The 51,159-nt window shown below is 37.1% G+C and overlaps 7 protein-coding genes across 11 annotated transcripts; 5 read left to right on the top strand and 2 right to left on the bottom strand.

Annotated features, from left to right (window-relative positions):
- Positions 1-8,099: 8,099 nt before the first annotated feature.
- Positions 8,100-11,967, bottom strand: LOC137938592 (tubulin beta-2 chain-like). The gene is made up of 3 exons (XM_068783541.1): positions 11,470-11,967; positions 10,638-10,907; positions 8,100-9,058 (listed from the first exon to the last, which is right to left on the bottom strand). The coding sequence occupies exons 1-3, from the start codon at positions 11,861-11,863 to the stop codon at positions 8,385-8,387; spliced, it is 1,338 nt and encodes a 445-aa protein (XP_068639642.1). The 5' UTR covers positions 11,864-11,967; the 3' UTR covers positions 8,100-8,384.
- A 1,297-nt stretch (positions 11,968-13,264) lies between these two features.
- On the bottom strand, positions 13,265-15,951 carry LOC137938122 (tubulin beta-2 chain). Its single transcript, XM_068783104.1, has 3 exons — positions 15,434-15,951; positions 14,689-14,958; positions 13,265-14,208 (listed from the first exon to the last, which is right to left on the bottom strand). The coding sequence occupies exons 1-3, from the start codon at positions 15,825-15,827 to the stop codon at positions 13,532-13,534; spliced, it is 1,341 nt and encodes a 446-aa protein (XP_068639205.1). The 5' UTR covers positions 15,828-15,951; the 3' UTR covers positions 13,265-13,531.
- Positions 15,952-17,368: 1,417 nt separating this feature from the next.
- On the top strand, positions 17,369-25,758 carry LOC137938596 (actin-depolymerizing factor 1-like). Its single transcript, XM_068783551.1, has 3 exons — positions 17,369-17,377; positions 25,097-25,362; positions 25,608-25,758. The coding sequence occupies exons 2-3, from the start codon at positions 25,115-25,117 to the stop codon at positions 25,756-25,758; spliced, it is 399 nt and encodes a 132-aa protein (XP_068639652.1). The 5' UTR covers positions 17,369-17,377; positions 25,097-25,114.
- LOC137938595 (cold shock protein 1) lies at positions 19,185-23,638 on the top strand. Of its 2 annotated transcripts, none has more exons than XM_068783550.1 (5): positions 19,185-19,642; positions 22,012-22,150; positions 22,577-22,668; positions 23,086-23,194; positions 23,320-23,638. In XM_068783550.1, the coding sequence occupies exons 1-5, from the start codon at positions 19,337-19,339 to the stop codon at positions 23,532-23,534; spliced, it is 861 nt and encodes a 286-aa protein (XP_068639651.1). In that variant the 5' UTR covers positions 19,185-19,336; the 3' UTR covers positions 23,535-23,638. The 2 variants fall into 2 exon arrangements, with proteins under 2 accessions (XP_068639651.1, XP_068639650.1); XM_068783549.1 differs by having other exon boundaries at positions 19,186-19,642; positions 23,317-23,638.
- A 2,254-nt stretch (positions 25,759-28,012) lies between the features above and the next one.
- On the top strand, positions 28,013-32,826 carry LOC137938594 (RNA-binding NOB1-like protein). 4 transcript variants are annotated; one of them, XM_068783546.1, is made up of 8 exons: positions 28,013-28,098; positions 28,298-28,401; positions 28,630-28,775; positions 29,541-29,873; positions 30,260-31,355; positions 31,791-31,959; positions 32,276-32,395; positions 32,490-32,826. In XM_068783546.1, the coding sequence occupies exons 4-8, from the start codon at positions 29,555-29,557 to the stop codon at positions 32,634-32,636; spliced, it is 1,851 nt and encodes a 616-aa protein (XP_068639647.1). In that variant the 5' UTR covers positions 28,013-28,098; positions 28,298-28,401; positions 28,630-28,775; positions 29,541-29,554; the 3' UTR covers positions 32,637-32,826. The 4 variants fall into 4 exon arrangements, with proteins under 4 accessions (XP_068639647.1, XP_068639645.1, XP_068639646.1 ...); XM_068783544.1 differs by lacking the exon at positions 28,630-28,775 and having other exon boundaries at positions 32,490-32,825; XM_068783545.1 differs by lacking the exon at positions 28,630-28,775 and having other exon boundaries at positions 28,293-28,401; positions 32,490-32,825.
- An 855-nt stretch (positions 32,827-33,681) lies between these two features.
- Positions 33,682-36,783, top strand: LOC137938530 (receptor-like protein EIX2). Its single transcript, XM_068783483.1, has one exon. The coding sequence runs from the start codon at positions 33,682-33,684 to the stop codon at positions 36,781-36,783; it is 3,102 nt and encodes a 1,033-aa protein (XP_068639584.1).
- A 1,935-nt stretch (positions 36,784-38,718) lies between these two features.
- On the top strand, positions 38,719-42,303 carry LOC137938529 (subtilisin-like protease SBT5.3). Its single transcript, XM_068783482.1, has 3 exons — positions 38,719-39,266; positions 39,392-40,385; positions 41,581-42,303. Exons 1-3 carry the CDS (start codon positions 38,719-38,721, stop codon positions 42,301-42,303), a joined length of 2,265 nt encoding a protein of 754 aa, XP_068639583.1.
- Positions 42,304-51,159: the final 8,856 nt, after the last annotated feature.

The following is a 51,159-nucleotide window of genomic DNA, read 5'->3' as shown; positions in this document are numbered from 1 at the left end:
TATTGCAAGAGCCACAGCTACAATAACTTTCTAAGTTACAGACAAGTACAGACCCAGTAAAAAAATATGAAGACGTCTCTGCTTTCAGTCCTCTTGAAGCTTCTCTTCATCCTCGTAGTCTCTTTCCTCGTCTGCATTAGCATCCTGGTACTGTTGGAATGTGCCTGTCTTTAATATGCAACAGGTACTGCTGGTACTACATCTCCTGGATGTAAGTCGAGTTCCCAATGAAAGTTGATGCCATCTTCAGTCCAGTAGGAGGGATTTCACACACTGTGGACTTCACGTTATTGGGAATCCACTCCACAAAGTAAGAGGAATTTTTATTCTGGACATTGATCATTTGCTCATCTATTTCCTTCGTGCTCATCTTGCCCCTGAACATGGCTGATGCAGTGAGGTACCTACCATGGCGCGGGTCTGCTGCACACATCATATTCTTTGCATCCCACATCTGCTGGGTGAGCTCAGCCACAGTCAGGGCTCGGTACTGCTGGGAGCCACGAGACTTTGAGTGACTTTTCAAAACCTTTGGCAGCCAGGTCCGCCCAGACTTTCACTGAACGCCTTCAACCTCGAAGACTTTCCAACACTTACCAGGAAAACATGTCTTCGATTGGAAGAACTAGGAAGGTAATTGCACGACTAGAAAAAATCTGTTCAATCTCTAATGAAAGTATCTATTGATAATTGTCACTATCACTTCTTTATACTTTCCCTCTTGACTTGACGCCCCTTTACTATCAACACAGTTGTCATCTCTTGGACATTGAAACCACATCATCCTATCATGACTAGACAGAAAGTTGATGTTGTCTAGTTCTGGAGAGATCGGTGGAAGTCTTGCAAGAATGGCCCCTTTTCAACAAACCGTATAACAATCTACAATTTTTCCATAATCGTCTAGATTTTGGGCATCATCCAATGGGGCCCCTAATGGTCTTCGGTGACAACAACGGCGATGATGATGGAGATGAAGGTCGAAACAGAGGAGGAAGAAGGGGACAACGATGGAGGAGAAGGTAAAAAACGGAGGAAATTATTGAGATCAGAGCCAAGGATGGGGAGGTGGCCCTCACGAGACTAAGATCTAAAAGCAGTGTGAATGACGCAACGACGAGCTCGCCCTCATTCACGAGAAAGCGGAGTGTTGCCGAGTACATTAATAGTGATGAGGAGACGACTGTCGCTTTTGGTGGCATGCTGCTTCTCAGGCTTCTGCAAGAACTGTGTGGTTGCCCTCTGTGTTGGTACACCAGTGGAGGGGTGGTGCATGTGCGGCCGGTGGTTCAACTTGAATTGTTGGAGAGAGGGAATTAAAGGGGGAGAGTATTTCAAAAAAATATTTGGAAAAAGGCAATGTAGAAGATTGATCGATCTACTCTGACACCATATGAGATGTTGAATTGAACCACATCTTTTTATTCGTTAATAGTGATATTTATCAAATTTAGAATAGAAAGGATAAATACAATCATAGAAATCTTATCTCATAACCCGATGGGAAGATAGAACCTAAGTGAAGATAATCCCTTATAAGACTTTGGGTCAAATTTTCTATGCAAAAGTTTATAACTTCGACTCATTATTTGTCAACTCATGAAGTAGTATGTCAAGCCCAAGCACTTTTGCCCCCTAGCTCCTTCATAAGGACTTACTAGGGCAAGTCGAGAGCACCGGTCCTCATTGCCACTGCTCACAATCTCTACTTCGATGTCAGTTTAAGGTATTCCATCTTAATTTTACTAGTCAATTTAAGGCTTATAGTTTTAAGTCAATTTATGTAGTTCTAGTTAGGGGGGGCATCGAACCGAGTGAGTTGGGTTTGATTTAAATGCTTTGAACTCGAGTTTGAGCCCTACCCAGCCTTGAGCCTAAAATTGTAATCAAGTTCGAGCCCAATAATTTTAATTGAGTTTGAGCTCGAGCGCCTACATTTAAAATTTTGCATAAACAAAATGTCAAATAAACTATATATAAAAATATACGTAAATTTTACATAAAATCAGGCATGACATCTACATAAAATTGTCTATACACTCTGCATAATATTATTCATAAGCACTGCATAATATTATGCACCAACTTTATTCAATAAACAAACACAAAAACATCATTGAAATATCAATATCAATTTACAATCACCCAAATATCAATACATCCAGTATAAATTTATAAACTCTCACTCTTTCTCTTCGTGCTGGAAAACAATATACGAAGTCCCCGTTCACATGAGCAAAATCTCCACCTATAATAAAAACAAAAGAATAAAATTTATTATTCTCTGATAAAAAATACTTTCCCACTACTAATTACATAATGTAGTGAAAAATATTAAAATAACCAAGAAGTGAAAAAGATGAAAAATCAAGTAACTGGTAGCATTATCTCCATAATCTTCTTCTCAGGCTATAATCATCAAAAAAAAGAAAATTAAGAAATAAAACTAAAAAGTTTACTCAAAAATATCATAATAAATAATTATTCAAAAGTAGTTCGCCTTTTAATTTTTCTTGACACCGTGAAGAGTCTGAACCCAATCACTCCCACAAATCAAAGCTTGAAGTGTATTTGGTACGAAGGAAGACCGATATTGGTCTATTACTCGTAGACTCTGAAACTACTGTATATATGGGAATTATAAGGATGTCTACTGCCGTATTAGATAATACCCAAATTTTCAAATTATTCACTTTCGACCATTCTAAAACATCAAAATCATATTATGAAGTTTCCTCACAAATATACACACCTTCTTCAAGATAAATTTCCAATTATGACCTTGGTGAATTCACTAATTTCACTTGTTTCACATAAGTCATTAACTTTGACCAACCTGAAATTGATGAAGAATGTAACCTACGATTTGTGGAAACACCCGTAGTGTTAATACTTGAAACAATCTCTTCATTACTAATCTCCACATTATATATGGATACATATTCATCATAAATCTCACATAAGGTCCGCCGAACTAAGTTTATATTCATTTTAGCTTCCTCCTCATAATATATTTCCGAAAAACACATTTCGATCAACCTTAATTTCACCCTTAGATCCAAAACTGAACCAACAGTCATCAACAAATTGCATCCACCCTAGTACTTCTCACCCCATTGTCCTAATGAAACTTTTTCATTTGTAGAATGAAAATTCAGAACTTCTTTTACCCTATATACCTCACTAAGGTACAAATTAGAAGTAAGGTAATTACTCCCAGAAATTATATTAGTGACTACATTAAAAACTTCTAGAATCCCACACATCATTTCTACCTTTTTTCATTCATCAAGACTTGGCAAACAATCGTAAATAGGTTCTCTATCTTGAAATCTAGGAAATACTTGTTTGAATTTTAATGCAAAAGACAACATGTCATAAATGTAGTTCTAACAAGTTGGACAATCAATAACCAACGTTTTTTTCACCTAGCTGTAATTGCAACAAAATTTCAGAAAAAAAAAAAAGTGTGAAGTGTAGCCTCAGGTAAATTTATGAATTTGACACTCTCACGCGTAATCTAAATGATATCCTTACTTTTAACAACACCATCTTGGACTAATAAGTTCAGAATATGAGTACAACAACGCACATGAAATAACTTTCCACCACAAACTAATTTCCTATTTTTTGAAAAATCATCTTTCAAAATTCTCAAACAAACATCATTATATGCAGCATTATCAACTGAGATATTAAATACTTTATTTTTTAATTCCCAATCTTTTAAACACTTGTAAATAGCATCTGCTATATCAACACCTCCACGATGAGGAAGAACATGTACAAAACTAAAAACTTGTATTTGTAGCTTCATATTACAATCAATAAAATGCCCAGTAATAACCATGTATTCAATCTTTTGATTTTGCAACTTTCAAAGATCTGTAGTAAGACTAATCTTGTTAATCTTTTTTAATAAAGATTTCAATTTTTTTCTCTGCCTCATACACCTCCATACACTCCTTAATGGTCTTACGGGATATTTTTTCATAATTCATATTTGTCATCTTCATTACAAAATTAAATCTCTCGTCTTCTACTATCATGAATGAATGTTCATGCATAAGAATTCAATGAGCAATGAGTACTCTCATACTAGCTTGATCATATTTGCCTCCAGAATAAAAAAAAAAAAAAAAAAAGTCAGATGGACTCTAATCAACATTAGACCCACTGGTTGAAAGTTTATGGTCTTTTGTTTCTCATTACAACTGTTCTGCTATGACAACGTTTCAAATGTCGACTCATATGTGTGGTCACTCCACTACTAATAATACTTAATTTGGTTTTACAATGAATACATTACCATCTATAAGTGAGACTTCTTGAAATCCAACCACACTAGAGACTTTTTTTGTCTTTTTGAACTATGGATAGAGTCACCTTCTTTTTCATTTTGGGTACCTTTATCTAGGTTCACTTCTATTACATTAGTAGTTCTAGGGGGATATGACTCTCGTGGAATTGAGTCATTATGTGTTGACATTCTTACTTCTACAAAAAAAAAAAAAAAAAATTATAAATTAAAAACATAAAGAAAAAAAAAGTGTGGAGATTGCACCAATTCTTTCAAGGTTGCTGATAATTGCATGGGTAGGAGCTTTGGTAGACTTAGGAGTAGATTGAGATTCCACCTATGTGAAGCGAGCAAGTGCTTTCAAAATTGGGTCCATTCACTTGAAAAAAAATGAATCACAGACTCTAAAACTTTTCTTTTCATTAGAAACCAACAATGTAGTTGTGTGGTCAATAGGATGTCGTTGTGGTTAAGTGTCATGCATTAGAATTCAAAAATCACAAGTTGTAATGAGAAAAATTATAATGTCAACTTGTAAAAGAATTAGATGGCTTATGGTATGATTACCGTGTAAACATGATGGCTAGTAGTGTTCAAGTGGGTTGGCCAACTCTCGTTTGACTATGTTTTTCCATTGAAAATAAGTTAAAAATTGTTTCCTAAGGAGAGGAAGTGATGTGCTTCCTAGCCCGCTTAAGACTAAGTGGTAACCGTGTCCCTAGTCAAATGCGCAATAAATAAACAACAACCTCATTTTCTAGATGTAGCTTTCAACCATAGTCTTCAGATATCCAACCGCATATTTTTAAAACAAATAATTGTCTTTTAGATATAAAATAAGATGGCAATATACAAGTTATGTGTCCTACATGAAAAGTAAAAAGTAACTCTAAATTACCATTTTCAATAACAAAATTGCCTAATCGACGATAATAGTCCAATTAGTGTTTGTGGTGTCATACTGATAACAAAGGTGGAGGCTCCTCCTTTGTAGTAGCTGAATGAGAGGTAGCAACTTGGATGTTGGCCATGGCCAGATCAAGTGTGTGATAGTTAAATAACAAACCCAGTTGGGTTAGCTAGGTTTTTCTCTTTCCCTAGGCCTTTTGGACCTGTAACCTGGACAAGGGACTAAGTCTGATTCAACTTGGTTCAACTACCCGAACTTATCCAGGTTTTATAACACTAGACTCACCCTGCTCTCTATTTTTTTAATTAACACAATATAATAATAAATTAACTTAGCAATTTGTAAATTTTAAATAGTATTTTAGTGTTATCAGCTTAAAATAACTTTTCAAAATATTTGTATTCTCTTAAATTAACTATCTTATTTAATGACTAATATTATTTCAGCTAAGTTGTAAATACTATTTCATATAAGTGGTCAATTTGTATATATTATAGATTTTAATGTATTCAAATACTAATTACTCATCTAATAAATTTGAATAACAATAATTTACTTATCAAGGTAATTTTCTCTTTGTTTGTAACACCTTCATACCCTTCTCGAACATATGAACAAGATGTGTATGCCCATCTATGTGTTTACTCTATTTGATGTCGTTGAGATAGAACTTCTACTGCAATTAGCCAACACGTACAAACTACCAATTTTCTTTCCTTTAATGACAACCATAATTCTTTTGCTCATTTTTCAGTTGTCACTCAAAAACTGTGTAGTTATATTACTCATAGCCAACTGGCCAATAGATATAATGTTTTTAGTTAGACGAGGCACGTGTCTAACATCTTTCAACAAGAACATTGAATCATTCTCTTGCAACCGTCTAATATCACCATTGCTAGTAATTTCACATGCCATATCATTCCCCAAATAAACTCTTACCCAGATCCCGAGAAACATAGTTTCCAAACATATCATTTCTGGCTATAGCATAAAAAGATGTACCACTATCTACAATCAAGGAATCACATTTACTTTCTAATGACTGAATCTTGCATTCCTCACTAACAACAACATTAACAATGTTAGAATTCTTGTTACCGCCTTGATTTTTATAGTCACGTATGATGTGTTATCTCCACAGTTATAACATGTAATGTTTTTCTTCCTTCCCTTAGGCTTGGAATGTCCTTTTCAGCACTCCCCTCTATTTCTGTATTTAATGTGACTCTCGACCCCTAGCGTCTAGAGCTAGAGCTGAACCTGATGAGGATGCACTGCTTTTGCGAACAAACCACAAACTCCACTATGAACTATGTATTGTTATCTTAAAAGATTTCCAATCAAGCAATAATGATTTAAATAAGGCAATTGATTGAATATCCTCATGGAAATTAACATTGATGGCCTATAATTGATTTAGTAAATCATGGAAGGACTTCATGTCGATATTTGTGGTAGAGGGGTTTATCTACATCGACTCTAGTAGATCTAAACACTCTTTCCTAGTCTTTGCTTTCGTGATATTTGAAGTGACTAATGAGGAGATAGAAAGTTGAATTGCACCTAATGTTTTCCAATCCAAAAGCTTCGAGTTTGCATATGACATCTCCTTTAGTAGCTCGGTAATGGGTAAATTACTCTTGCACTTAAACAAGAAGAAAATTACTCCAAATGCTTGCCCATGCCATCTAGAATAAATCTCATATCTTCATTAATAAAGAAAAAAATTTCAAAATTAAATCAAATCACAAAAGATCTTGGTCAAAATCAGAATATTTCAAAAGAAGTACATTTTCCTTATTGATCATATGCACCACTTGCATTAAGGATCACAATCTTTGACTTGCTTTTTTATCTTAATTATTTTAAGTAGAAAATCCCAAAATATAATCCAACAGCTCTTATACATCCTCATTCACAACACCTATTTTTTGTTCTTCCCCTCAAGTAATTCGGAGTCCGGAAGGATACCACCAACTCTAAACAAAACCAATATTCAGGGCAAGAGGAATGGCAAGATGGAGAAGGTGGTTTCATCTGATGCTGAGAAGGTGTGGTCATATGCCTTGTAACCTAGGTGCCAGAAAAGATTCTGGAGATGCCCCTGAGCGTGACTTGTCTAGGTCTATATAAATTTGTTTCAATAACAGTTTTAGCATCAGCAACCATGAATTTGATCTTGTATAGAAATGAAATTACAGCAGTTTTAAGTTGTGTTCATATCAGGTAGCAATTTTTTACTCTTAGCCTAGTTCTATGTCCATAACATTCCCCTCCAATTGGATGTACCTCATTTTGGAAAGAAGGCTCCATCAGATTAGTGTGTAGCATAGCTTATATAATTATTCAGAGGATGTCTTCCTGGTTCCTAAATTCTCTTGAGACTTGATGCTGACCAGCAATTTGCATTCTACTTGTCTGTGATCTCCTTTGGAACATCTTAGTTGATCAAGTTAGGTCTAAACAATCCAGATTAAGATTGGTAAAATGAATCGAGTTTTCTTGTTGATATTTCTGGCAAGTCCTGCAAGTCACTGAAAAAAAATCGATTGTTATCCTTTGGCAGCCAACGGCTGGCAAGTCACTGCAAGTCTTTCCAACTCTTTAAAAAATCAGTTCAATCTCTAATGAAAACTATCACTTCTTTACAATCAATACTTTAAGACTTCCCCTCTTGAAAAATTGCATTTTCCCCCTTTGTGAATGAATTGGCATCTGAATCCGTTAACACTGAATATGCTGTAGAACCTTCCACACCAACCCAACTCCAGAAAAGGATTAAATACAGAAAGAAGGGTCAGTCCATCATTGTTCTTAATCATGTTTCAAAAACCTCCTTGATCTATCTTCTCAGAAGAACCACTTTCATCAAAAGTAAACTTGAAAGAACCAAAGGGAACAAGATTCCATTTGCACCATCCAGGAAAGATAGCAAAAACTGAAGCTCAAGGATGACGGCATAGGTGAACAAGGTGAATCTTCTATCTCACCAGGGTGATCTGCTTCTATAACAAAACTATATTGACCCAAAAAACTTCCTAGTACATTACAATACGAAATGCACAATGGGATATTGCAAGAGTCTAAAACTACAGTAACTTTTTAAGCTACAGACAACTACAATAACAGGATATTGCTCACAAATGCATTGATCTGAAGACATCTCTCCTTTCAGTCCTCTTGAAGCTCCTCTTCATCCTCGTAGTCTGCTTCCTCGTCTGCAGTTGCATCCTGGTACTGCTGGTACTCAGAGACCAGATCATTCATGTTGCTCTCTGCTTCAGTAAACTCCATCTCATCCATTCCCTCGCCTGTGTACCAGTGCAGGAAAGCCTTTCTCCTGAACATGGCAGTGAACTGCTCGCTCACCCTCCTGAACATCTCCTGGATGGAAGTCGAGTTCCCAATGAAAGTTGATGCCATCTTCAGTCCGGTAGGAGGGATGTCACACACAGTGGACTTCACGTTGTTGGGAATCCACTCCACAAAGTAAGAAGAATTTTTATTCTGGACATTGATCATCTGCTCATCCACCTCCTTCGTGCTCATCTTGCCCCTGAACATAGCAGAGGCAGTGAGGTACCTACCATGGCGAGGGTCTGCCGCACACATCATATTCTTTGCATCCCACATCTGCTGGGTGAGCTCAGGGACAGTGAGGGCTCGGTACTGCTGGGAGCCACGGGAGGTGAGCGGGGCAAATCCCACCATGAAAAAGTGAAGACGAGGGAAGGGAATGAGGTTCACGGCAAGCTTGCGCAAGTCTGAGTTCAGCTGACCCGGGAAGCGCAAGCAGCAGGTCACACCACTCATGGTTGCTGATATCAAGTGGTTCAAGTCTCCGACTGTCAAAAAAAAATAAGCATATTTAGAGAACTCATTCTTAACACCCACAAACAGATCAATGCAATTCCCATAGCTTCAAAAAACGAACCATACTCGCAAACCCTGGTCCCACAGCCCCATTGTCAGATCACATTTCTGGTATCACCAAAGCAAAATGATAAAGCATCCGGAAATATCATACTCATTTGAATCATAGAATTGTTGGACACTGAATTACATTCATTTGTAAAATTGGGTCCAAGGCCTATCCAGTTTAAGAAAAAAATTTCCCAATTAATAAACTCAACATATTTGTTCTCACTAATCAATGTGAGATTATTCTTTAACACTATCCTTCATGTGTAGGCCCTTAACACTCTCCCTCATGAGAAGGGGAAGAAGGTTTTGGGAGAACAATGATTATCCGGGGAAGATTGATTTGTCAAAGGAGGTTGACCCAATGTTTTTCAGATGCAGACGTTGACGGAGCTTTCGTCTCTCTTGTAGGCAAAGATTGGTATAACGCAGAGCAATGGAGCCGTTGGAAATTGTTATTTTGTCTCTCCGAAAATCCTACTCTACCAATTCCCCAACATCATAAGTGTTACACTGAAGGGAAAACCTCTTGCATTAAATAGACTTCCGCAACCGATGGAGCGCTCAAGAATAGTGGAAATATGGTCTAGACCATACCCGACCATGGAGAAAACCTTTGAAGCCAAAATAATTCAATTCCCACTAAAGAGTTGGCAAACATACTTAGAAGAGAAGTATGTAGCAAGAACTTGTACAATTCACTAAGCAAGTAGGGCATCGAAGATCTATACGCATCAACTTGATGTGGATTGTTAGCATGAGATCCTCCAGAGGAGGACTTCTTCCAAATCTGTAAAAACAGAGGAAGAAATCCTCTGTAACAATGGCTTCAAAGATGACCCGAGAGACCAAATAATATCAATTATAATAACTTTGTATATAAATATGATGTACTTGTATGAAATCATTGGAATAAGAAAGAAAGATTTTACGAAAGTCTACAGAACACCCATTGATCTTTTGCAGAGGAAACAGAAAAAGCCCAGACTAACAGAAATATATAACGGAGCACCACTTCAGCTAGCTTTTCCCCTCATTGATCAGAGAAGAACACAAACTAGTACAAAAAATGCAATATAAACAATTCTATCCTCAAACCAGTAGCAAGCGAACTGAGTATTTTATTTCCAACAAAACAATTACCAACCGAATTAATTAAAAAATTGTTAAATTAAATCCACATGACCAAAAGCCGTACACAACAATTGCTTTCCACAAGCGCATTTTCAGTTCTACCACGAAAATTCCAAATAAATAACAGAAAAAGGATAATCCAGAAGCCCCTAACAGCATTTAATGACATTTTTTTTAAAATGCATTTAATGGCATTGAATAAACAAGGAGGGGAAAAGCCTCTAAAACGGTACCCAAATCTTAAAAATCGTGACAACCAAAATGAAACAGGCACCCTAATCTTAAAAATCGTGACAGCGAAAGTGAAGCAGGCAACAAGTAATTTTTCAACTATCAAAACCGGAGAAGAGGGGAGAAGAGATGGCTTACAACTGGGTGTGGTGAGCTTGAGGGTACGGAAGCAAATATCATAGAGAGCCTCATTGTCCAAGACCATGCACTCGTCGGCGTTCTCAACTAGCTGGTGAACTGAGAGAGTGGCATTGTAGGGCTCGACAACGGTGTCCGAGACTTTAGGGGAGGGGAAGACGGAGAAAGTTAACATCATGCGGTCAGGATACTCTTCTCTAATCTTGGAAATGAGAAGAGTGCCCATGCCGGACCCGGTACCTCCTCCCAGCGAATGGCAGACCTGAAACCCTGAAGGAGAAGAATCACACAAGAATCAACAATATTAGAATCAACAAATCAAACTTAGTAAAAAAGGGAGAAAATGACTCTTTTAATAATTTGGATCTAAAAGAATTGAAGCAAATCAAACTTAGTGATACGTAAACATAGAGTAAACAAAATGACTCTTTAAAAGTTTGGATCTACAAGAATTGAAGCAAAGTTCAATTGGAAAGACAAACATTTATAGTTGTCAGAAGAGAAAAAAAGTAACGGAGTAACAAAGCAAATTATTAAGTTTCACAGAAGAGAAAATGAAGATCAATAAGAACAAGAAGAAGATCATAACGAAAAAAACAAGGAGACACAGGTATAAGTCACAAGCCAAAAAAAGTAAAAAAGATTCAAGAAGAAGCTCAAAATCGATATAGTATCTAGTCTACAGTAGAAAGAAACAAGGAATGAAAGAGAAAATCAAAATAAAAGTAATAGTATGATGAAAGAATAAAGACAGAAAGAAATATAAAAGACGGTTAAATGTACAAGCAGTAGCAAGAATGTAAAGCAAACCAGCAACTAAAACAGGGCATACCTTGCAAGCAATCGCAATTTTCAGCCTCCTTTCTAACAACATCAAGAACCGAATCAATGAGCTCAGCACCCTCAGTGTAGTGCCCCTTGGCCCAGTTATTACCAGCCCCCGACTGCCCAAATACGAAGTTATCCGGCCGGAAAATCTGCCCGTACGGCCCAGATCTGACGCTATCCATCGTCCCCGGCTCAAGATCCATAAGCACCGCTCTGGGAACAAACCGCCCGCAGCTCGCCTCGTTGTAGTAGACATTGATACGCTCGAGCTGCAACTCAGAGTCGCCGTCGTACCGACCGGTGGTGTCGATGCCGTGCTCCGCACAGACCACCTCCCAGAACTTGGCTCCTATCTGGTTCCCACACTGACCGCCCTGTATGTGCAAGATTTCTCTCATTTTTTCGGTAGAGAAGAGGCTTTATCCGCGAAGGAAGATCTGGGTGAAATGGGGAGAAGGGGTGAGCAGAGTGAGGGCAATCTGTGGGGGCCGGAGGTAAGAGAGAATTTATTAGGCAAAGGGTTAACGGCTTTGTGTCGCGATGAGGGAGGCGTTTAGCTTCGACGCCGTTACGTGACTGCCGTTTATTTTAAGTGGGAATTTAAATTTGAATTTCGAAACTCGAAAATGCGTGTGTTCTGGTTTCTACTAATTTCTGGGTTTGGGTTCTGGTTCGGGTTTGCTTCCTCCTCTTACCTCCCAGTGTGTAAGGTTCGGGTGGGGACAAGGATGTGGGGATAGCGACTAGGCTGAAGTTGGGATAAAGTTTCGGGTTTTTATCAAGATTGGAGTCAGGTTGGGCCTCAAGGTTAGGTTCGGGTTTACAAAAACTCGTACCTATCCTTACTTAGGGGTACTCTCTCGTCGTGGTTGGAATCGGGCCCGGTTTAATAAGAAACTCGACCAGGCCCAACCCAAAAACCTCATAGGGTAAGGTTTAGGAAACCTGTCTTGACCCGAAGCCTAATATGAGGTTTATAAATCCGACTATAATATGGGGATGGGAACGAGAGATGGATTAGGTTAAAGTCGGATTTATAAGAATTGGATAGATTTAAGTGAGTTTATAGAGTGTGACATCAAGTCAAACCGAACTCACCTTAGTTAAGTTTTTACTTATGCTCGACTCAAAATGTTGGGTATACAACTAAAGTCCTGCATTGACTAAAAAAGGAGAGGTGAGGCCTTTTGGGGTAAATCCATAAGGGTTCAGGTCCAAAAGCGAACAATATCATACCAATGTGGAGGTAAATAGTATCCATAATCCTTATAAATTGTATCAGAGTTATGCCCCGGAGTTAGCCATGATGGATAGGATCCTCTGAATGCCAAATGAAGGTGGTGGGTCTCAAATTAGATTGCAAAAGGATCCGTGGATGTGCTCTATTGTACAGGTGATATACTCCGGATTCTTCATAAACGTGTCCAGGTCTCAACACGGTGAAGAAAAGTTCTTGAGACAAGTGCTACTCCATGTTAAAGCGTGTGCTTCTAACGTATTAGAGTGGACAAATAGATTATTATTTGAGAGAAGGTTCGGCAGTCTTTTGTTCGAGGGAAAGATTGTTGGGTATACAACTAAAGGTCTCATCGACTAAAACTGAAAAAGATCACACATATATAAGTATAAATACTATCTCTATTGGTGTGAAACCCAAAAACAAATCTATGAAAACTACCCAAAGTGGACTCAAATTCGACTTATTCGTGAACCGATTGGTGAATATAATTATTTTTTAAAAATACCATTTTACTCTAATTATTATCATCAATTTTCTCTTTAGTTTTGAGCCTCCAAAACAACCTAATATTCATACATATATTTCAATTTTCAAGTCTTTGAAACAAAGCACAAAATAATAGTTTCCTGATATTTAAAAAAAAAAAGGCTAAAGATAAAAGTACACGCCCAAAGAAAACCGCACAAGCAACAGGACATTGCACCAAACCCGTCACACTCCACTCTCTCACATCACATTGCACCAAACGAGTCACTCCATTCTCTCTCTATCTGCGCAGACTCACAAGTATGATAAACTACAAGTCCTCTCTCTCCCTCCCCACTTCTTAGCTCTCCTCGAGATCCTCCTCTTCATCCTCATACTCTCCTTCCTCGTCCGCGGTTGCGTCCTGGTACTGCTGATACTCCGACACCAGATCATTCATGTTGCTCTCCGCTTCAGTGAACTCCATCTCGTCCATTCCTTCCCCTGTATACCAGTGCAAGAAAGCCTTTCTCCTGAACATGGCAGTGAACTGCTCGCTCACCCTCCTGAACATCTCCTGAATGGAAGTCGAGTTCCCGATGAAAGTCGATGCCATCTTCAACCCGGTCGGGGGGATATCACACACTGTGGACTTCACGTTGTTCGGTATCCACTCCACGAAATAAGAGGAGTTCTTGTTCTGGACGTTTATCATCTGCTCGTCCACCTCCTTGGTGCTCATCTTGCCCCTGAACATTGCGGATGCGGTGAGGTACCTGCCGTGACGTGGGTCTGCAGCGCACATCATGTTCTTTGCATCCCACATTTGCTGGGTAAGTTCGGGGACGGTGAGGGCGCGGTACTGCTGGGAGCCGCGGGATGTGAGCGGGGCGAATCCCACCATGAAGAAGTGGAGACGAGGGAAGGGAATGAGGTTCACTGCAAGCTTGCGCAGGTCGGAGTTCAGCTGACCTGGGAACCGCAGGCAGCAAGTGACACCACTCATGGTTGCGGAGATCAAGTGATTCAAGTCTCCAACTGTTGAAAAAAAATTGCATATTTAGAAAATTCATTCCTGAAATTCACCAACGAATAGCAAACAGATTTATATGATCCAAATCACAGACAATCGCCACTCGATAGTCCTCGCAGCTTTCAAATCATAGAACAAGTAAAACATCCAGAACAACATTATGAATACAGTATTGCAATTGCTTAACAGTAAATGCTTTCTTGAATACCCATTGAACTTTTGCAGTGAAACTGGAATAGCTGCCTTTCCGTTCTACCACTATAAACACCAATAAATTGCAGAGAAAAACAAATAACTCCGCTAGCAATGAAGATAGTCATGAACCCACCCACATTAATAGCATTTAAGAGAATGGGAGGAAAAATCTTTAAAATACCACAAAAAACAGTAATCAAATCATGGAAATCGTTACAGCGAAAGTGAGGCAGAAAAAATGGGCTTTTCTTAAATACAAATCCAAAGATGAGGGGAAAGAGAAGGCTTACAGCTGGGCGTCGTGAGCTTGAGGGTACGGAAGCAAATATCGTAGAGAGCTTCGTTGTCCAAGACCATACACTCGTCGGCATTCTCGACGAGCTGGTGCACAGAGAGAGTGGCATTGTAGGGCTCGACGACGGTGTCGGAGACCTTGGGAGAAGGGAAAACAGAGAAAGTTAACATCATGCGGTCAGGGTACTCTTCCCTAATCTTGGAAATGAGAAGGGTGCCCATGCCGGATCCGGTACCACCTCCCAGCGAATGGCAGACCTGAAACCCTGAAATAGAAAACAGCAGATACATCCAAAATATTAGAAGGCAAGCAATCAAATATAATCAGAAAGGGTGAACAAATCAGTGACAAGGAAATACTGAGTAAACAAAAAGACGATTAAAGAGTTTGAATTGAAAAGATTAAAACAATAGCAGATTTGATAAAGGTAAATAGAAATATTTGTGAGAAATAAGAAACAGAGCAACAAGAGAAATAAAAATTTCAGTAAAACAAAACGAAAAGCGAAAGAAAAAAATAGCAAGAAACGGGTATTAAATCACACGCCGGAAAAGCAAAAATGTGAGTAAGAACCTTAAAATCGAAAACATTGCATGTATTTCACATTAACAAAGAAATGATGAAAGAAAATGAAAAAAGAAGTACTAGGACCATGAAAACAACAAATAAAGGGGGACACTGCTATAATTAAGAGCAATAAAGAAAACGTAAATCAAAACAGCTACAACAACCAAGCATACCTTGCAAGCAATCGCAGTTCTCAGCCTCCTTTCTAACCACATCAAGGACCGAATCAATCAGCTCAGCGCCCTCAGTGTAGTGCCCCTTGGCCCAGTTATTACCGGCACCGGACTGTCCAAATACAAAATTATCCGGTCGGAAAATCTGCCCGTACGGCCCAGATCTGACGCTGTCCATCGTCCCCGGCTCGAGATCCATGAGCACCGCCCTGGGAACAAAACGCCCACAGCTCGCCTCGTTATAATAGACATTGATCCGCTCGAGTTGCAACTCAGAGTCGCCTTCGTACCGTCCGGTGGTGTCGATGCCGTGCTCTGCACAGACCACCTCCCAAAACTTGGCTCCTATCTGGTTCCCGCACTGACCGCCCTGGATGTGAAGAATTTCTCTCATTTTCGATGGGATCGGAGTGAAATAAGACCGGTACAACGGGGAAGACGACGATCTGGGTGTAAAAGACGGGAAGGAGACGGAGAGCGGAGGAAGGAGAGAGGGCTCTGAGCAGAGGGAAATTCGGGGTGGAAATCAAGGGAGAAAGAATTTATAGGAGAGGTGTAACGGCTCCAAATCGTCGTTCGGTAAACGTTACATTTGACGGAGGAGTTTAAATTTCGAATTTTGAAAATCGGGAGGCGTCGTTTCCATACCTGAAATCAGTAACCCTAACGTTAAATCTGTGTTAAGCGTTTATAGTAAGACGCCCGTTAGATGCCATCCTATGATAAGAAACCATTTTCTTTAACAGTTCCGATCGTGCCACCGTGACCGACTCGATTGGACCCACTCGAAGGCATGTGCCGCGTGTCTGACGGATTCCTGAAAAGAGACTTTCCAAAGAAAATAGTTTCATGTGGGAAAATGCCCTTTTGCAGGCGGCAGGTGTAGATTTTCCACAGAAAGTGGCAGCACCGTCGAGGGCTTACATGATTGGTAGGTCCCCCTGTAACGTGAGGATCACTCGTGGACCCCACCCGGGTGCGGGGCCCACATGCAGTCGGTTTCGTTGGTCAATTCGTTCGGGGCCTCGTGTACCCATCAAACAAAACTTCCTAATAAAGTAAGTACTCACAATGTCATTTTAAAGCTTAAAATTATTAAAATATTATATTAATTTAAACAATTTTATTTGCATAAAAAATTATTTATTTATTTAGGATAAAAAAAATTTTCTAAAAATTATAAATTAATTACAAATATCCTAAATAAACATTATCAAAGACCAATTCATGTGAATTTTTTATTTTATCTTAGCCTTTTTCCACATTAAAAAATATGTTTTGTGATAAATTTAATTAAAATTTATGATATTAATTATTTTATCTAATTAAACTATTTTTTTACCAATTCATTCCTTTTCAGGCAAAGCCTTAAAAATAAAAAAATAAAAATTCCTGTAAAATGTCACTAGCCCATTCTCATGCAAACCCTAAATTTTTATTCACTCTGGTGAACTAAATTTTTTCATTTGGGTGATGACCCACAAATGATGAGAAGCCCCTTCAACTTTTGATCTCTTAGTTGTCTTTGGAGTTGTCACTTTTGTACCAATCTCTTTAAACTTCCAAACTAAGAATTTGTTGAGAGCAATGGAATTAGGTGGGGGTTAAATCAATATATTGAGGACCCCATGACAAACTCAAGTCTGCCATGACCATGATTGTGCACCTTGGTGCCCCTTGACCTTGTAACTGATTTTGGTAGGACCATAGTCCCTTTGTCTTGAAGCTTAACTGTGGTCTGTGGGGTCTGGAAGCTTGAGTTTGTCAGGAAAAGGTGGTATCATATATAAGTTTCTTTTGTTATCGACAAAAACTAAGTGGGAAGCTTGTGCACCCACCGACAAATAATAAGGCGAAATTAGATTATTATTATTTTAATACGAGAATACAGTTGATGTAAAGCCTAGAGGGGATGTACTCCACAAGAATTTGAGTTATAGAAGAGTATAGTAGTTACAAGTTTCTCTTATTATTGGTGATATTATGGCTAAAATAAGTACATTATTCAGTTGAGAATAATGAATGATATAATAATAGACTAAAAGTATATAATAAACTTTGATAGTTGACTCATTATCATCAAAGCTAAGAGTTATGTTACACCATGGGACCCTTTTCCTTTTTGAAAAGAGGAAGTTATGAGGTGTTAATAAGAACTATAATTTCTAGTGAGTTTGTGCCAATAGGAAAGTGTAGGAAAAAGTGCCAAAAAAAAAAAAAAGTTATTGACCATGTCAAAGTAAGTGGTTTTGTTCACTCTTGTAAGCGGTAGCTTTCTGCACTTAACAGATCGGTCTTTTGAGTGTATTCGCTAGCCGCTGTCATAGTATCAGAGCTGGGCACGCCACGTCCTGCGTTTGAATCCCGTGATAAGCAGTAGAGAATAGGTAGGGTGGGTGTCAGAGTGGTTTCGTCCACTATTGTAGGCGGTAGTTTTCCGCACCTAATAGATCGATTTTTTGGGTGTATTGGCTAGTCGCTATCAGACCAAACTTTCTTAATATTTGTGTCATTTTTTGGGGATGGAAATTTTTTCTTTGCTATTTCTTCTTAATTCCTCTTACCTTTAAGAAATATAAAAAAGGATAGGAAAATGAGTTTGCTATTGCTCCGATAAAAAAATTATAGGAAAAATAAATTAAAAAACACTAAAATAGTTCCTGGTTACTTACTTCTTACTTTCAATTTTATTTTTTATTGTTTGTAACATATATATATGTAGTGTAAATACAAATACCATAATTAAATTTTTATTGTTTCTTATGGCGGCACAAACGCAAGAAAAAAACCATTCAAAGGGTTTTTTTTAATAGAATAATTTTTCATTGAGAAAATTAATCAAAGGAAAAATAATTTTCCCGTCGTTTTGTTTTCCTATAGGTATTAAATATTAGGTGAAATAACTAGTATCAAACTCTTAATAAAATTTAATAATAGTAAAATACTATTTAAAAACTAAAATAGATTGTTTGAAACCTAGAGTTATATATTTAGTGTCATGCTTAAAAGATTTATAATCATCCCACCACCTTGTCTTTCTCATATTTTGCTTCATTATATGAAAATATTCATTTTCTTTAACTTTTTCTGGAGTCGGATAAAAGTAATAGCTCTCTCTCTCTCTCTCAATCTCGCGCCTAAACCCTAATTTTTAAGTAAAACCTTGTGAATCTATAAAATGACCATAATACTCCTCGATTCCAATTCTTTGTTCTCTTATTTGTGCAAATAAGTCGAAAGAAAATGGTTGCTCAACACAAAACTAGTTGGTCTGGTCCGATCATAAATCAAACTGATTAAATCAAATAAGGTTCAATAATTAGTATAAGAGACTTTGAAAAAAAAACCTTGGAGGGAGGATTTTCAATGAAAAATAAATCGGGTTAACAAGGTTTAACCAATTGAATTCCCCTGTGTGATAATACGATTCAACTGATCGATAAGTCGGTTTACCAATTGAACCGATAAAATCAACTTAGGTCAAATGGGTCTACCAAAAATGAGTTTTTGGGACTTTTGATTTGAACAAGGAATTGGGTGTGATTGAAGTGGTCTAACATGTTAGTCCAATTCAATTTTATAAAATTGATAAGCTCGAAGATTTTATATTTATAGCTTTAATTGGTTAATGCATGATTTGGATTAATTCTTATATTAGTTTTTTCAAATTTGTTACATTCGGGACGTGTCGTTTTGGTCCAGTCGTATCGGATTTCTCGGAGTCCGTAGTCTCCCCATACAACAGCCGACACCGACTTGCACAACCAGTTTTAGGCTTTGGGTTTTCTGCTTCTGCCGCCTCTGAAGCTTCTCCTTACGGCTCTCTGTTTGTCTGTTAATCTCTCCCTATTACAGAAACTCGGAAACAGAAAGGGGTTGAAAAATCTTACTGGAGTCTGAAAAATGGTGAGCCAAAGACAGAGATTGGCGCAGAAACGATTCAAAGAAGTTCACCCCGAGTTGTTCCCCAAAACGGAACCCACGCCTCCAAATCCTGACAAATCCAAGAAAAAAAAGTTCAGCAAAAAGGGCAGGTTTAAGCCTAAGAAAACAGGCGATGGGAGCATCCAGAAGAAGAAATCGAACAGTTTGAGAAAGCACCCTCTTAGAGTGCCAGGCATGAAACCAGGAGAGAGCTGCTTCATATGCAAAGCTAATGACCATATTGCCAAGTCCTGCCCCAATAAATCTTTGTGGGAGAAAAATAAGGTATGTATTCATCGTTAGTTATCCCATGTTATAGGAGTGCTTCAATAGAATGCTTTTCAATGTGATTTTCTCTTTCCTAACGTTTTCGGTTTCTTTATTTCAATTAAATTTTGAAATAGTGGGATGCTTTGGATTGACCTTGGCTGATAAAGGGTGGATATTGTTAAAGCGATTCTCTAGCTGAAACCAGCAAATTACTCCTGCTGACAACTTTACGGTGATTTTTGAAATCAACATGTGCCTTTCTCCTAGATGGAGTCCATATACAGGCTTATGTTGGTTCTACCCCTTTTCTTATTTATTTTTATGAATGAAAGGAAGTAGCGGAGAAAGGCCCATAGGTAGGGTGTGGAATTGGATACTTTACGCAAGTGAATGCCTATGACAGCTTTTCTGGGAACAAGATAATGATCACCTGGTGAAGGATGGATATGACTGCTCATTATGGAACTGAAGGTGGGAATCGTGGTTTGTTATGTAGAAACATACAGGATCGAATGTTTTGTCGAGTTGAAAAGCTCCAGTAGAGAAAGAAAAGAAAGATTTTTTTGAAATTTATTTTGGAGGCAAAACTGGCATTTTATACTAGTTTTGGAGTTTGGAGATGGGAAGAGAAATTCTCATGTATTTAACCTATATGTATAAGTTTAAAAAAGTTTCCAGAGAAGTTGTAATTGTTTAATGAATATGTACACAAAATACTATCAAGATATTATGTGAATAAAACTCTATTAAGATGGAGTTTTTATTCGCATAATAATTTTTAAATCTATAATACTGTTTTATTGTTAGGACCATTATTATTCACATAATACTACATTAACTTAGTGTTTCATTTATTGTTTCCTTGCAATCATATTTCTTGCTGTTTTCAAGCACGTAGGTGGCGAGTCTTTTAAGAGTTCTTTTTCTGAGTGAGTTAAGTTTCTTGCTGTGTTTACTTGCACTAGGTAGTGCATTTGAGTGTCACTGTATGTGATTAGCTACAATTGCTGACCATTTTTTATTTCTCTACCTCTTTAAAACACTACTGGTTGCAATTAAAAGATGGTTAAATTAATGTGTGGAAACTTCTCTGTTTTTGTGACTTTAGAGAAGTTTATTGAAGAGAGAATAGAGTGGGCACCGATGAGCTTAGGTTGAAGCTCTGGTGGCAGCAAGGGGGAATTAGGAAAAATCTTGCTCGATCTGTGCAATAATTCTGTTAGGTCGTTATTTTAGTAGGATTATGTGCCCTGTTCACTTCACGAGGCACTAGGAACCAGCAAACCAATGTATCACTACCTAACTCCATAATTCTGCAGAAGGAAACATAATTCTTTTTCTTAGGTTCACAAGTTCCTTCATTGGTGTGAATAAATCTTGTCTAGGGAGTTCCTTTCAATTTAGAGGTTACTGCCAAAAATGCCTCAAATGTGTCTGCATGACAGATTCAGCTGCCATTGCAAGAATTAAGCCACTGGGCTTTAGAAAAAACTTTGAGTAGTGCCCCTTGCCATGATCAGATCAGCCAGCTATCTGCTAGGGCAGTGGTTATCATGACAATTACTATCAACATTCAATCCAAGAAATCCAACAGAAAGAGGCGACTGAGCAATTGGATAATGAATTTTAAGTGTCTAGTTCTAGAGTCTGTAATTGGAGCCATGAACATTCAGCACTTCTTCATTGGTTTGGCTTAAAACTACTATCCAGTGGTACACCTTAGAGGGTGACTGACCAAATGAAGGAATTATACATCTAAAAATTAAACTCTTCCTCTCCAACTAGATTATCCGCATAACTGCTGGAGCTGCAGGCCCCCAGACTGCTGCACTGTCGGGTGGAAAAGGTATTACTGTTAGTCAGAAAGGAATAAGGACTGGTAATCCATGCTTCAGTTGTTGAACTACTAATAGTTGAAATAAAGCTTCTGGGAGGTATTTGTTTCTGAGAGGAATACAGTGCCGAATAGATGTTTGACAATTATAAAATTTCATGTATTTAGATTGTAAAGCTCCCTTGCAGTGAAAGCAATGTAAGAAATGCCACAAATTGACCTTCAGCATTTTGAAGTCACGGAAAGAAAGAGTTAAAGAGTGAAAGTAGACTGTCTGGTATGTGGAAAATGGAAAGACATAGCCCACATGATACTAATTGGGAGTGGTTAACAATAGTCAGTGCACCATTGGGTAATTCATCTTCAATTTGCTTGGCTTCTCTTTTCAAATTGAGCTTCAGGTGACTTGTATTCCTACGGGGCTGAGTTAATCAGTGACTACCTGATCTTGTTTTCTCTTCTCTTTCATTGTAATGTTTTTATGCATACACTTCTGTATTCAATTTTTTCAGTAAAGAAGCCATCATAAATATGCTTATTCTGTTTTCAGATTTGCTTGCTCTGTAGACACCGTGGACACAGTCTCAAGAACTGCCCAAATAAAGGAGATGATGATGACAAGAAGTATTGTTATAATTGTGGAGCCTCTGGACATTCACTTTCAAAATGTCCTCAACCTCTTCAAGATGGTACACCCAAAGCATTTGTTAGTATAATTGTCTTATAATGGTGTTTCTGTGACCATGTGAGAGATGTTGAATTCTAAGCTGAACTAACAAATTGTATTTTTGGTTAAAAAGCATAAGTTGCTTGTTGATTGGGGCTATGCTACTCTTGTATGAAAGAGTGAAAACACAAATGTACTATGTAGAGCTTGTGTAATTTCTCATGATTTAGTTGGTGTTCACAAGAAGTATCATCTTCTCGAGTTAAATCATCTAGGTGTCATTTTTGGTGTTTCAGAAATTCACTGAAAAGATCCTGGTTGATGTGCTCAATTTATAAAGAATTCCCATGAATCTCTTACTTTTGCTGGTGAAATTATGAAAGGCTAGATGATAGGGTGTTATTTGGTGTTTGTGTTGAACTCATTCACTTTTTGCTTTTAAATGCAGGTGGTACTAAATTTGCCAGTTGCTTCATCTGTAATGAGCGTGGACACTTGAGTAAGAACTGCCCAAAAAATACTCACGGAATCTATCCAAAGGTATTTCTAATTTCTCTCATGTAGTTTATAGGCATAAACATTTGCATGACGTGACCAATTCATGTCTTGAAGCACCCAAGAACAGTTTTCTGTCCAACTGACAACTGTAATTAGTCTATGAGAGGTTTCTAGTAAGAGATCTTGGGTTTACACTGGGAAAAATCTGCGTGTGTGATCGACATTCAAAAAAATCTGATTCGAGTAGTTCAAACTGCCATTCGGATCGATGAAAGTTTTTGAACAAGTTTTGCTTATGCTAGGACTGTAAGGCATATCGTGCCATATTTTTTTTTCTTCTTAGATGATGTAATCATGGAGTAATCTAATGAATTGCATGGTTTAAGGTGTACTGTTTGACCATGACAATAAAATCTTCTACGCTGTCTCCAACAATTCCTGTGGTTGGTTTTTATGTAGGGAGGTAGTTGCAAAATTTGTGGTGGTGTCACTCATTTGGCGAAGGATTGCCCAAACAAAGGGAACAAGAAGCCTGATGCTGCAAGTGGCTTCTACAGAAATTATGAACGTGAGTCCAGTGAATTAAACAGGATATATCATGTGCAGATTCTTCACAATGAAACATGTTTGGTTATAATTTGTTTCAATTGAACCAAGTGTTACAACACTTCTTTCCATATGCCCTTCCAGCAGGTGAAGGGGAGAGCAGGCAACCACAGCACATCACTTTTCGCAGTGGAGACGATTTTGAGGATGATTTCATGGTGGAGGATATGAAAACTGTTAAGAAAGATGGCATCTTTGATACCCATGCCGAAACCGATTCAGCAAATGTACAAGCTGGAAAGAGTATAATTGTAAAACCCAAGAAGAAACAAGGCCCCAAAGTTGTAAATTTTGTTGGTTGATACAAAACCTTATGGTGCTGCAATTTTGGTAGAGTTTGATGTAGTCTGAAAATTCATCAGAATTGAAGGAATTGTAATCTATCTTCAGTGTGTTTTCTTTTCAATGTTTTAGCAATCCTTCAGGAAATTGGTTGTTATATGAATCTTTCTCTAGCAACGTTGATCTTCTTTGTCGAAAAAAAGATGGAAGATGTTTATATGATTTTCACTGCAAGAAGTCTCACAGAGTCAGAATTAATATGGTAGAGTCTTAAAAGAGTTTCGGTTTAAAGGTGTTTTTGTTATGTTAAACTTCTATTTATGTTGAGTTATTTAATTATGTTAGGGTTTATTTTAAATGTTAGACTTTGGATGTAATTGGGAATTGTAATCGGATTTTATTATATTTCTCTATTATAAATATGAGTTTATGTACTCAGATTATATCAAGTTAATAAAGTTTTTCTCTTTTATAGAAATGCAACGTTCTTCAAGTTTGTTTTATCGTATTTATTTCGGTCGACACCAGTTCTTAACTCTTGAGTTGACAAATTATTTCTGAATTGGAGGAATATCATTTGTTTGCCTCCGACAATTGCAACTGTCTTTCTTAATTTTAATGTTCTATCGAATATTATTTAATAAAAAAATTTATGTCGATCACGAATCATTTTGGGATGAAATCGGATTCAATTTAACAATTAGATTGAAAAAATCCCATACAATAAAATCTAAAATATTGAAATATTATAATTTTTTATTAGGTGAAAATGGATTTTGCATTTGCCAAAAAATAAATATTACAGCCTTTACCTCCCCAGCAAGAAAATAAATATTCCTCTCTGTTGTTCATAACAAACTGGAGTTGTAATTGAGATAATCACTGTCTTCCTACTAAGAATAATCCAGTTGACTGGTCAGGATTGTTTCTGCAACAAAATTTTGAGTTCTATTATTACTTCTCTCATGCAAATTTCATCTGATCATACGTTCAAATCCTCAACAAACCTGCTGGAGTAAAGGAACGATGAGAAAAAATAATCAGAACGCGATTAGTTTGAAAAACAAAAAAAGTGGATGCAGATCAAGCAAATAGGAGAAAAAAATGGTGGAAAATACAGTCAACGTGCTAAAAAATCAAGGGGTGGGAAAGCTCAGACCACCAACGGCTTTTACGAGAAAAAATGAAGAGAAATGTGGCGAGGAGGAATTGCAGAGTGGACGTGATCAGAGGTAATAAAATTGCCCAACCCTTATTTTCTCCCTCAAAATCTCCCCTCCTCACCTTGTTTTCCTCCACTTCTGGAAGAAACCCATCATCAAGGATCCCCTCCTCTCCCCCCTCTCCATTCAAATCCTGCGTCTCTCTCTTCTTCTCGATCTTTTTCTGGGTGATTTCTCAAACTCTATCCTTTTCACTGGAGAGGATAACATGGTAAGCGCTTTCTCTCCCTTCTTCTCTTTCTCATGCTCTTTCTGCACCGCCAAGAGTTTCTTCCGATTTCAAGAATCCCCACGAAGTGGGTGCAGTTTGTTTTTCATTTTCTTCTGGTACTACTGTGCTGAAAATCTTTTCTGAGCAGGCGAATTCGGCATCTGGGATGGCAGTAAGCGATGAGTGTAAGCTCAAGTTCTTGGACCTAAAGACGAAGAGAAGCTACCGATTCATCGTGTTCAAGATCGACGAGAGGATACAGCAGGTGATGGTGGATAGGGTTGGCAAACCCGACGAGAGCTACGAGGATTTCACATCCTGCTTGCCTGCTAATGAGTGCCGCTATGCAGTCTTTGATTTAGACTTCATCACCGATGAGAACTGCCAAAAATCCAAGATCTTCTTCATTGCCTGGTAATCTTATGCTCTTCATTATCATTTTCTTTCTCTTTATATACTCTAATACTAGATCGACAAATTTCTCAACCATTGAGAGAATCAGGTGATGCTTTCGATCAAAGGTAAACTAAATCCTCTTCTGGGTATTTCTCAACCATTGGAGAATCAGGAAGAATGCTAACTGTTTGCTTCTATTTGTTTACCAAACCAGCCGATTCTTATCGACTTTCCGTTCCCATTGTCTTCTCCATCCTCTGCAGGTCTCCTGATACCTCAAGGGTGAGGAGCAAGATGTTGTATGCAAGCTCGAAGGACAGATTCAAGAGGGAACTTGACGGCATTCAGGTGGAGTTGCAGGCGACAGACCCCAGTGAGATGAGCTTTGACATTATAAAGGGGCGAGCTCTTTAAGCACAGTGATAGAACCAGAGGATCTGAGTTATCTGATCTTGATAACCAGTCTCTACTCTTGTTTACTATTCTCTTCTCCAAAACCTGCATCTTAGCACTTTTGCTCACTTCATCTTGGGACAATTTGCTCCCATGTTATTTGTTGTGTGTAGGCCATGTCCGGACCCTTCTAAGCTTTTCTTTTTCTTTTTTCCCTTTCTTCTTGGCCAATAGGTTTGGTCTTGTATTTTAAAACGAGATATGAGGCCTTATATTTATTTTTATTTTTTTTGTGAAAGATGACATGTATATCATTCATCAAGAACTGGTTTCTGCATTAATATATGTTACTCTTGTGCTCATATATCTTATTTCGATGCAAACGATCGATTCAATTAACAAAGTGTTATATAATAGTGTTAAAGAATAGTCCTACATGGGTCGACCTTGGACCCAATTTAACAAATAGGAATCTAAGGTTTGGTGGATGATAACTTGTTGGCTATGACAAATTTAACTTGGATTTTACATACATAGACATATATGAGCAGTTTCGATAGTGTTTAGAATAGCCTAATACAAAGGCAAATATGCCAACTTTTTGTCTATTTAAATGATTCAAGTTTTTGGAACCGAGGTTACATACATGACTCAACTATGCTTCTGATGAACCGAGTAAATTGAGTCAGCTATCGAGAGAATTTATATTAACATATGCAGGTTTCAGTTAATTTGGTGGGGTAGTTTAGTTCTCCTGTTGCTTAAACTAGTTTAGTTTTAGTTAAAAATTTGCTACGGATTTGGATATGGAAAGAGAAGAAGAAATAATTAGATAGGTTCACTTAGAATATCTAGTATTTTATGTTACTTCCGAAAGAAATGAATTTTGCCAACAATTTTGAAGGAGAAATACTAGAAGGGGAGTGAGATCAAGTTAAGAATCAAGTGAGTTCCATTACTACTTCATAACAAAGGGAGGGATTAAAAGGTGAGGGAAAGGGTAGGGGAAAGACTTCCCTCAATCTTACTTCCTCCTTTTTGTTGTACAAAGAGGAAGGTTAATGTCCTTTACAAGGATGGAAGGAAGGAGGGGGAGGCAACCTCAATGCCCTACCCTATCCCTATGCTTGTGTTGCACTATGACCACCTAGGTGTCAATAGTGGGGGCTAATGAACAAAAAGAAGGGGAGGCTCCCTCTATCCCTTTTTATTTCTTTGCAATAATGTAGAGAAATTAGGGGGGGAGGTGGTGTGACTTCTTCCTCTTCTTTCTTCAACTTTATAGGCAGTCTTGAGCTTTGATAATTATTTTCAATCAATCTTATAATTGCAACATAAAATGGGATGACATCCAAATACCCCATTCCCTGGAGATTGTTCGAGAGCGGTTTGAGCTCGGTTCGGCTTCTCTTGTTTTTCTTCTAAGCTCGTGACAAGTTTGAACTTTAAGTTGAGCTTGTTAGCCTAAATGAATCTAGCTCAAATACAGTTGAGTTCAGTTTCTGAGCTTGTGAACTAGCTTATATGATTAATCTTCTTTATGACAAAATTACTTCAAATTCTAACTTGTGACTAGAATTAAGAGAGAAGAGCTTGGTTCTGACTTCTCTTGTTTTTCTTCTAAGCTTGTGACAAGCTTGAACTTTAAGTTGAGATTGCTCTAAATGAATCTAGCTCGAATACGATTAAGCTCTGTTTCTTACCTTGTGAACTACCTTATATGATTAATCTTCTTTATGATAAAATTACTTCAAATTCTAACAACTTGTGACTAGAATTAAGAAAGAAGAGTTCGGTTCGACTTCTCTTGTTTTTCTTCTAAGCTTGTGACTAGCTTGAACTTTAAGTTGAGATCGGTTTCTAAGCTTGTGAACTAGCTAATACGATTAATCTTCTTTACGATAAAACTACTTCAAATTCTAACAACTGGTGACTAGAATTAAAACTACTTATATTGTTAAGAGATTGGTAAACCAATTACTTATTATAATTTGTATATTTTGTATAGAAATATTTGAATATATATATTAATTTTTAATTTGATTTATCCAAAGTTTTATCATAGACATTATGCTTGATTAGTGTCACTTTTGCTTTGTGGGTAGTGTGTAATAGAGTGGTTTTTACTTTAGTTTTGAAGATAGAAATATTTTTTAAAATTTAGTCATTTTTTAATAATCAGTTGGTAAAATAAATAATAAAAAATACTTGAGTTTCTCAATATATATTGAGCAGGTTACCTCCGTCCGTTACCTCTTCTTCGAAAATCCTTCTCAATCGCCTCATTCCCTCCTGCCCAGCGTCTCCATCGCCGTCGCCGTTCATCGCTGTTTGGTGGCCATTCCATTACAAATCTGCAAGGTACGAAACAGCTATGTATATATACTTATGTAGCATCGGATTTTAAAAGTGTTGATACAATACCTAACACTGTTATGAACACCTCAGAATCTATTTTTTTTCAAACAATTAAATCAAAGAACATCTCATCGTATCGTAGTAAAAAATTCTAGGGCCGTAGGGTTCATGACTGATGGCCCTTTTCCTCTTTAAAGCGAAGATTCTTCTGGGTCTTCTCTAAACACTGCGAGTAGTGCCTCCAACCTATTACTGACGCCCGGCGCCCCCTCTTCCGACTTGTGCTCCTTGGATTTCACTGTAGAGGTAAATTATCTCTCTGTTTCTCTTCGAAAAGTCTGAGCTTCAATGGGTCTTCTTTCTGCTGCGTGGGTTTTTTATTTTTTTTTATTTTATGTTTGGTTTCTTCTATTCTGCTTCTGAGCCTCTGCCCGTAACTTCCTGGTCGGTGAAGATGTGGGGCTTTGGTTTTGTATAGAGTCAAGACACAAAATCTCGTAAGGAAACTAAGAATAACTCTGTATTTAATTGAAGGTACTGCGGTTGCAGCCACTAAGTGATCGTTTCGAAACTCAATGCTGCACTTAGGAACATACTTAGTGATTTTGCTTTCTACAACAGTTGTTCACAGAAGAACAAGTCACGAAACAGAAGAAAGGAATGACCTCATGAATCATGAGGTAAAATTAAGCAAGCAGACCTCTATTTTGTGTGGGAAAAAAAAAACATTCAAGCAATCTAGTTGGTTTGAAGAATCATGACTTATTAGCTTGATGTGATCGGTGATCCCTTTGCACTTGCTGCTGTCCCAACTCCTTCCTGTGCCCTTTGCCTTTGTTAAACTTATTAGCTGCTTATTTGGCTGCTCTTCTTGGTTGAAAGAGTTTGCATTTGATTTTGAACTTTCAACTTTGGTAGGTTACCATGACCAGTATAGGAAAAAATCAGAGTTTCAGATATGCCCTTGTAGCTTTTTACGCTGTGGTTAATGTTTTTAATGAGTTCAAGCAAATCAAACTTCTTCTAATTAAGTTTTTTCTTCTTACGACAAGGCCATGATCATGCTACTTCATTGAGCCAAAGGAAATTTCATCTTCATTGATATACTTTATTATCTATTTTACTGGTGATGAAGGGCTTATCATGTACTAGTATGCATCTATATAAGCATCTGTTTGAAAGCTACACCGCATTTTTTTCTCCAACTACTTAGAGGGATGTGCTATTTATTTTATTTCCAGGCAATCTTTTACAGGCTATCAAATTTCTAGGCTATTAAATGAATTTGAAAGCAAGGCCATCAAATGAATTTAACCCTGATACACTGTAACCCTCCAACTTAGTGAGGCACTAATAACCCTCCAACTTTGGGGTTTCTCGGAAACCTTTAGTCAAGAAATAGATATCCAAGATTTTCTATTATCACAGGCTTTATTCAATTTCAGGTTCTTTATTACTTATGGACCAAGCAATGGAGGCTCCTCCATCAGCTCCGTGCTGGAGCTCAATTGTACAGAAGCAGGCCCCCCAAAAGCCTGAACATCCAATTGCAAATCGTGTGTTTGAAAACTACAAGTCCAAGCAGGGAATTGCTGTTGCTGTGGTTGATGCTAATGCCATAATCCAGGGTGGAGATCAGCTTGTTAATATGGCAGATAGAATTGTTTCAGTTTCTGAAGTCCTCAGTGAAGTGCGAGACCCCCTATCCCGCCTCCGACTCCAGGCTGTGCCAGTCACTATTGACATCATGGAGCCTGACCCTGATGCCCTCAAGAAAGGTGAGTTTTTTTACTGTTTATGTATCTTTTTTAAAATTTTCTTGTCTTGTGCTTCATTTTTACCAGGTTTCTTTTCTTTTGAACTCCATGCAATGATAATAGAAAAATATGGGAATATTTTATGAACTGTAAAGTTGATGTGAAGCACTTTCTTTAAATCAAGTAGTTGTCTGGGGATGAGTACTGGAATGCTGCTATTACAGCATGTCAGGTATTTCATGGTAATTCCTAGATAAACCTTGTATTGGATGTGGTTTTTGGATGCAAGGAGTATTTCTCAACCATGAAAGACTTCTTCATTGGTCTACTTTGATATCACAATATCTAGCAGCATATCATTTTCGAGCTAAAAAACAGTTTTTGTTTTACTATTTGTGAAATGGCAGTTGTCAACTTTGCGAGGGCAACTGGAGATCTGCAAACCCTTTCAGATGTTGATCTTAAACTGATCGCTTTAGCATATACGTTGGAATCACAGTGTCATGGAACTAAGCATCTCAGGGACAATCCTCCTCCACTGCATGTAGTAAATGTGAAACGACTTCCTGAGAAAGAAATGCCTGGGTGGGGTAACAACGTGCCCAATTTGGCAGAATGGGAAGCTCTAGAGAATACTGCTGAGACTGACTTAAATTCTGAATCACGAATTCTTGCTTTAAAAGGCCTGAACTTGGATGCCATCCCTTCAAGTGATCATACAGGAACTCAAAGTAATTTAAGTAAAGATGGAAATAGATCTCAAGCTGAGCATCATGGGGATCCGAATGTTGTTTCTGGTAGGCATAGGAGGTTCATGCCTAAAAAGAAAGAAATTAATCTTGAAGAGAAGAAAATGGTTGCTAGTGGAATTGATGCCTCATTAGGAGAAGATGAATATAGTGTTGATGATTGGAAGCCAGCTGTTAGCCGCAGCACACACAGAAGATACTTAAGAAGAAAGGCGAGGCGGGAATTGTCTGAAGCATCTGAAAAGCTTCACCATACTGATGATGAACTAGATGATTATAATAAATCCGTAGATACGTGCATGCAGGGGAGTTGCCAGGCTCCCCAACCATCTAATGAGTTGGGTGGAAAAGATGCAAATGTGGGAGTTAATGGTTGTGAGGAGCACACATGTTTGGAGTCAGATCCCTCCATATATTTGCAAGAGAATGAAATGGGTGAGTTTCGTGGAGGAGGGAAAGATCAAGATTCTGTTTTTGCTGAAGCCAGCTTGAGTGAAATTACTGTTGATGAGCATGATGAAGTTGAAACTTTAACTACAGATTTGGATAATCTTGAAATCCTGAGCCATGCAGATGAAAGTCTTGATACATCTGTTGTGGATGATGGTAGTAGTGTGCAGAGTTGGACACTACAATCCTTATCTGATTCTACTGTGGCCTGTGTTACAAGTGACTTTGCAATGCAAAATGTTATTCTACAGATGGGTCTACGGCTTGTGGCCCCTGGGGGGATGCAGATTCGGCAGTTGCACCGGTATATACATGCTTATTTGTTTTCTTGTTAATTTTCATTTTCCATATTAATGGTTAGTGTCATAGCCTAGCATGAAGCAAAAACATTTCATACTTGTACCATATGTTTAGAGCTTGCGAGAGTTTGGCTGGCAGATTCCATCCTAAAAGAAGATTTATAAAATTCTACTTTAAACGAGAGAAAGGATTATGTTGTAAGCATTAGTTATCTGTTGTTGCCAGTTTGGAGTAAAATCAGTATTGCAGTTGGTTATATCACTTAATATGGAAACACAGAAGGCTGTAATGCGGCCAGCTAAATCGGAAGCTCAATATAGTGTGATGCTTTCAGTTGGTAATGAATAAAGCTCTTCTATAGTGCTCTCTTATCAATTGCAGAAAGCACGTCAAGTTTTATGGTTGAGATGTTTTTCTTTTGACATACTTTTTGCTTTAGGTGGATATTAAAATGTCACGCCTGCAATAAGGTAACAGCAGAGGTTGGGAGGATTTTCTGTCCAAAATGTGGCAATGGTGGAACTTTGCGCAAAGTATCTGCAACAGTTGGAGAAAATGGGATCATCCTTGCTGCTCGTAAGCCTCGTGTTACTCTAAGGGGCACAAAAGTAAGTAATACTTATGTCTGAATCCATCAAAATTTGATAAGTATGGTTTCAACTGCTAATAAACTTTGCTGCTCATGTGTATTGCGAATGTCTAGTGAGAGCTGCAATATTATCTTCTTCATTGCTGTTGTTATCATTATTATTTTTGTTTTCTTCTACATGTACAAGATAGTCGTATATTATGTTTTTACATGATCTATGTTTCATTATCTTAGTCTGGCCCCTTCTTGTCAGCAAACCTAGGGATAAACTATATTCAAAAATTTAACTTCTGATCATCTGATTCATTTGTTTGTGTTGATTTCACGAATGGCAGTTTTCACTTCCATTGCCTCAAGGTGGTAGAGACGCAATTACTAAAAACCCCATCTTACGCGAAGATCAACTCCCTCACAAAGTTCTCTACCCTAAAAACAAGAAAAAGCCAAACAAACAGGTTTTGGGATAGTTCTGGCGGTGAAATCTGTTTTCAACTGGTTTTCTCTTTCTTATACCTTTGGTTGACTTTCGACAAATTCTTTGTTTTACAGGACTTGGACATGTTCAGTGCGGATGATATCTTTTCTCTCAGTGCTGACAAGAGAGATCCATTAAAACCCCCGATAAGAAACGCAATGGCACTTTTTGGTGGGAGGAGAAACCCAAATGATAATCATTTTTCCCGTAATAAGCATTAACATAATTTTGATTTGTATTTTACTTCAATGAGTGGAAAGGATGTTACATTGTCTTTGATGAAAGTGAACAGTTGTTTTTTATCTTATGATGCTCAGTATTCATGTAGTCCTATTGGATGAGAAATCCTTTAATGGGAACAGTTTTTGTTTAATGTCACTTTCCCTGGTTCATTTTCATACTCTGCAACAGGATGTATGCCTAAATCATCCATGAGAATGAAACATTTCGTCGTTATTTCTTTCATGTTTATATAAACAATTCTAGATGTCTACCTGCAAGTATACTTTGACTAGAAATACAAGCAGCGTAGATTGTTGAAGTCATGTGTGACCACTCAAAGCCGGTTCACAGTGAGGCCCAAACCATTTTCAGAGTTCATGGAGTTGAGAAGAATGAATTTGGATCAAACGGTGGAGAGTGAAAGAGATGCAGAAAAACAAGACGGGAAAGTCGTGGAAATGCAGAAAAACAAACAGCTGTTTTGATCTCTTTGTCATCTAATGGGTTTTGCTCCAATGAAATTTGATTATTGGTTATTTATGTTTTCCCGAATTTGACGCTTACCGCGACAGCAATCTTATTTTATGTTCCTGAGCATTATCTTATTTGTCGACCGAATAAAATAGTCTGAAGAGAGCAGAACAAAATTTGACTCCTCTCTTGTAAGAAACATTAACATACATTTCAGCCTTCACCATTTTAGTTTTAATTATCCTGAATGGTAATCTGTTGGGAAATTTCCATGACAAGCTGCACGACAGTGCTCCTTTGATCGTCTCCGAAGGTGGCAAGATTGCTCAGTTTACGACTCTAACAAAGTTGACCCAGTTGTTTATACTTAAAAAAATCTCCTGACTTGATCCTGTCCCATTCTTTATCATTTAACAGTTGAAAATGGCCTTCACTAATCCTATGTAGTAGTTTTGAATGTATGTGCTTAGGAACTGTATTTATTTTTTGTGTTTATCACATATCTATAAGAAGTTCAGAAGATGAAAACTAGTGTTTGATGAAATCAGGTTTTGGAACTTTCAGGCTGTACCCATGGGTGCTCAGTTTGACAGTCATGTTGTTGGTCTTTGCATTTCATTTTTGTGTACAATACTATGTGCAGAGATTTCTGGTTCCATTGCAGGGGCCCCGCTTGTTTGTTTGGAAGCAGAGAGAAAGGCATTGCTGAAGTTCAGGGATGGGTTGAATGACCCAGAACACAGGCTTTCTTCATGGCAGGGTGGTGACTGTTGCAGTTGGAGAGGTGTGGTCTGTGATAACCAGACAGGGAACGTGGTCGGTATCAATCTTCGTAATCCATACCCTTTTAATCCTTTAAGCAAGATTGCTAACAGGTATGGATTCTGGAACTTAAGTGGGCAAATTGATTCCTCACTGCGTGAACTCAAAGCCTTGAAATATCTGGATTTGAGTTTGAACACGTTTAATGGTATCTCAATTCCCGACTTCTTTGGTTCTTTGAAGGAGTTGAGATACCTGAATTTGTCGAAGAATGAATTTAGTGGAATTGTTCCTGGGGAACTTGGGAACCTATCCAGCTTGCAATACTTGGATCTTTCAGGAAATTTTCTACTGAGTTCCAACAGTATTCAGTGGGTTTCTGGTCTTGCATCCTTAAGAGCTCTGGACATGGATAGCGTGGACCTTTCAATGGTCAATGACAATTGGGTAGAAGCAGTTAACCATCTTCCACTCCTGGAGGATCTTCGCTTAACCAACTGCTTTCTTTCAAGCATGACTTCTTCACTTCCCAATGTTAACTTCACGTCACTCAGAGTTCTTCATCTTAATGGAAGCAGCTTCAACTCAACAATCCCTGATTGGGTTGTTAATGTCACTGGTCTTGTATCCCTTGACCTAAGCCAAAGCGATTTGTATGGATCAATTCCGGTTGAGTTGGGAGAATTCCCTTATCTGGAGGAGTTGAACTTGGGTTTTAATGAAAATCTCACAGCTAATATCTCAGAGCTACTTGGAGGAAGTTGGAAGAAGATTAAGTCTATAATTTTGAAAGAAAATAAACTTCATGGTGAGATTCCAACAAATATTGGCAACATGAGCTTACTTGAAGAACTTGATCTTGCAAGTAACAATATCCAGGGAACTCTGCCTGGTACAATTGGTAAGCCTTGCAGTACAAGTAACAGTGATTGCTTTGCTGATACAGCTTTGTCTAATCTGAAGGTGTTTGATATGAATACGAATCGGCTTAGTGGAGAGCTCCCTGGCTGGTTAGGTGGACTCAAATCTCTAGTCCACCTTCACCTTGGCAATAACAATCTTCGAGGTTCCATTCCCTCATCTGTATGGTCGTTACGGAATCTGCAAAGTATCAACCTTTCTGGAAATCAGCTAAATGGATCAATCTCACAGTCACTGGGACAGCTCTCTGGGCTGCAAGACCTAGATCTCTCTCTGAATAATCTAGGGGGTTCCTTAACTGAAGCTCATTTTCTGCATTTGCAAAAGCTGAAAATTCTGAACCTTCTCTCCAATTCATTTGTCTTCGGGGTCAACCCTTCATGGGTTCCTCCATTTCAAGTTACATCTCTTTTTTTAGGATCTTGTCATCTTGGTCCAAGGTTCCCTCTGTGGCTTCAAAACCAAAAAGCAGTTAGTTATCTTGATCTGTCTAACGCAAGTATCTCTGATACAATACCTGAGTGGTTTTGGGATATCTCCTCCAACCTTTCATTATTGAACCTTTCTTACAACCATATCCAAGGTCAGCTACCAAATCCATTCAGAGTTGGTGCATTTGCTGATGTTGATTTAAGATCAAATCAGTTACAAGGCCAATTACCTCTTCCTTTTTATCCTCTCTCTTTGTTGGACCTTTCTAACAACCAATTCACTGGTCCTCTTCATCCAAACATCAGTTCTGTAATGCCAGATATAACCATCCTAGCCATTTCCAGTAATCATTTAACTGGCTCCATCCCTTTCTCTATTGGTGAAATGTTGTCTTTGCAAGTTCTTGATCTTTCAAGGAATGGTTTCACTGAAGGGATACCATCAAGCTTGGGAAACTGTTCATATCTTAAGGCTCTTGATTTGTCTTCCAATTATCTAGCGGGATGGGTTCCTGAATCCATTGGCCATCTTCAGCAGCTCAAGTCATTACATCTAAACAACAACTCACTATCTGGGAAATTCCCTGCCTCTCTGAAGAATTGCACAAGCTTGGAAATGCTTGATCTTGGTGAAAACAGATTTTCAGGACTCATCCCAAAATGGGTGGGAAGAAGATTATCTTCTCTTGGAATTCTCCGCCTACGGTCAAACAATTTTCGTGGTAGCATCCCTCAAGAACTGTCATATTTAAAATCTCTACATGTGTTGGATCTCGCCCACAACAATTTATCAGGTAAAATTCCTGCTAGCTTTGGGAACTTCATGGACATGGATGTCAAGCAGAGGGTAAACAAAAATCTTTTCTATGGATTTGTAAGAGGTGTTTATTATCAAGAGAGCTTGTATGTGGCCATCAGTGGAGCTCCCAGAGAATATAACAAGTTGCTTTATCTTGTAACAAGTATAGACCTCTCAAGCAACAATTTATCCGGAGAGATTCCAGAGTTATCAAGGCTGTCTGGGCTACTTGTTCTAGACTTGTCCAAGAATAGATTGACTGGAAATATTCCAGATAACATTGCAGATTTGAAGGAGCTGATATCTTTGGATGTGTCTGAAAACAAACTGTCAGGGGAAATTCCATCACCCATTTCAACCATGTCCTTTCTTTCTTACTTAAACTTGTCGAATAACAATCTTTCAGGGAGAATTCCATTGGGTGGACAGATGCAAACATTTGATCCATCATCTTTCACCGGAAATGCAGCTCTCTGTGGGGCTCCACTGCCAAAAAGCTGCAGCAGTGAGGGGCCCAAATTCACTCCTACAAATGATGAAGATGGTGGAGATGGAGATGAAGCTATATGGTTTTATCTAAGTGTTGCAACAGGTTTTATCGTGGGATTTTTGGGACTTTTTGGTTCTTTATTGATCAGAAGGTCTTGGACTGATTCTTATGTGAGATTTATCGATAAAATCCTCGCATGGATATATGATACTAGAGCAGGTCAGTTATGTCAAAAGTCAAAGGTGAAGAAGAGGAACCCAGTTCGCAACTGAAAAGGTTGCCACAAAGGTTTCAACTTGGAAACCAGTAGGATATTCCTTTTAGAAGTGCTCACTGTAATCTCTAACAGCTCTTATAAATTCTATATGACATTGAGTTACAATACCTAGTTCTTCTGGTGAAGAGTTGCAGAATTTGAAACCAGATTTAAATGCAGAAAAGAACTCTCTGTTATTTTTTTCTCATTTAAAAAATCATGCATAATAACCCGTTTTGCAGTGATTTTGGTTAGAACTTTCATCATCTCCAAATCATTTTCCATTGAATCTTATAATTGTTTGTTGCAGTCACATTACTAACTCAGCAATAACTTCCACCTCTTAACTGGAATAAAACCCCTCATCTTGCAAAGATTAATCCTTAAAAAGTAAGGTATGCATTATGAAGCTGCAGTTTTGGTTGTTAATGGCTCTGTAATGTAGCTCTCTCACCAATATGATTATAAACTTTATTTGCAAAGCTATGTATTCCAACCTCCAACCTACAATTCAACTGATGATTGTTACCTCAGGCATTTCATCAAACATGTATTTACTCTTTAATGGTAGGTTTTTGCAACAAATGATCTTATTAATCACCTGCCTGATGGGTTCTTATTGTTAGTTGGACCGGACTCCACTTTCCTACCTGCTTGCTAGAAAGGGTCGATTTCACCGGGGTGGTTCGACTCCTTTAGTTAAATCTATTAGGGGTTAACTCCATTTTGTCTCTCAGAACTTATTGTTTCTTGGATTCGACTCCACTTTCCTTCCTACTTGCTAGAAGAGGTCGACTCTACCAGGGTGAGCTTGACACCTGAGAAAAATTTGTATAGGTGCCTTTGGCTCAAAGCTTACTACTTCTGGGATTCGACTCACTAGCAGTTCTATTCAACACATGGGCTCAACTCCAATGGTGAAGGGTCGACTCCACTATTACAAATGACTATTTTGCTAATGTTTTTTGCATAAAATTTACTAATAAACTATAATTAAATAATCGAGTTTGCTACCATCAAAATATGGGTTAATGGAGGAACGTCAATTCTCTAACCTATATCCTCGATTCTACATTAGGTTGTTTGGATGGTGTACTTTCTAACATGAGCTACTTGTTCCCTTCTTGAGCGAACCATTGAGACGAACAATTACAAGTCGAACAAATATGCTAGTAGAAATTTCTTTGTAGGGCTTATTGAGCAACACAATATATCTAATTCACATTATTAGTAACCCGAATGTTTGTTATCATAAACAATATCTCAATGGAAATCTTGAGACCAGTAGTAATCTTACGTGAATAAGATTGAATTTGTAACCTTACCATAGGATTTCAAAGTCATGTGTCGGGAACCGTTTATTAGAAGAAGTTTTTTGGAAATTACTAAAGCAATTTTAATGATCAAATTATTTGATTAAACAAATTCCAGTGTTTGATGATCAGTTCTTTCTCCATTGATGTCTCTTTCCTAACTAATAAGCTTAAGATCTTTGTACTCACTAATCCATGTGAGACTATTCCTTAACACTCCCGAGCCATATGAATGTGTTTCCTCATTGTTTAGTCTGAGTTGTGAATTAATCTCTCTATTGAATGTTTTCAACTAACTTTGTTCTCAATTGTTAGAGCAATCTTTATAATTTCAGATTGTACAAAATAGGAATCACCTTTTGAAGTACAATTTCAGTTAGTAAACTGTCTAACCTTCCAATGAAAACAACAAATTCAAGTTGTTGAATTGACTGGCTGTCTAGTGGTTTTTAGACAACTTAAAAAGAGATTGTCTCTTTTGGATTCAATTATTTCAGATGGTGAAATAGGAAATACATCTTGAGATTCAACTACATTGTTCAGTCTTCTCCTTTCTATAAAATCCAGCCTAAAGTGGGAGATGAGAATCAGAGACACAGAAACAGAAAGAAAAGGAACCAAGAATTATGAGTTCAGGAATGAAGCTTTCTCTCTATTGCTTCTTCCTTTTTTCTCTCCTCCTTACATCTAGTTCAGCAGCCAGCAAGAAATCCTACATTGTGTACCTCGGCGCCCATTCTCATGGTCCCAACCCTTCCTCTTCCGACGTCGAAAAAGTGTCAAGCTACCACCATGACTTGCTAGACTCTTTCCTCGGCGGGAATGACAAGGCCAGGGAGTCCATTTTCTACTCTTACACCAAATTCATTAATGGGTTCGCTGCCTATCTGGAGGAAGAAGCAGCAGCGAGGATAGCCATGCACCCGGATGTGGTTTCTGTTTTTCCGGATGAAGCTGTGAGATTACAGACGACTCGCTCATGGGAGTTCATGACCCATTTGGAAGAGAACGGCCAAATGCCAGATGAATCGCTGTGGGAGAAAGCCAGATATGGTGAAGATGCTATAATTGGGAACATTGACACAGGGGTATGGGGGCAGTCGAAGAGCTTCGATGATGACGGGCTGGGAGCTGTTCCGACGACCAAGTGGAGAGGCCAGTGTGACAAAGGTGTTGAATGTAACAGGTATCATCAGCAGCCATAGATTTATTTGTTTATCTCGTTTGATCAACCAGAATGTCTAAAACCCAAAGTTCAGGGACTATCTGAAACTCATACTGATTTCAAATTTAACAATCTCGATAACGAAGGAAATTGATCGGAGCTCGTGTCTTCGGAAAAGGCTTCGCCGGGAGCGGATACGCCAACTCTAGTGAGGACTACATCTCCGCTCGGGATTTCAACGGCCATGGCACCCATACCCTCTCCACTGCAGGAGGCAGGCCAGTCCCCTGGGCCAGCATCTTCGGCTACGCCAATGGCACAGCCCGAGGTGGCTCTTCCCGTGGCCGCGTTGCGGCCTACAAGGCCTGCTTTGCTTCTGGCTTTTGTCAATCCTCCGACATCATGGAAAACTTCGACGCCGCCATCTACGATGGAGTCGACATTCTCTCCATCTCTCTCGGCAGCTTCCCTGGACCTTACTTCAGTGACTCCATCGCCATCGGCGCTTTCCATGCCATCTGCAACAACATCCTTGTCATCGCCTCGGCGGGCAACGATGGCCCATCTACCGGCTCCGTTGCAAACGTCGCCCCCTGGTTTTTCACCGTCGCAGCCAGTACCATCGACCGTAAAATCTCCTCCAGTGTGGTGTTAGAGAACGGGACGAGATTCACTGGAGAAAGCTTGTCGACGGCTGTCCTGAAACCAGGTAAAACATACCCAATAATCTACTCAATTGACGCGAAACGGCCAGATGTGCACATTGAAGAGGCGAAGTTTTGCTTGGAGGACACGCTGGACAAGAGGAAAGTGAGAGGGAAGCTGGTGGTTTGCATGACGGAGTACGGGGTGGAAGTGGAAAGCGGGGAGGAGGTCCGTCGTGCCGGCGGCGCTGGGTTGGTGCTAGTGCTGGGGCCATCGATGGATATCACCGCTGCAGCGCATATTCTTCCGGCAACGGTGATCTCTCGGGAGGACGGGCTTACGCTTTTGAGTTATATTCGAGCTATGACGATTCAGAACCGAACCATCAGGGGAAACATCACCAGACCGGTGACGGTCTTGGGCTCGAATCGGGCTCCGGTCATGGCTAGGTTTTCATCTCGTGGGCCAAACATAGTCACACCAGAGATCCTGAAGGTTGGTCTCCGTCTTTGGAGCATTTCATTTGTTATCACATAGAAGAAACACAATTTTGAAAACTATAACTAAATATTTCTTTAGTTTTATGACAAACTATAAGTACTTGTTAGTGCATTCCCTTTCCCAGGAAATATCAGAAATCTACTTTTACGTAGAAATTAACATATTTCTACGAAGAATTTGTGCCATAGAAGGTCATTTTTTTCATGGAAATTGTGTATTTGATATTTTATTTTACTGAAAATTTATTAATTACTATTTATTTTCCTAAAAAAATACTAACATTTTCCATGTAATTTCCTAGTAAGGCACTAATAGAATTTTATCTAAAGGTTTCTTGGAAATTTGTATCATGGGGAAAAAAAAATTAGTTTTCCATGGGATATAAATTTCCAACTAGGGGCACTAACGAGGCTTATATATTCTTCCTTGAAAATTATATATAAGCAATTTAAAATAATAAACTATAGAGAATTATATTATTTTTAAGTTCATATTTTATATTATATTATTTTATTGGAAGAGTTATGAATTATTTTAAAAATATTATTTATTTTAATTATTTATAATATTTTAAAGTATTTTTTTATCTAATGATGAACTCTCAATAATTATTTTTATTAGTTTAAATAATAAATAGCTACATATTGTTAAGATACTTTATATTTTTTTACAAATTATATTATGTTATAATATAAATTTTGGTATGTATTTTAAATATTATTTAAGATTTAAACTAATTTATGGTTTTTAAATGCAATTATAGATTGAATAAGACAAATTTATGTGGGTGGGTGTTATTATTCATATTCCTCTAGTGTAACCCTAGAAAAGAAAAGAAAAGAAAAAAAATAAGAATTCAACAATTATTATTTCAAAAAATAGTTAGTAAAAATAAGATAATGATCAAAGAAGGGTGATCCCATACGAAAAGCCATTTGGTGCGAAATATGTGAAACGTTATCTCAATCGTCCGATTAACGTGGCTGAGATAACCATTTCTCGTATTGGATCACCCTTTTTTGATCATTATCTTATTTTTATTAATTATTTTTAAAAATAATAATGATCAAATTCTCATTTTCTTTTCTTTGCTATGGTTTCCAGACAAACACGAATCATCAAACACGAATCATCTTCCATTGCCTTCATATGTTTCAACCTTAACCATTTATTTCAACGACGTTTACAGCCAGACATCACTGCACCAGGCGTCGACATTCTTGCAGCCTACACCCAGGCTAAAGCACCCACCTACCTATCCATTGATAAACGACGAGTTGCCTTCACCATGATGTCTGGAACCTCCATGTCCAGCCCTCACATTGCAGGCATCGCAGGCCTCTTGAAGACCCTCCACCCTGAGTGGAGCCCTGCAGCCATCAGATCTGCCATGATGACCACTGCAACCACACAAAACCCAATCTCCTCAGGCGACGACCCTTTTGGGTTTGGCACAGGACATGTTCAACCAAATGCAGCAATGGATCCTGGCTTGGTCTACGATCTCTCCCCTCGTGATTACCTCAACTTCCTTTGCAGTATCGGCTACACAGCAGAAGCCATCAAGATGTTAACAACTGATTCTTACTCCTGTGAGGCTTTAGATCTTCTTAACTTCAACTACCCTTCCATTACTGTCCCCAACCTCAATGGCTCTGTTACTGTGAGTCGAATTGTGAAGAATGTGGGTTCCCCTGGAACCTACACGGCCACTGTGGAGGCACCTCATGGAGTTCTAGTTTCGATTAAGCCAACTCAGTTGAAGTTTGACAAGCATATGGAAATGAAGATGTTTAATGTGACACTACAAGCTAAGAGTGGTGGTGGCGGCTATGTGTTTGGCAAACTCACTTGGTCTGATGGGACTCATAATGTTAGGAGTCCTATTGTGGTGAATGTGATAACACCTTGAAGGGATGATAGAGACTCTAGAAGGGATGAGTATTCTTCCAAATGTGTAATAATTGGTCTAATCTTTAAGCAGATCATGTTTTGAGTTCAGTATAGGTTCCATCTATAACTATCAAGGATAAGTTTGGTCTCGAGCCTAAAATTGAAAGATTAAGTGTCGCGTCCAAGAAGTTGGAATGGGTGGTGGTACCCCTTATATCGAGCACTCTCCGTCTCCTTTCCTCTATAAAAAAGGGCAGTGCCTCAGAGAAGTGACGCAAAGGGGGTAGTGCAACCCTCTCCGTTTTAGCATCGAGAGGGTCTACACCGCCACCCTGCCCCTAGATGGAATGAAAATAAAATAAAGAGCAAGGATTTAAACCTGTCTTAAGGAAAATCAACATGGATGAGCACCCGAGAAACTATAGCTTTTGGAATTAAAGGTGGATTTGAACCCTGTAAGAAGTTGAAGACTATGGTATCAAACCCTAGCAGTATAAGCTCAAATTTTGTAAGTGACCTACTCACATATTCAACAGTAAAATAAGATTTATTGATTATTTTATGAAATTTTTAGTTTGAAAATACCATAATCAACCTTACCAATCTAACAAGTAGTTTTTTTAATCTTACTTTTCTTCCTTCAACTTTTAGCACTTCAATTCTTCAATTTTTTTGATTCAGAGTAGGTGACTTCTTGCTATGTGGGCATCTCCTTTTGTTGTTCATCTCTTCTTGCCTCTTCTGAGCTGATTGTTTGAAAAAAAATTATTCTTTCTTCCTCTTATTCAATCAAATAATATTATTGGGTTGATTGGAAGATGTGTTTTTTTTTTTTTTTTTGCATGAGTTGCTTGTCTTCCTTTCCTGATAGACCATTAGGATGGGCGACGACCGATCGAATAGACATGCTACCAGAAATTTCTTTTGAGGGGGTTTTGAATTATCCAACATACTTAATACAGATCATTAGTAAATTGAGTGTTTGTTATCATCAAAATTATCTCAATGGAATTTTTAGTCCAAACACTATATTTTAGATTTTAGGAAGAGAAGTAAGATTGACACTCATACATTGGAAAAAAAATCCCAATATTTGACAAGTTTTGCTTGGATTCTTTACTTCTCTTCCTCTAAATAAATTGTGTTTCCTTTGTTTTTTCTTTTGATGTAAAAGAACGTGCATGGCCTCTTAGTCTGTTCATAAATTGCTACTGTGATTACACAGGAATTAGATTTCAAATATCACAAGCTGCGACACCCCATGTCAATCTGATTACAAGAAAATTACAGCAATTCCGACTCGTCTGTTTCGATCACAGACAGCAAAGAAGAAAATAACTCAAATGAAAGAAAGCCCAAGCTCTGCAGCAAAGAAAGCTTCACAGCACAGCAAACCAACCCAGAAAATGCAAATCTGGAGACTGCTGGAAGGTTTCAAACAGTGAGACCACTCTGGATGACCATCACCGTTGTTGCATCTTCACTTCCCTTCATGAAGAGGGAAAGGGATGAAAAAGCACAGAAACGGAAGTAATGAAGGAGAGCTTGGTTATTTCAGCGCCTGCGAGTGAAGAAATCTGCAGCGGCCTCAGCCAGGGTGACTACGACACTCCAAATGTCTCTCAGGAATGGAATGATGGAAATTAAGGGAAACATGGCTGTGACAGCAATGGGCTTGCTCTGGTCTCTTTGGAGGTAGAAGGCTTAAGGAGGGGAGGAGAAGGTAGGGCTTGAGAGGTAGTTGGGATGGAACTGTTTCATTGGTAACAACTTCTTCTAGAACAGAACGATAGGGTATGAACCCAAAAAGATGGTCAAATATTGTGAATTCTATTTACCAAGATATCGAATTCCAACACTTATTTCCCAAATTACCAGATGACAAAGTTTGAAATCCATGTGGCTCAGTCAATATGCCACATAACCGAAACCTGTGTCTATTGTGGTGCCATGTCAGCATATTATTTAGGGAAATTTAGATTTTTACCCAAAATTTAAAACTTAATTAAATAAATGACGAAATTTGAACTTATTTAGAAAAATATCAAACTTTGACCGATCAACTACATATGTGTACAGTCAAAGGTGACATGTAGGTTTTGACCGATTATGTGTCACCATGTCATCATGTCACATTAATACTCGGTCAGTCGAACGAAATTAACGCATTATCTTACAGACACATCATCACCCATGTAGGATGCCATATCATTAAATGGCCAAAAAACCTCAATTTAAAATATAACATGGCAAACCACGTCATCATCCATGTAATACTTTTAATCATCAATTAAAATATTTAAAAATTTAAAAAATTTTGAAAAAAATATTTTAGAGTTTAAAAATCAAATTTGAGAAGACACTTTTAATTACCTTATATTTTTAAAAATAAATTATTAAAATTTATATTAATTAATTTAAAAAATTAACTCTCACCTATTTAACACCATTTATTATTGATTAAAGTATTTATTAATTGAAAATTTTTGAAAATTTTATATTAGAGTTCAAAAATAAAATTTATGGGTACACTTTTTATTACTTTATATTTTAAATAATAAAAACTAAAATAATTATGCTAATTAATTAAAAAATCTTACTCTTACCTATTTAAAACCTCTTATTATCGATTTAAAATATTTATAAATTAAAAAATGTATTTAAAAAATTTATTTTAGAGTTTAAAAATAAATTTTATCAGTACACTTTTTATTACCTAATTTATAAAATATTAAATTATTAAATAAATATGTTAATTAATTAAAAATCTTACTCTACCTATTTAACACTTTATATCATTGATTTAAAATATTTATTAACTGAAAAAATATGAAAATTTTATTTTAGAGTTTAAAAATCAAACGTATCGGTACACTTTTTATTACCTTATATTTAAAATAAAAAAGTATTAAAAAATTATTAATTAATTAAAATTACTCTTGCCTATTTAACACCATTTTATTATCGATTTAAATTTTTTTAATTAAAAAAATTTGAAAATTTTATTTTAGTTTAAAAATCAAATTTATCAGTACACTGTTTTTCAAATTATAGACTCAATTAAAATAAATACAGTAATTAAATACCTAAATTAAAATCAACATGATAATTAAACACAGTAATTAGATTCAATTAACAAAAGCCTTAAAAAATCATCTTGCTAAATTGGCTTCTGAAATTCAAATTCGGGTTTGGAGGGTGAATAGGGCTTTGGTTTTGAGAGAGGGGGTGGCAAGAGGGTGAAATGATAGGGTATTAAGGAAGGGGGCGTTGAGAGAAAATTATAGGGTTTGGTTTTGAGAGAGGAGGTAGCAAATAGATGAAATGATAGGCTTAGATTTTGAGAAAGGGGCGACGAGAGGATGAACAGACAAGAACGGAGAAGAAGAGTGAGAGATGTGACTGAAACAAAGTATGGGTTGAGAGGGGGGCGTCGAGGGCGAGGGCGAGGGCGAGTGGCAGCAGCAGGGGAGCGTCATGGGAGAGAGTGAGAACAAAAAAAATAAGAAGGCAATGAGGGCTTACATGGTGCAAGATGACATGGCATGATGAGGTGTTAATATATTTATTGATGTGGCATCTTACATGGGTGATGATGTGTCGGAATGGTGATGTGGCGGTTGACATATCAATCGACTCACCGAGTGTTGATGTGCCATGATGATATAGCGATGCGTAATCGATCAAAGCCTACGTGTCACCTTTGACTATACACATGTGTAGTTGATTGGTCAAAGTTGGGTATTTTTCTAAATAAGTTCAAAAGTCCGCCATTTATCTAATTAAGTTTTAAAATTTGGGTAAAAACTTAAAAGTCTCTATTATTTAGAAAAACTGATGTGGTACCACGATGGACAGGTTTCGGTGATGTGGTAGGTTGACCAAGTCACATGGATTTCAAACCGGTAGTTTGGGAAATGAATGTTGGAATTCGATATCTTGGTAAATAGAATTTTCAAATTCGGTATTTTGATAAATGTCCCATGATAATGGCCAACTACCTTCATTTTTTTTCTTCCCAAGCAACAGAATAAGAGAAGTTAATCAAATTGTGCATTTCTGGTTTGTTTTTTGAAATTGTAGCACCTTCGTTTTTGCACACAAAGACCCGAGTTAGGTCAGAGTGAGTTGAGGATGACTGCTATAAGAACATAAGAGAAGAAAGAGTCTATGTTAGCCGTTTCCATATTTTTAGGTTTGACTTATTATTTCCTTAAATATAGGAACAATGGGTAGTTGTTTCCCCCTCCTTACTATTTTGATGGAAAAAAGAGGTTTTAAAGTCACATGTGATTTTTCCACGAAGGAACTTCTGAATAGACGAGATGATCTTCAACTTCTGGAATTTGATCGTGATGGCTGGAGGTAATCTATTGTTCACGCTTCCATTTAAATTTTATTTATGAATTTTATAATATATGTCGAAATTGATTTATGCTTACGGTCTAACCCTTCACCTCTGCCCATTTGGAGTACCTTAGTTCATGTTTGTGTAATATAAAACATCCATACGTACCTACCACTCTCATGCTTCCATGGTGACGACGTTAGGCAAATAGAGCTTCTGGAAGTACTGGGTAGCTCGGCCGATACCATATTCAATGTGTATTGGATTTGAAAATATTCAATATTTATCAAGAAAGCGTTGGTATCCTCTACGACGAAGACAGTTGCAGAGATGAGCAATCAAAAAATAGAACTCCATGGCAGAAGCTCGTGGGACTGACTAAAAAGATACGTAGAACTCGCGTGGGATAGAGGATATTTTTCTGTTTCTTCTTTTACTTTTTTTTCTTGTTTTTTTCCTTCGATGTTGTGATTCTGGGTTTTATCAAACCATCCCGTCTGAGGTTGGAATGCAATTTTGGAACGACAATGGTTATACACAGTTTACATACATTCAGATTGTAATTTGAAAAAAAAAAGAAAAAGAAAAGTTTCCTTTACGAAATCATCATATCCAACTCAGCCATGGCAAAACTTGTATAAATCATACTGGTTTTTTCTTTTCATTAGGACTACAACATGAATTTAATCATGATACTGCTGCTTCATTCGTTCTTGAATCAGCTTCTTCCTAGCTCGCTTCTGTAACGTTTCTTGAACGACCTCAGAATCCAGTAATCTGAAAGCGAGGCAGCATTTCTGGAGAATCGTAGTGGGGTGAAGTGATTCGGGATGATCTTTCAGAGTAGTGGCTGCGAATACCAGCTGAAAACGATAACGAGAATCACAGAGGGGAAACATCATTTAAGAAACAAAGCTAGTAGAAGGAGAAGAAGAAAGAAAGGACGAAGAAGAGAGGGACGGAAAGATTAAAAGATCATACGAGTTATCAGTTCCACCGGCGCCTCCACCAGACAAATAACAACGCACCATATCTCAGACACGAATCTCAGAAACGAAGGTAGAGGGAACATTGTTACACAACGGAAGCTCTGCAAGACTGCAATCCTTCCTCTCTCTCTCTTTACCTTCTTCTCTGTCAATCTCTGGAGTTGAACTGTATATATAGCAGAATTCATAGCAAGAACTTCTGGGTTAATAATCATTATCCAAAAGCTCTTACAAAGCTAATTGAATAGTAGAGATCAAATACTTTTTAAACCAGAGTGCAGGCGGATAGGTTAGGAGGTTTTGATAAGCAAAACTGACAAATGAGAATTGAATTAGTGTTGGCCATGGATTTTGTTATTGGCAGAGAAGGATCGAACAGGAGGGGTACTGGTAGCATGAGAGTTTAAGAGCCACACAAATAACCTACTACGATCAGTCCATTTAAGTCTACTACGATCAGTCCAGTTAAGTGGTGGTCCATGGAATGCCAAGGGACTCTTTAAAAGTGTATAGGGTGAATTACTTATTTTTGTTAGTGTGCGCTATGAAAAGTATAATGGAAAATAATTTTGTGTGTTAGTGTATAGAGGAAAATACATAAGAAATTTATTAATTGTCTAATAGATTTAAATTTTATAAGATATTTTTTATTTAATTTTTCTATTAATAAGTTAAAAATAGATTTTATTAAGTCTTAAAAAAAGTTTAATTTTATAATATCCAAATACTTAATAAAATTGTTACATTTTAATATCTAAATTCTCACTATTAAAATATTAATTAAATATCATATTAAAATTATGAATTTATGTAAATAAATTAATTTTATAAGATATATTTATTTAATTAAACTAAAATATATTTTAACTTGTTTTAGATTAATAAATAATTAAAATAAAGTAAGATTGCTTATTTTAATTAAATATTTAAATAATAATAATTAGAAAAAACTTACTTTTATAATATCCAAATTTTAAACAAATTTTTATTGTACAATATCTAAATTCTCACTCTTAAAATAGTCATTAAAAATAAAAAAATATATAGATAAAAAAGGGTGTTTTATTATATAAGAATACTTTAATAGATATAAGTTTTATTTTAGATAGTTTTATGTGACTAAACTAAAATAAATTTTAACTTGTTTTAAATTAATAAGTCAATTTTTAAAAAATAATTATTTATTATTTAAATATTTAAAAATAAAACGATCAAACAAATAATTATTTTTACAATATCCAAATTGTTAATCAAATTGTTACTTTGTGATATCTAAATTCTCAATCTTAAATTAGAAATAAAATATAATATTAAAAATCATGAATTTATATAAATTAAAAAAGTGGGTATTTATTATATAAAATTACTCTAATAGATTTAATTTTTAAAATATAATTTTATTTAAATATTTTGTTAATAAATTAAGATAAATTTATACTGGTTTAATTAATAAATAGAAAAAATTTAAATTAAGTTTTAAATTTATTTAAATATATTAAATATATTAAATAAAATACTTAAACAAATGATTAATTTTATTCTATCCAAATGCAAGAGAGAGAAGGCAGAATGAGCATAACAAAAGTGAGTGCGAGAGTGAAAGTAAATTCACTAGCCTTAGGGAGTGATTTCACTTTTACTCGAGAAGGAAATTCACTTTCACTCGCTACTTACATTGCACACTAACAAGTTTTGGGTTATTTTCACTAGTGAGAGTACTTTCAAGCCCTGTTAGTACCCTCTGTAAGTGAAATGTATTTCACTTACGTTGGGGAAATGGAGGCAAAACCCGTTAGTGCGCAGCGTAAGAGACGAGGGAAAGTGAAATACAGATGAATTTCGCTTCCCCCCGTTTTAGCCATAAAGCGATGGTAAGTGAATTCAGAGGGGTCGAGCTCTGAATTCACTTACCATCGTTCAATTACATCTCGGGCTCGAGCTGTCACGAAGGAAGCTCAGTCAAACGAGATTTCAGAGAAAAAAAATTTCTCTCTCGCTCGCTCGCGACCTTCGGCTTCTCTTCTCTCTCGGCTTCCCTCTCCTCTCCCTCTCGACCTTTGTCGCAGAGTACGAGAGGTCGAGCCTCTCGGCCTCCCTCTCTTCTCCCTCTTGACGTACCGTTGGAGCGCCGCCTCCGTCGTCGTTGCCCACTGGCCCGCTGCCTTCGTCGTCGTTGCCCGCTGACCCGCCACCGTAGTCTCCCGCCGCTGAGGAAGACAACTCGCGCCATGAGAAAGACGATGATTTATTTTTTCCTAAGTTAGGAAAAATTAAACCATCATCGTAAAATTTATATTTTTTATAAAATAATTATTTTAATTTATTTAATTTTTTTTTTATAATTACTATATTAAATTAGTGATTCAATAGTCATAATTAAAATATTGTTAAAATAAATATTTGATAAATTATGTTTTAATGCCACTAAATATTTTTTGTGTTGTAGTTTTGTATGAACAGATATAATTTTTTATATTAAAAAGGTGATTGAGTTATATTTGTATTATTTTTATTTTTATTATTACGATATTTGTGTAGTACGCTATGTAGTACGATATTTGTATAATTATTTCATATTTAGATATTACAAAATTAAAATTTGATTATAATTTTAATAATATAAAAGTAGCATTTGTTTAATTATTATACTTAATATATTTTATTTATTAACTAATATTAATTTAATTTTCTAATAGTCAGATATATCAAAATATTTTATTTAATAAATAATCTACATACACTTTACACCACACTTTCCATTGTGCACACTAACACAAACAAGTACTTTATATTGCCACCCCCTTTGCTTTCACTTTCAAAGTGATTAATGAGAACCAGAGCTAAAATGTTTACTACAATCGTTTTGACACTTGAGGCAATGACTCTAACTGAAAGCGTTCGTAACAGCAAATCAAATGAAAAAACTCTAACGTAATTTTGGTTCTTGTATTAACTTGAAAAGGTGACTCGGTTCCTCTTTTATCTTGTAATGTTGCAGGAGAGTTAGCTTAATAGACACAACGAAGAAGATAAGCATCGAATAAAGATTGATCCATTGCTTAGCCTACGAAGAACACTGGCTCGGCCGCTGGAGTTATAGATTCGAACTTGGGATTAATGGGTACAAAGATCTTAGGTAAATTAGTTAGAAAACACATCTTCTTAACTTGGTTAGTCACTTTCAAATGGACCTTTTCCTATGTGAACCGGTTTAAAAATTTTAAATATTTACATCAATTCTAATATAAACATTTACAAAAAATTTAAAGATAAAATAATATTTTATAAAATTATTAATATATAAAATAAATTTAGTCACAAAATTTTGAAGTGAAAGAAAACTATATAAAAATACATAAGAATATACAAAAATACATAATGACTTCTTCTAGCAATTACTTGATTGATGCTTGATTGAGTCATTGAACCAAAGCTAGTACTTAATATTGAATTGTTGCCACACTTGAACCAAAATCGGTTTAGGAATTGTTTACTTAGTTTCATTTGTAGTTGGTTCCTTCTCTACGAAGCTTTCCAA

Source organism: Aristolochia californica, unplaced genomic scaffold (genome assembly GCF_029961685.1).
Source record: "Aristolochia californica isolate CCGP_79_NKW_82.1479 unplaced genomic scaffold, dmAriCali1.0.hap1 SCAF_8, whole genome shotgun sequence".
In the NCBI taxonomy this organism is placed as follows: domain Eukaryota; kingdom Viridiplantae; phylum Streptophyta; class Magnoliopsida; order Piperales; family Aristolochiaceae; genus Aristolochia; species Aristolochia californica.
This window is presented reverse-complemented; position numbering and strand designations above follow the sequence as displayed.

What these genes read in the sequence shown, in the direction of transcription:
- LOC137938596 (XM_068783551.1), top strand. Translation starts at nt 25,115, where the DNA reads ATGGCAGTAAGCGATGAGTGTAAGCTCAAGTTCTTGGACCTAAAGACG. An exon ending in AAGATCTTCTTCATTGCCTG is followed by an intron (nt 25,363 to 25,607) that starts GTAATCTTATGC and finishes CATCCTCTGCAG; the next exon opens with GTCTCCTGATACCTCAAGGG.
- LOC137938595 (XM_068783549.1), top strand. Translation starts at nt 19,337, where the DNA reads ATGGTGAGCCAAAGACAGAGATTGGCGCAGAAACGATTCAAAGAAGTT. An exon ending in CTCACGGAATCTATCCAAAG is followed by an intron (nt 22,669 to 23,085) that starts GTATTTCTAATT and finishes GTTTTTATGTAG; the next exon opens with GGAGGTAGTTGCAAAATTTG. An exon ending in CTTCTACAGAAATTATGAAC is followed by an intron (nt 23,195 to 23,316) that starts GTGAGTCCAGTG and finishes ATGCCCTTCCAG; the next exon opens with CAGGTGAAGGGGAGAGCAGG.
- LOC137938594 (XM_068783547.1), top strand. Translation starts at nt 29,555, where the DNA reads ATGGACCAAGCAATGGAGGCTCCTCCATCAGCTCCGTGCTGGAGCTCA. An exon ending in CCCTGATGCCCTCAAGAAAG is followed by an intron (nt 29,874 to 30,259) that starts GTGAGTTTTTTT and finishes GTGAAATGGCAG; the next exon opens with TTGTCAACTTTGCGAGGGCA. An exon ending in TTACTCTAAGGGGCACAAAA is followed by an intron (nt 31,960 to 32,275) that starts GTAAGTAATACT and finishes CACGAATGGCAG; the next exon opens with TTTTCACTTCCATTGCCTCA.
- LOC137938592 (XM_068783541.1), bottom strand. Translation starts at nt 11,863, where the DNA reads ATGAGAGAAATCTTGCACATACAGGGCGGTCAGTGTGGGAACCAGATA. An exon ending in AAATTGCGATTGCTTGCAAG is followed by an intron (nt 10,908 to 11,469) that starts GTATGCCCTGTT and finishes CTTCTCCTTCAG; the next exon opens with GGTTTCAGGTCTGCCATTCG. An exon ending in CAAGCTCACCACACCCAGTT is followed by an intron (nt 9,059 to 10,637) that starts GTAAGCCATCTC and finishes TTTTTTTGACAG; the next exon opens with TCGGAGACTTGAACCACTTG.
- LOC137938529 (XM_068783482.1), top strand. Translation starts at nt 38,719, where the DNA reads ATGAAGCTTTCTCTCTATTGCTTCTTCCTTTTTTCTCTCCTCCTTACA. An exon ending in AAAGGTGTTGAATGTAACAG is followed by an intron (nt 39,267 to 39,391) that starts GTATCATCAGCA and finishes TCGATAACGAAG; the next exon opens with GAAATTGATCGGAGCTCGTG. An exon ending in TCACACCAGAGATCCTGAAG is followed by an intron (nt 40,386 to 41,580) that starts GTTGGTCTCCGT and finishes CGACGTTTACAG; the next exon opens with CCAGACATCACTGCACCAGG.
- LOC137938530 (XM_068783483.1), top strand. Translation starts at nt 33,682, where the DNA reads ATGGGTGCTCAGTTTGACAGTCATGTTGTTGGTCTTTGCATTTCATTT.
- LOC137938122 (XM_068783104.1), bottom strand. Translation starts at nt 15,827, where the DNA reads ATGAGAGAAATTCTTCACATCCAGGGCGGTCAGTGCGGGAACCAGATA. An exon ending in GAACTGCGATTGCTTGCAAG is followed by an intron (nt 14,959 to 15,433) that starts GTATGCTTGGTT and finishes TTTCTATTTCAG; the next exon opens with GGTTTCAGGTCTGCCATTCG. An exon ending in CAAGCTCACGACGCCCAGCT is followed by an intron (nt 14,209 to 14,688) that starts GTAAGCCTTCTC and finishes TTTTTTCAACAG; the next exon opens with TTGGAGACTTGAATCACTTG.